Source organism: Malaclemys terrapin, chromosome 10 (genome assembly GCF_027887155.1).
Source record: "Malaclemys terrapin pileata isolate rMalTer1 chromosome 10, rMalTer1.hap1, whole genome shotgun sequence".
NCBI classification, from domain to species: Eukaryota; Metazoa; Chordata; order Testudines; family Emydidae; genus Malaclemys; species Malaclemys terrapin.
The window spans coordinates 14,644,245-14,714,142 of record NC_071514.1 but is presented as its reverse complement, the minus strand read 5'-3'; the positions used below and the strand labels follow the sequence as shown (position 1 = coordinate 14,714,142).

Below are 69,898 nucleotides of genomic sequence, written 5' to 3'. Positions count from 1 at the left end.
TGAATTTAAAGAGATTTCTCTGCAAACTGGAAAAGGAGCTGCTTCTTTTGCTTCTGTGCACTTCACCAGCCACTGCTGAGAACTTAAGTTGTGCTGTTCCATTAACATCCCATTGCTACCAGCCTTTCTTTCCCAGTAAGTGCTACTGAGCAGCCACCGCAGAGACCCCAGAAAGAGTAGCCAGAGCAAAAGATTGGAGTCTATGAACAGCTTATTTTTGTGCAGGATGATATAGGGTTCAGTGAACTGGACCTCGGAGAATGCATCAGCATCCCCAAAAAGAATTTGGGGTGGACCTGGAATGAGTTTCTCTCACCGTTGCTGGTCACAAGTGGACATGGGACGTTGTTTGAACACTTCTCGGATCTCCTGGAGCCTTTGGTGGAATAGTCACAGAAAGTGCTCATCAGCTTGGATGGATGTTTGTGTCTCGTGTAGCCTTCAGCAGAGGGGTGGATGGTTATTTCCTTAGTAACATCAAGAAAAAAGAAACCAAGAGACACCAAGATAAATGGCCTTGCAAACTGCTCATTAATTCCGTGATTGCAATCAGGAACTGTTACCTCTCCATTAGACTCAAAGGAGACAGGGTGGGCAATGAGGAGGCCTTGGTGTTGAACTGACCCTGGCAGCCAACCTGGTTATTTCCTCTGTCAGAGACAATGTAACAAGAACCCAAATCCTAACAGCAGCATGTACTGAAGGATATAAACAGCTCTGCAAACTCCACCTGACAAATATGCCAGGAAATGGACTGTGGCATCTCACTCCCCACCCGACACTTTTATGGCACTCAATTTAAATTTATGAGTTACTTGAAGAAATGGCTTGTCAGCCAGCACAGACAGACTGTGCAGCCCCAGCCCGTATTGCTAACTAGCATGGAATGACAGTAAATTGCCATTTCCCAGTAGATGCAGAATCCCGGATCTAATGCAGAGCTGCCCAAACTTTCCAGGTACTGTCTCCTAGACAAGTTTGTACAGAGCAGGCATGGGGTATTTCCTACTGAAGAACTGACAAAGTACTTAGTGTAATGACCCAAGAAATGGCTACGTTGCCACTGGTGCTATTCAAATTTGTGTTTCTAGGGAGCCTAAGTGTTTCAAACCTTAACAGAGATGCCATCCCCTCCAGGACACCAAAATAGTATTTCAAACTGCCTTGGTAGAGCTGTGACAATATACCCCTTCTCCTTGCACTCTGCTATGTATTTAGGTATTGTATATTCTTCTGGGCACGTTCTATACAAAACATCAGTTAACAAACACCAAAAGCATCTTCCAGCAGAGGCTGAAATAAAGTCTGGCAGCATGCCCTGAAGGTCAAGAAACCTGATCTAAGCTCTCTCTCTCCTCCACCCCCATTTCTCTATGTGCCCCAACCTCTCCCTGCCCCCTCCTATTGGCTGCCTCTCTCAGGCGTATCTGCATGTTTGCTTGTCTCTTGTAATACTGCGGTTCAGAGACTCATTCCTGTCCATATTTTCCATTAAATCCTTTTGTCTGAAGGTTTTTAAAATTCCAAGTCCAATGGAGACAGAGCTTTGCTGCCTGGTTTGGCTCAGGCTCGCTGTGAATGCTAAAGATTCCCAAAGGCACATTTCATTTAGAATCAATAAGATTTATTGTGTATCATGTAAATCCCAGCTGATTAGTCAAAACACATAAGAGGATCGCCCCTCCTGGCACATACCAGGCTCATCACAGCCATGTTGACATTGTGATAATGATGTTATTAGCTTAGGAACCTCTAATAAACACTATTAAATGGGTCTTTGTCCATTTAGCTGCCTTTCTCCCTTTCTGTGTCTGGCTGTTGTTTTCCTGCCAGCCACTGTGCGTTTGGATGCTATTCAGTATTTAGTTTTATCCTATTAAGGTGGATCTCAATTAATTACGCAGGAGGAAGAGAGACAAAGAGGGAATTTGGGACCCACTCGTTTAAGTCCTGGCATCATGCTTTTGCAACATCGATGTAGCGATAAGACTGAGGATAACCAAGTAGCTCCTCTAGCTCAGGGGGTTAATACACTAGCCTTTCACCTCTGAACACCTGAATTCAGCTTCTGATTAAATCACAAATGGAATGTGTTTGATGGGCTCAGTCTGATCCCCATGCCAACTGGCTACATGAGCACACCATGAAACCCACCACTCATTCTGACATGACTTCACTCTGGAGTGGCTGACCGACAGGAACAGTTAGATGCACCAGAGGTTGGGATTCAGATACAGCAGCAGAATTGGGTGGGAAAGCCCAGTCCTGAAAGAGCAAAGGTGCTGCCGGTCAGGTTGAGGAGCACTGTCAGAGCTGCAGAAGGAAGTTGCTCAGAGCCTGCTGGCACTTCACTTGCCTCTAGGATGACCAGATGTCCCCATTTTATAGGGACAGTCCTGATTTTGGGGTCTTTTTCTTATATAGGCTCCTATTACCCCCCCCACCCCTGTCCCGATTTTTCACATTTGCTGTCTGGTCACCCTACTTGCCTCTGGCCAACGTTCTCAGATTCATAGACACACCACCATTCACCCAAAAAGAAAAAGGAAAGACAAGTGAGTGTTGCACTCCATCTCACTGCCAGGGGAGCAGGGAATATTGCAGTTGTGTAGTCCAGTTTCCATTCAGTCCCTGTAAATATCTGCATAGCTGGCGATTCCACGCTCACTGCCTTTGGCAACAGCATGTCCAGGCATGAGGATGCAGAGAACGCATTGACATGAGCCACAGTACATGCCCCAGAACACCCATCATCCAACTCAGTTCTCTCCTGAATCTCCCCGCGTCGGTGCTGCCTGTCACACCCCAGTGCCCTTTCACCTCTCTGCCCATCAGACAGGTAGAGGCTGCTGGGTTTATTTAAAGCACCATGGCTCATTAAACCAGAGCCTAAGTGAAAGAAGCCTGTCCTCTCACTCTGAAGTTCAAAGGTGGTAGTAACAGATGTCCCTATCAGCTTTACAGCACCTGAGGCAGGCCTGGCGCTGTTTGTTTAACAGCACCATCAGTAACTGATTATTGGCACCAGCAGGGAACATCTGTTCAATTTACAGAAATGGCCGTGCAGCCCCTCTCTCACCTGACATCCTCCCTGGGTTTTATTGAATCTTTGGTCCTCACAATTACCTCTAATTTCATTGCCAGCCTTGTGAAGAAAAGCACTTCCCCTGCAGCTACTTCAAGACACTTTTATATCCCCTTCCCTCTGTCTCCATATTCTCCCTTTATCATACACACGAGCAGCACTTAAAAACTGCATTGAAGGAACCAGAAAAGCCTGGCTGGTGTTTATCACTAGGATGGCCAGGCTCAGGTGCCTTGGGCAACCTTCATTCGCATAGGAAATCTCCGATCCTGCCCGGCCTCCAGACCGATTGTGCCTGGGCTACACACGCCTAACGCGCAAAGAACACTTAATAAAATCAAGGTTAAAATAAATACATGGAAACCAAGGTAAGATGTGCAGAGCGAGATGTGGATTATTGATGGCTGCTTGCTGCAAGGTCTGTTGTGCAGAAGGCAGGGCCCAGGGCTTACACTCCTGGGGGTCATTTTACTGTTCTCAGCGTTGGAATCAAGATCTGTGCAACTCAGGGTCCCCATCTCAGCAGTGTTTTCATGCAGCTTTGTCTGGTCAAACTTACTGGCCCTCTGATATGGCAATTGTCAGAAGTTCGGGAGCTGGGGTGCGCCTGCTGGGGCTCGGGGCTTCAGCCCCACAGGAGGCGCCTGTTAGGGCTTCAGCCCTGTGGGGAGGGAGGTCTCAGAGCTTCAGCCCCGTGGGAAGCACCTGCCTGATGTCAGGGGTGTGGCTTTTTCCTGTTCCCATGAAAAAACACTCACATTTGGCCATGTTATAAGCCTTTGAAAAATCTCTGTTTTCACATGCTCAGCAGGCACTTGTGAGAGTTTGGCAGGTAAATTCTCCAAAGATTCCATCTGCATGGAACAAACTCCAATGCCTCGCAGCTCTGACAGGCTGACTGGACTGTGCATAGGCACCCGCTCTGTGGGTGCTTTGGGGCTGGAGCACCCACGGGAAAAAAATAGTGGGTGCTCAGCACCCACCAGCCACCCACCAAACAGACTGTTCGGTGGGCCCCGCTGATCAGCTCCTCCCCTCCCTCCCAGCACCTCCTGCCCACCACAGATCAGCTGTTCAGCAGTGAGCGGGAGGCATTGGGGAGAGGGGGAAGAGCAGGGGTGGGAAGAGGTGGAGTGAGGGTGAGACACACTTGGGGGAGGGGGCAGAGCGGGGCAGGAAGAAGCAGTGCAGGGGCACTGGGGGAAGGGGCGGAGTGGGGTTGAGGCCTCAGGGTGGAGCACCCCCAAAGAAAGCTGCAAGTCGGTGCCTGTGGGACAGTGCATGCACCATCCCCACACAGTGACTGGGCATGCTCCATCCCAGGGCTGCGTAGCTGAACAGGACTTTCCCTGCAAGTGCTGCTCTGGGCTGTTGCCAATCACTGTGGTGCTGGACACTGGAACTGAAAGCAGGGAGACTGTCTCTCCTGTGCTCTCAATGCTCCCTCTGCTGGTGCACAAGCAGCTTGGAGGAAACTGAGGCAGGGCAATACTTACAGGTGTTTAGTTTTTTGTCTAGCTCTGTGTATTTCTTGGGCTATCTAAAGTACAGAGTAATTGTGTTAGAAACCTTAGCAAACACACAGCTTCCACTATCACATGTCCCTGGGGGGAGATACAGCAGACCAGAGTGCCCTGGGGTTAATGCTTTGGGGAAAGGCATGCTTAAGGAAGTGGGGAGCCGACGCAGGATCAGCACAGGTCCTGGGGACCTTGGGCAGCTGGATTGTGAGGTCTCAGTTCCAAGCAAAGGTAACAGGCAAAGAGCCTGTGCCCAGGAAGTGTTCCAGAGAGCCCAAGGAAAAAGACAGTGCTGGAGCCCACTCAGACTCAGGAAGCTTAGAGCACAGGGGTCCAGTGTGTGAGGATGAAACACAGCAGCGGGGTGAGGGTCTCATGATTGAGGCAGCTGAATGCTGCCCTGGAGAACTGGTTTCTATCCCTGCCTCGGCCACAGCCACAGAATTCCTACATGATGCTGGGCAAGTCAGTTAACCCAAGCTTTGTGCAGGCACTCACTAATTACGTGTTCCTCATTTGCTGGGTGCCCAAGACCCTGGGAGCTGATTTCCAGACGTGCTGAGCACTCACAGATACAACTGAAGTCAATGAGAGCTGTGCTTTGAACAAATAAAGTGCTACATAATGCTAAGGACTGTGAAAAATCAGACCCTAGGCATCTCAAATTGGGCTCTCAGAATTAGTGGATACTTTTGACTTAAACCCCTTTGTACTTCAATTTCCTATCTGTAAAACAGGTATACCCCTGGATCTTACAAAGGGGTTGTGAAGATAAATCAGTTCATGTTTGTGAAGCACTCAGATGCTACAGCGATGCGTGACAAAGAAAAGCCAATGAGGAAATTAATACTTCGGTATTCAGAGCAGGGTTTGAATAGTGTGCAGTAAGGAAGGCCTGGGGCCACATACTGAAAGTGGAGGATAAAAGAAACATTGAAGAGTTACCTATTCTCTGAATGTGGCTGGGATGCTGTGGGAAAATAGTATGTGATCATGTAATTAAAGACTGTTTCATAGTGCATATGCACAAGGGGAGGCAAATTAAGGCTGCAGACAACTTAGAGTCTGGCATTGCCTAGCTTTTGAGTGCTTGACTCTGCAATCTTAACATTCTTTTAACATTGTTTTTTAAACGTAATCTAAAATTTCTATTGTATCAAATCCTTTGTCGGGATCAGGGTCCCGCTGTCATAGGTGCCAAGTCCATGGGTGCTCCGCGGCTGGAGCACCCACAAGGAAGAAATGGTGGGTGGCTATCAGCTCCCCCTCGCCCCCCAGCATGTCCTGCCCGCCGGCAGGCATCATGAATCCCTCTCCCTCCCCGCGCCTCCCGCTTGGCATGATCAGCTGTTTCACGGCATGCAGGAGACTCGGGGTGGGGAGGAGGAGCAAGGATTCAGCGCGCTTGGGGGAAGGAGCGGAACAGGGCAGGAAGAGGCAGGGCAGGGGTGGGAAGAGATGGGGTGGGGGTGGGACCTTGGGGGAAGGGCTGGAGTGGGGGCAAGGCCTGGGGCAGAGCCAGGAGTCCAGGACCCCCTGGCACATGGGAAAGTTGGCATCTGTGCCCGCTGTACTGAGCAATGTACAGATACGTGGATGATATGGTGTCTAGTCCAAGGATCAACATTGTTTTGTATTTATAGAGTAAATTCTAATATAGGATATTGCCCCGAGGAACCAGATGTTCCTCTCTGTCTCCACCAAATATAAGATTGGTGGTGAATACCCTCCCCTCACTGCATGTTGAAAACAAAATATACATAATATCAGTTCCAGATCATCCATTGGATGGGAAATAATAACTCCCTCTCACCTAGGTACCTGGGAGATGGGCTCTGTGCCAGCCAGTACAGATTCTTTGGATCCTCCTCATGCACCCCGGTCCCAGTTTTACTAGTAAAGGAGGAGGCATCAGCCTAGCTATTGGGACAGGAGGGCTCCAGGAGACACTAGAGCCAAGGACAGCTATTCCCAAAGCTCAGGGAGTTGGGAGAGAGTCTGAGCCTGATTCAGTCACACAGCTGTGCCACCAGCCTCACCAAGGGGCTTACAGGGAGACTGCCAGAGGGAACCTCTCTCCATTTCCTCAAGATGCTCAGGCAGTGAGCTTGAGAAGAGCTGGGAATGGAGCCTGGCATTGTTATTAGTTCGCACCACTTTGGTTCCTTTGTGTAGCCTGCCCAGAGCTGCTGGGCTGGGCACCGTACTCGGGTCTCCTTAGATGGGATGGTCTCTGCAGCACATAAACGAGGCCTCCGAGCAGGAAGTTATTTTGTTTACTGCAGGAAAGCCTTTGGTGGTGGGTGGATCTGTATATGGGGCCCGGTTACAGGCTCTCTACAGACCAGAGATAGGTTAGCTCCAATATCCCCTCTCAACCCTTTCAGCAAGCAGGGCCCACTCAGACTGCTGGCCATGTGATAAAGAATTCTAGCATTTTCGACATCACCCTGTTTCACCCCCTCCCCCAGTGCCGTATCTCTTTTATATCTACTGCACTTATATCCCTGCTTTATGAAGTAGCTCAAAGTGCCTGCGCTGCCTGTGCCAGGAATGCTTAATAAACCACTCAGCCTCAGAGAGAGAGGACAGGCCAGCAGCCGGCAAATGGAACTCGAGGGACCCCTGACATTGTTCCTTTCAAAGAAAAAAGGAAAAGGGGGGAAAAAAGGCAAGTGCCCCTCTAGTGCATCTTCCCCGCTCCTGCTTCCTTGCCGCTGCTGCGTGTGTCACTAATGCAAAGGGCGTGAGAGGAAGAGCTGCTAAAAGCCTTGCAGACGCACGCCTCAGTTTGCGGCACAAACCTGAGGAGAAACAAAAAGCTTTCAAGGCCTTTAAAAACAACCGAGTGCTGCCCCTCCTGAGCAACCCATCGCCCACTGGTCATTCCTCAGGTAAAGAAGACACCCACCGGCCAGGCTAATTGGCCAGTTATAGTCCCCACGTCATGCACAGATGGGAAGAAATGAGTTGAGAAGGGGAAAAACAAGGAATGGATTTGATTGAAAACCTGTATTAATGTAGTGCTTGTGAAAGTGAGGGACTAAAAAGCTACTGGCGAAAGGTAGGTGTGGTACCGAGAGGGGATGGGCAGCCTTCCCACACTCAGCTCTGCTGATGCTCCTCACGCTTGACCAGCAGCATCCCCTGCTATTGTAGCCCTGGGCTTCTCCAGCCTCCACACAGCAACGCCACCGCAACTCAGTCCTGACCTCCAGCCACCTGCTAGTCCAGAACAGGTTCCCCACACAACACTACCAATACATCCAACTAGTGACCTACAACATTCCCTGCTGTTCTGGATCTGGGTTCCCCATACACAGCTCTGCTATTGCCCCCTAATCCTGACCCACAATATCCCCCAAGTCTAGCCCAGGAACCCCCTCGTGCACACACAGCTCTGCCAATGCACCTAAATGCTGGTCTGTAACGCCCCATCCTTTTCCTGACCCAGGACTCTCTTGGGAAGACACCATTATGAAAAATTGTGTGTGAGCTTATGAGCCCTGGGTGATTTGGATATGGTTTGAAAGAAACATGAGGCGACGAAGGTGGATTGGTACTGAGTTAAATGAAAAGATGGTTTGTAGAGGAAGAGGCGAGGGACTATGTCACTAGAGAGGTCAGTGTTCAAGGCTACAGACTGGAAGAGGAGGAGTTTGGGTAGAATACATTTTGTAGCTTGTTTATTTGGATGAAATGTTTGCAGAAAGTCAGTACTCTAAGAAATTACTTCAGTGAATCAGCTAGGACTGCATCTCACAGCATGTGCAACCCAGAGATCTAGGGGAAGACTGACCAGACCTCCAAAGAGTAAGGCAGTGGGTAAAATTTTTTGGAGGGACTGTGGGACCAGCTCTGAAATCCTCACGCAGCCAAAGCTCCTCCTGTGTTCGGGGTGAGTGTGTTACACGTATGAAAGCACACAGTGTAGTTGTAGCCATGTCGGTCCCAGGATATCAGAGAGACAAGGTGAGTGAGGTCATATCTTTTATTGGATCTGCTTCCATTGGTGACAGAGACAAGCTTTTGAGTCACACAGAGCTCTTCTTTCTGTGTGGCTTGAAAGCTTGTCTCTTTCACCAACAGAAGTTGGTCCAATAAAAGAGATTGCCTCACCCATGTACCAAAGGACAGAATTCAGCCCTTAAAATCCAGTGTCCCCTTAAAATCGTGTGCATGCAAGGGCAAAAGGGGATGGAGAGAAATCAGTGATTCCTATTTAACAAACACAAGGCAATGGAGGCCAGACGGCTGCACTTTCTCACCATGCTGCAGATCGCTTTCCAGCACCCTGCAACACCAGCAGCATCTCTTGGAATTAGAACAATCTCTCTGGAAAGACGAGGTGTTTACTGCGCAGAGCAGACCAGCCTTTGCTGTATATTAAAGTATATCTCACAAAATTTCATTTGCCTTCGTCTGGGTAGAAAAATACCACCCACCATCAAATACCCGCAGATTTAAACTCAACACTAGCCATGAAGCCTAGGCTTGACCTGCACTGACTGGAGATCTTGAGCCCCCAGTGTAGCAGAGGCTGCCAGGGAATTTTTTTTATTTGTGCAAGGAGGGAGGCCACACACAGTTGTCCAGACTGTGGAGCAAGGTAAACAGAGTGAAGTAATACAGTTTGCAAATGACAATGCAAACCACAGAAACACACAGAAAGAGAGCAGACAAATCCATTCCCCGACTAGGAAATTGCTAAGCATACAGAGGTAGGGGGAGATGCAGGGGAATTTTTGGCTTCTCCCCTATAAATAATCTTTGCTGGTACAGCACAGGTGAGAGGTAGAAGGGGTGGAGGTGGGACAGGGGCCAACCCAGAAACGTTACTGAAATATGGGAACAGCTAAGGTTCAATCAGAAACCATCTGAGAGAGAAATTATTCCCCACAATCAGAATGGACAGAAATGTATTGTAATCTGGGTGCAGTACAACCAGGGATTTACATAAACTAGTGCTGAATTTGGCTTAACATGACTCCATGGCTCATTGTTTCTTGAACCTGTTCTATCAACAAACACGATTTGCTCGGATGCTGAGCTCCCACTGAAGTCACTGACTCACGGAGCAGGGACGAAAGAAGCAACTTTGAAACTGCAGATAAACTGGAATGGCCTCATTTGGGTGTAACAGTCCCAAGCCACACTGGTCAGATTGTATTGTACCAGCATGGCTCTGCCAGTGCCTTCTAATGGACAGTTACATTCAATCCTGTATGTTTAAATTACAGTCCCAGCTGCTGGAAGTTGGCTGAGGGAGCAGAGTTAGCTCTAGTTAGTTCCCATCTTGCCTTGCAGATGCTCGTGCTGAGCACCCCTCTTGCTTAGGGTTACTATATTTAACAAATTAAAAAAGAGGACCCTCCACGGGGCCCTGGCCCCGCCCATTTCCCACCCCCGCCCCGCCCCAACTCCGCCCCTTCCCCACCCCAACTCCGCCCCCTCCTCCCTCCCATTCCCAGCCACGCGAAAAGGGCTGCCCGAGTGCTACCGGCTTCACGGTTTGCCGGGCAGCCTCCAGACCCTGCACCCCCGGCCGGCACTTCCCCAGCGCAGCTGGAGCCCGGGAGGGGAAGCGCCCAGCCGGGGGCGCAGGGTCTGGAGGTTGCCCGGCAAACCGTGAAGCCGGTAGTGCTTGGGCTTCGGGCAGCCCCTATGCCTCCGGACCCTGCGCCCCCGGCTGGGCACTTCCCTTCCCGGGCTCCGGCGGCGCAGGGTCCGGAGGCATGGGGGCTGCCCAAAGCCTGTAGCGCTCGGCTCTTAAACAGAGCCAAAGAGTCGGGGAGGAGCAGAGCCGCCGCGGCCGGAGGCTCTGCTCCTCCCCTGACTCTTTGGCTCTGTTTAAGAGCCGAGCTGCCCCAGCGCTACCGGCTTCGGGCAGCCCCCTTGCCTCCGGACCCTGCGCCGCCGGAGCCCGGGAGCAGGGCCGGCTTTAGGAAGTGCGGGGCCCGATTCGAACAGTTTCGACGGGGCCCCAGCAGGGGTGACTAAAAAAAACATGTTAAAAAAAACATGCAGAGCTTGTACTCACCGGGCTGCGCTCCTAGTCTTTGGCGGCGGGTCCTTCACTCGCTCTGGGTCTTTGGCGGCACTGAAGGACCCGCCACCAAAGTGCCGCCAAAGACCTGGAGCGAGTGAAGGACCCTCCACCAAAGTGCCGCCAAAGACCCGGAGCGCTGTCGGGTGAGTAAAAATTAAAAAGGCGCCTCTAGCCAGGGAAAGGATTCTCTGCCACTTGCCCTCTACTCTGGGCGTCCCTGCCACTGCGCGCGGGGCCCCTCTTAGGCGCGGGGCCCGATTCGGGGGAATTGGTGGAATTGGCTTAAAGCCGGCCCTGCCCGGGAGGGGAAGTGCCCAGCCGGCAGCTGGGGTCAAGGGGGCTGCCTGAAGCCCATAGCGCTCGGGCAGCTCGGCTCTTAAACAGAGCCGAAGAGTCAGGGGAGGAGCAGAGCCGCCGCGGGAGGGGAAGTGCCCGGCCAGCATTTTCCCAGACATGTTCGGCTTTTTGGCAATTCCCCCCGGACGGGGGTTTGATTGCCAAAAAGCCGGACATGTCCGGGAAAAAACGGACGTATGGTAATCCTACTCTTGCTTGACTTGATTGGTGTGGCTGGTGCCCAGCACTTTTGAATCCGAGGCCCCCAACGACGACAGGAAAGGGCAGATGAGTCTTTGTTGAAAGAATCCGACTCCAAATTCCTGCTTTGTTTGTTTCCCTCTCTCTGCCTCTCAGGCTATTTTGGGAGGAAGGTGTTTGCATAAGAGGCACTTTACAATAATGGTTTCATTCCTACAGAGCCATGCAGCACCAGGATATGTTTTGCAGCTCACAATGTCTTTAGTGCAGAGACGTACTGAGACAGAGGCTACAGCTCAGCTCAGGGCCAGCCTTGCAATTTGTGGGTGAGCTGCTGGGAGGGGGACATAAATGGGGCTGAGAGTTGTCTCTCCCTTTGGCCCCACTGTGGGGGTCAGTGGAGATCAGAGTGGGCCATGACCTTTTCCGTTTGTTTGTCCCCCGGCAGACACCATACTCTGAGATGTGAATGGTATCACGTCTTTGCTATCTTACTGCCCTGGGGAACCATTTATTTGGAAGCTGAATCCCATAAAAAATACACCGTAAAATACAGTGATCACAAAATCATGTCCTTCTGCAAACAAGCTGCTCTGAAAACCTAGAAGTTATACACCCTTCATGGACCATACACTAATGGAGGCCCTGGGTCAGTTTTCAGCTCAATGCTTTCCCTATTTCTCTCTCATTTTCGGGTGTCTCTCCCTAGTGGCCATCTGGACACAAAGGCCAAAGTTACCACAGTTACAATCCTGCAGTCTGCAGAATGGTGAGGACACCACATTTCCTGTGCCGATATAAATGTAACTGCAATTAGTCCTTGGAGGAGGCCTGCATTGGAAACAGTCTGAGCTCTAGAATGAGATGTTCCTATTTAACAAACTCAGGACTCTCTGTGTGTGAGTCATGCAGATCTCTGGTGGATGGAAGAGGATGGGGAAAAAGGAAGGGGAAAATTCTGCCCTCCAAGCCATTCTGCTGAATCTGACCTCAGGAAAGACCCCGTCTCAATCTGCAGCCTCCTCTAATTGCTGCTTCCCTCCCACAAAACAATGTTAATTAAGGACAAGGGGAAGGGACTGCCAGAAGTGAATGGTAGCAGGAAATATATCCTATCCCTACACCACCCAATAACCACTGGCGGCCAATCAACAACTGTTGTCATTGGCCATTAACTAGAGTGGAAAACTGAGGTACGCAAAGCATAGCTCTTCCCACCAAGAAGCAAGGGTGACATCAAGCGACAGACGAGACATCCTCTCTATTCCAGTACCTGCACTATGAGGGAGAATGCATGAGTGAGTTCCTCTGATTATCAGAAATGATAATATACCTCATCAAAAAGTGTTGAGGAAAACTAGTGCCCGGTCTTGGGAGAAGGAGAGAGATGGCAGAGATACTATTATGCATTAGTGCAGTCTAATCTCAGTGATAAGAGGGCAAGAGGGAATCTCAGTTCAGATCCTTGGGGACATGATCACACATGAAAAACCAGCAAAAGTGGATACCTTTTTGGGATCTTACCACAGAGGCCAAGGATTAATTGGGCCTTGGAGATGAACTAATCTGTCATACCTTTGAAATGGCCCATAGGTGGAGAGGCTGGTGCATGGGGACATGCTTGCCAGCTGTTGCCTGTACTGGTGATCTATAGAGGTTTCAATCTTTAGCACTGCTGGAACCTGTATTTTTCACTGGCACAATATTCACCTTTTTATACCAATGGTCGAAATGCCGAATGCTTGTGATTGCATTGTGTACTGATAACAGTAGGTCAGCTGCATCCACTGGGGACTGGCGTAGGGCACAGTTCAGACTGCATCACTTCTGTCATATTTAATGATCAATAGAGCCTACAAACACAGGGGCTGTTGTTGAATTAAATGCAAAATACACAACAGGAACATTGGTGAACCTCTCACTGAGAGGAGAGAGATATTCCAACCACCATAGGAAGGGGTCAAACAGGAAAAAGGTTTTCAAACCTGTGACGATTTTCACTCCCTCACTGAAGGACCAGGTGGCAATGCGACAGCACACACTTAACTCTCTTCTTTGGAGGCGACCAGGCTTCCCAGTTTGCTTGGATCACAAATGTGATGAATTTGCTGGTCACAAGGGGCCAGGTCATATCCCTTTAGAATGGGACATTTTGAGTTAGCAAAATTGTTGCTCTCGTTGACTGCTAATCTATTCCCCAGTGGCAATTAGGAATGTGATAATCTTACTGGGAATGAGCAAAGCCAGCGATCCTTGGGGAGGAGGGTGGGGTGGGACTCTTCTCTGAGAACTGATGTGAAGAGAGCATTAGAGTCTTAGAGGAGCATGATTCTCTCTGACTAGAAGGGCAGTGAAATGGGGCACAGTGTGCCCTCCCCACATTGAGTATCAGCCTTTTCTGCATTCAGGCTGTACAAAACTCTTCTGGGGCGATGGTGCTTTCTCAGGAGGGGAGGAAATACTGGAAAGTGAAGGGTCAGGAAAGTGCTATGGCGGATGGCCAATGAGCGCTGGACTGAAGAAAGCAGGCAGTGGGGCAATACAGGAGGGGGATGGTGCATCAGCCCTAGTCCTGAGGGGGAACACCCATAACACATTTTGGAAAGACACGTTTGTGACAAGGTGTAATGGAATGCACTCGTGTGGTCACCTTATGAAGTATTTGAAAACTAATATCTCACTGGTCAATAATATCATGGTGGAATGTATGTGGTAACATTGTGTGTAAAGTTATGAAATTCCTCCCTGTATAATGTTAAAGACCCATGTTTAAAGTCATGTAGCCATTAGGTAAAGCTGATCAAGCAGGTCTTAAACAAAGGGATATGTGTTTACCTCAATTTGCATATGAGCTGTAAACAGAGTCCTCAGACAGAGGGGAGAGAAAGAACAGCATGAAATCTCTCTCCTCCTCCCCTCCCCCCCAATGTCTCCTTGCCCTCCATTGGAAAGAACTTTACCTAAGGGTCACTCTCAGGGAAATGCATTTTAAAGGGTGATTAAACTATACAAGTAAGAGGCAAAACCACTCCAAGTTCTCTCTCCTTATCCATCTCTCTTGAACCTAAGAAGACAAAAGAATCCAGCTCTTTGACTTTGGGAAGGATCCTGACCTGAAGATTGGTCAGTAATGTTGTTGGAAGCATATGGTAAGAATTTTACCTTGAACCAGGCCTAGTTTTTAAAAGTATAGTACAGTATCTTTTTTTCTTATAACCATTTTTTACTTAAATGCTTTAATACTTGTACTCACTTAAAACCTATCTCTTTGTAGTCAAATACAATTTTTTGTTCTTTAATCAAAATTAATCTAGTGTTGTGAACTGTGTGGATAATTCCAATTAAGGTGGCAAATTGTATATTGTTCCTTTGGGACAACAGACCTTTGTTATCTGATCTGTCCAGGAGAGGACAATACATTTTTTTTGGGGGGGGGGGGGGGAAATCCAGGACTGGGAGTGTGTTGGGGTTACTCTGCATGTGGTAATCAAGGCTGCTGGAAGCCAGAGTGTGGCTGGCGTTTGCTGATAGGCTGCTGGGGTCAGAATTGCTGGCCCAGGACTGTGGCTACACACAGACACTCAGGGTGTGTCCTGCGTGCTGTTTGGCAGGAGCCCAGGTTAGGAGCCACAACAGCAAAGCATTGTGTGGCACCCACGGTTGAAGGGCAGAGGTGACACAGCCCCTCGCTGCTCTGGATTGCCCCCCAAAATGTCATACAAGGGAAGTAGGGTAGTGCCCAGGTATTACTGCAGAAACACTGGCCTCAATGGGCAACCCAGAGACGCAGCCGATGGGCAGTGGGAGTGTGCACCTGGGAGAGAGTTCCCGGTTCGCATGGGGTCTCCCCTACACCCGCCGTGCCCCTCAGAGCCAGACTCCCCCCGGAGTCTGCCAGCAATGGCTGTAAGGCGAGGGGTCATGCTATGCGTACGGGAGGGACTGGGGCGGGCGCTGCACCCTGGGCAGGAAGGTGCCTGGCATGCCTGAGGGGCACAGCTGGCTCTTGGGGGGCAGGGAGGGGTGCGGTGAGTACAGCTCCCTACTGGGGTGAGGGGCGGTCCCCTGCACGGCTGGGGATGTGGGGCGCATCTCCCATGATGCCCGGCTGCCGTGGGTGCTATGGTCCCTGGCGGCTCTGAAGGGCCATGGTTCCCCCAGCCCCGCGGTGACTCCTCCGGCCGCCAGGGGCCACTGTCTGCGGCTCGGCGCCTACCTGACGCCTCGCCCCGCGGCCTCCGGAAGCACTTCCGGGCTGGCGCGGTACCCTCTTGCTCTCGTCACCAAGGCTGAGGCTGAGTCGTTAGCAGCGGCGCCTTGGCGGAAAGATGGCGGCGGCCATAGAGTGACCGGACGGCGGAGGCGTCGGGATCCCGCTGCGGCCCGGAGAGGTGAGGAGACGCGCGACGCCCACCAGCGCCTCGGCTCCCGCCGCCTCGCGCCCCTCCCGGGGGACCGCGGCCCTGCAGCGCCCCGGCGTCTGGAAACCGCAACCTCCGTCTGCCGGGGCGCCCAGGCCCCCCTAACTCCGTGAGCCTCCCACCCCCGGGCCCTGACACTGGGGCCGCCTCCGGGGGAGCCTCCCGCGCCCCCTCTTCTCAGCAGGCATCTCCAGAGCACCCCGCCTCTAGGGTCCCAGCTGTGTTACCCTTGCGGTGCCCCTGCTCCCCCAGGAGACCCTCTCCCATCTCTCCCCCCCACACACGGTCTGGTATAGGGTCGTGCTGCTCCCTGTCCACTACAGCGGCCTCTGTGTTTCCTTCCCAGGGAACGATGAAGTGATGGATCATGACGCTCCGACCATCAGGCCCCGCAGAATCCAGAACCAGAATGTCATCCACCGCCTGGAGCGCCGAAGGATCAGCTCTGGGAAGGCCGGCACCCACTGGCACCAGGTCCGGGTCTTCCACCAGAATGTCTTCCCCAACTTTACGGTGGTCAACGTTGAGAAGCCGCCCTGCTTCCTGCGCAAGTTCTCCCCCGACGGGCGCTACTTCATTGCTTTCTCCTCGGACCAGACCTCCCTGGAGATCTACGAGTATCAGGGCTGCCAGGCAGCAGAGGATCTCCTGCAGGGTTATGAGGGAGAGATCTTGGCCAATGGCAACGACCAAAGATCTGTCAACATCCGTGGGCGGCTCTTTGAACGTTTCTTCGTCTTGCTTCATATCACCAACGTGGCCTCCAATGGTGAGCACTTGAACCGCGAGTGCAGTTTGTTCACAGATGACTGTCGCTATGTAATTGTTGGCTCTGCTGCCTACCTGCCCGAGGAACCTCACCCCCCATTTTTTGAGGTTTATCGCAACAGTGAGTCGGTGACCCCTAATCCCAGGTCCCCTTTGGAGGACTATTCTCTGCATATCATAGATCTTCACACAGGTAGACTGTGTGACACAAGGACATTCAAATGTGACAAAGTCATCTTGTCTCACAACCAGGGCCTATACCTGTATAAGAATATCTTGGCTATTCTCTCCGTGCAGCAGCAGACTATTCATGTCTTTCAAGTGACACCTGAGGGCACATTCATTGATGTACGGACTATAGGTCGCTTCTGCTATGAGGATGATCTCCTGACCCTCTCCGCTGTCTATCCAGAAGTGCAGCGAGACACTCAGACAGGGATGGCAAACCCGTACAAAGAGCCCTTCATAAATTCTCTGAAACACAGACTGTTGGTGTACCTGTGGAGGAGGGCAGAGCAGGATGGAAGTGCGATGGCAAAAAGGAGGTTCTTCCAGTACTTTGATCAGTTGAGGCAGCTGCGCATGTGGAAAATGCAGCTGTTGGATGAGAGCCATCTGTTTATTAAATACACCAGTGAAGATGTGGTCACACTGCGGGTGACAGACCCTTCACAGGTAGGGCCTTTCCTCTTTGGGCAGCTTATTGCTTTGTTGAGGTTATTCCCATGCAGAAAAATAGTATAAGCTACATTTCTGGTCTAAGTGCTGATTTGGGTCTTTGAGTGTTGGGTAGAAATGTTCTGTTCTCCCAGTATATAATTTGGATCCTGTTGTGAGGGGCCTTGGTGGTATCTTTGATGGTATTTAGTAAGATTCTCCCTCTCACAATGTCAAAACTTAATAGAAATTAGAGAGAGAGAAGACCAATGTGGTTATACAATTTCATCTTCTTGCAAATGCAGGATTGTTTCCTATACTACACTTATTGGTGCTTTGCCAAGTCTGTTGTTGTTTGTATTTTAGTAATCAGGATCAGGGACCTATTATGCCTTGCATTGTACAAATACAGGCTACAAAATAGTCTCTGTCCTGATAAGCGTACAATCTGATTAGAATTGTAAATGTCCCAAGTGACAATATTTCTACTTCCGTTGGGACACTGTTCCACAGCTTACTGGAACTCATGATTGGGATTTGCTCCATAAAACTCATTCTACATTTTTCTTAATTTCTTCCAGTTATTCCTAATTATATCCTACTGCTACCCTACATATTGTAACCTTTTCTCATCTTTGGTATATATACCTTTCAGTTACCTGTAGAGAGTCATCCAGTCATTCCCCATCAGATGTCTTACACAAACTGTACAATTAGTTCTTTAATTTAGCTTCTTATTTCAACCCCTCCAGCCTGATGATCATTTTTTTCCTTTTCCCCACTCTCACCAGTTTATTTCTGTTGAAGGGTGCCCAGAACTAAACAGTGCTTCAGAGGCAGTCATGCCAGAGTAATATAAAGAAAGGACTGTTAACTTCCCTACTCTGTGGTCTACAGACTCTGCATGTGCCACCCCAAACTGACCTTTTTTTCTTGCCATATTGTATTGCATAGTTGGATCTCTAAGCTATTACTGTTTTCTAGATGCTTCTCTCCTATTAGGTATGTGTGTTTGAGTATTTTTTAGATGTAATAGCTGTCATTTTTCCAAGCTGAATCTCACTTTTTCTGCTTAAAGTTCTAGTCTCTCAAAGCCTCTTACTATCTTTCTGTCCTGGATGGTATTTGCAACACCCAATTATTCCTGGAAGAATTGTGCACCAAAAAATTAAGAATTCTGCACACGATATTTTAAAATTCTGTAAAATTCTGCCTATTTTATTTGTCAAAATAACAATATAACCAGTTTCAATTATTTTGGTAGTTTATTTCAAAATACCTGTCAGCAAGTATGTCTGTAACAATACAGACAACAAAAAAGATTCAGGAAATGGTTTTTGACAAATAGATTCCTTACTAGGCATATTAATACAGAACTCTGAGTAATAATTCATTTAAAGTACAATACAGAAATGTATTTCCCGCACCCCTCCAAAGCAGTGCAAAAGCTTTGGGAAGTTGGGGGTAACGAAGGAGCGGAGGGAGAGGGAAGTAATTGCTGGGAAGGAGCCTGGGACAGAATCTGGAGGGTTGTTGGGTGTGGGTTGGGCAAGTATGGAACAGGGTGTTTCTTTTGGAGGGGGGCAATTGTCTGGGAGTTGGGGAGCCTTCCCCATGCAGACCCTGGCTGACCCCTAGCCTCTCCCATTCAGTCAGGCACATCCGAACCTGTCCTTGTGTGTCCCTGCACCCCCACACCCCATTCAGCCAGGCATATCTGCAAATATGCCCGTGTGTCCCTGCACCCCCACTCTCCTCTTTCCCCATGTGGCCCTGCATCCTCAATCAGCTATGCATAGCTGCCCCATCTCCATGTGTCCCTGCACCCCCACTTCCCATTCACCTAGGCATAGCTGCCCTTATTCCCCCGTGGCCCTGGACCCCCATTCCCATTCAGTCCCTGGCTCAGTGTTGTCGCCCCACTAGCTCCTGTGCCCCTGCGTCCAATCTGTCTCCCCTCACTAGCTATTATGAACCCCAGTCTGCGTGACCCCTCCAGCAGCCCCATGTGCCCCACTCTCTGCCCCTCTCATCCCCCCCATTCCATGCCTCCTTACCTGGCCCTGCAGGCAGGGTGCTGTAAGGAAGACAGCATCTGCCCCCTCCCTCTCTACGGTTGGCTGCTCCAGCTCATGAGCCAGTTGCCCTCTCTTCTGGTGGGCAAAAGATGTAATTGTAGCGTGACCCCTCACATGACTTCCCTTTGCCTTCCTGTCGGAATCCATTATTTTGCGGGAGAGAAAAAAATCTGCTGGGGACATTAATTCTGTGCTTGTGCAGTGGTGCAGAATTCCCCCAATTTAGTATCATCTGCTATCTCTAACTAATATGTTGTTTACTCCCATTTCCAGGTTGGTAATGAAGTTAAATCAGACCAGCTCTAATGCCAATCTCTGTGGTAGATATCCCTTACCCCTCTGCCCGCACCATAACACAACATGTTTATCATTGCCTTTTTTTCCTAGAGATCTTCAGTTTTCAGTCCACGTGAGATTGGTCTGAGACTACTTTAAGTTTTTTAATCTACTTAATTCCTTTCATCTGCTTATTTTATAATTCTATTAAAGATGTCTGGCAAGAACTCTTTCTAAACTTGCAGTGCTGCTCATTGCTCACTGTTCTGGTTTCTCTGGAAGTTTTGTGACTCCCTCCCTGCCCCTCTCAATATTTGTCCCATTGTTTTTCAAGGGCTAGAACAGGGGTTGGCAACGTTAGGCACGCGGCTCGCCAGGGTAAGCACCCTGGCGGGCCTGGCCAGTTTTAGTTACCTGCTGACGCGGCAGGTTCGGCCGATCGCAGCCCCCACTCGCCGCGGTTCGCCGTTCCGGTCCAAAGGGGGCGGTGAGAAGTGGCGCGGGCGAGCAATGTGCTGGCCGCGGCTTCTCGCCGCCCCCATTGGCCCGGGACGGCGAACCGCGGCTAGTGGGGGCCGCGATCGGCCAAACCTGCGGATGGGGCAGGTAAATAAAACTGGCCTGGCCCGCCAGGGTGCTTACCCTGGCGAGCCGCGTGCCACAGGTTGCCGACCCCTGAGCTAGAAGTTGGAATGAATGGATGTTAGCTGTTCACTTTGAAGCTTTCTTTGTATGTTACTTCTTCCATTGTGCACATACATTAGTCTGCTGTAGAGTCACAAAGAATGTTAAATAAGTGGTTCTCAAAGCCAGTCTGCTGCTTGTTCAGGGAAAGCCCCTGGCAGGCCGGAACAGTTTGTTTACCTGCCCCATTCGCAGGTTCGGCTGATCGCGGCTCCCACTGGCCGTGGTTCACCGCTCCAGGCCAATGGGGGCTGCGGGAAGGCGGCCAGCACATCCCTCGGCCTGCGCCGCTTCCCGCAGCCCCCATTGGCCTGGAGCGGTGAACCTTGGCCAGTGGGAGCCACGATCGGCCGAACCTGCAGACGCGGCAGGTAAACAAACCGGCCCAGCCCGCCAGGGCTTTCCCTGAACAAGCAGCGGACCGGCTTTGAGAACCACTGTGTTAGATTGTGCGCACTGTTTATTATTGTAAAGTAGTTGAGGACTGAGTGTCTTTTGTAAAAGCAGCATTGAAATATTTGTCTAACAAATACATATAAACAACATGGATATTGCAAAGATATTAAACCTTTGTCCAAGTGGGTTGCAATTTGGGATGTTTTGGGGCCCACTTTACTGATCCTGGAGTCTTGAGCTCTGTCCAGTGGCCAAAAATATCATAAGCCTTCCTGATTAGGTGAATGCAACCAGTTCTCTTGGATCTGGACTTTGACAGGCATTTGTGGCTGGTCATTGCAATGCTTTCTAGACCAGTGTTTCTCAAACTGGGGCCGCCACTTGTGTAGGGAAAGCCCCTGGCGGGCCAGGCCGGTTTGTTTACCTGCCCCGTCTGCAGGTCCGGCTGATCGCGGCTCCCACAGGCTGCGGTTCGCTGCTCCAGGGCAATGGGAGCTGCTGGGAGCGGCACGGGCCAAGGGACATACTGGCTGCCGCTCCCAGCAATGTCCCTTGGCCCGTGCCGCTTCCCGCAGCCCCCATTGGCCTGGAGCAGCGAACCACGACCACTGGGAGCTGCGATCGGCCGGACCTGCGGACGCGGCAGGTAAACAAACTGGCCCGGCCCGCTAGGGGCTTTCCCTACACAAGTGGCAGCTCCAGTTTGAGAAACACTGCTCTAGACTGCTTCCATTTGAAGACCGCTTAGACTTCATAGCTGATGCAGATCGTGGCTGGCTTGAAGCCTCAGAGGCAGGTAGCGGACTGCACTGGTTACTCAGGAGATGAACTTAGCTTACCATTTGTTTCTGGGTCCACTTCCAGATATTTGATCTGTGAAGCTCTGTGTAAGTTCTGGCTATCTGATCAGCTGAGGCATTCAAGATAACTGGTTAATAGGTTCTAGATTTAAGCATCTGTGGCTTATGTGTAGGGCTCTCAGTTGTGGAAAGTCTTTCATTTACTTCTGTTTTGAGAGAGCCAGAGCTTATTGACAATTAGGTCCATCTCATCTCCTAGGTCAGTGTTTCCCGAACTAGGGCTGCCACTTGTTCAGGGAAAGCCGCTGGCAGGCTGGGCCGGTTTGTTTACCTGCCGTGTCCCTCGGCTCGCGCCACTTCCAGCAACTCCCATTGGCCTGGAGCAGTGAACCGCGGCCAGTGGGAGCCGTGATGGGCCGGACCTGTGGACGTGGCAGGTAAACTGGCCCAGCCCGCCAAGGGTTTTCGCTACACAAGGGGCGTCCCAAGTTTGGGAAACACTGTCCTAGGTTTTGCATAAGGAGGGGTTGGGTGGGTTGGTATTTAGGATATTGGGTTTTTTGGTGTGTTGAGAGGAAAAAGTTAAGGTTTTAATTTTTATTAAAACTCACAAAAGGTTGTTTTTCAAATGTTGTACATGAAGCTTGAGTTTTGATAAATACATTTATGCATCTAAATAAACAAGAAGTAATACAAAGTAAAGCAAAAATGGTCACGTTTTAGATCTGCCAACCTGGCCACAAGGTCCCTTCTTCATGCTCTGCCATTTCCAGTGCTCTTGGATGGTTTCTATTGCAGCTGTAGCAGGGTTCTATATTTAGTGAAAATTCTGTTCTTTCCTCTGCACTTGAGTCTAACCTTTCCTTTGTTTGTTTGATTATGCAGTGAGGCCTAAAATTATGATGCAGTTGAATATCTACATCTGGTTTCTTTTCTCCCCTTCCCCCCCCCCCACTTCTTGGTATCTGCGCTTTACATTGGCAGTGATATGACTAGATGATTTAGTAGGTTTTTTCCATTTCAATTGTCTGATTAACACAAGCACAAGTAGTGGGATCCTATATTGAAAGTATGGAAGATGAATTCTCAGGTAGTCAGATGGATCTAAACATGACGCGTTCTGTGGAAATACAGTGTTTTTCTAAATAGCTATGTGGTTACCTAACTTACGCCAAGTGTATAGCATAATGTCCCACCCAGGAACTACAAGTGGCTTTAAAATATTATTTGAGAAAAGTTTCTCTGGTTTAGCACATTTCATAGACCCGTAATTGGAGTAAATACAGAGATTCCCATAAAAGAAATACACCTCTGCCCCGATATAACACGAATTTGGATATAACGCGGTGAAGAAGTGCTCCGGAGGGCGGGGCTGCACGCTCCGGCGGATCAAAGCAAGTTGGATATAACGCAGTTTCACCTATAATGCGGTAAGATTTTTTTGGCTCCCAAGGATAGCGTTATATCGGGGTAGAGGTGTATCATACAATTGTAATTTTGCAGGGTGGATTTGATTTAAATCAAATTGATTTAAATCACTAGTCAAGAAGACTCGATTTAATCATGGATTTCTACATAAAAGTGCATTCTTGTTGGTTGTTATAACCTTAATACATACTCTTCACAACTCAGATAGATGTAGGTTTCATTTTTAGAAGGTACACACTATACATTTTTAAAGTGATTTATTTTGAAAACTTTTCAGATTAGTTTTACAGCTATATTAGAAAATGAATGATTGTTTGGTTATTTCATTTACCAAAGGTAATTGAAGCAGATATTTATGAAGTCATTGGGAGATGAACTATCTCCAATTCAACAGGTTACTCATTAATATATGGAGGATTTTCTTGCCATGCTGTATTAGGAGGAGCACATCACCAGACAGACATTTAAATTATTTTATGTAACTAAAACAACGTTATGTATGCTGGATTTTTTTTCTTCAACGGCAAACATATAATATTTTTAATAAAACAAGCGTAAATTTTTGAATTTAGTTAAACATTCACATTTTTTAAAATCAGGTTTATTTTTTGTTAAAATTGTTTTTAACTTAAATAGTTAAATGAAATATTTAAAAAAAATTAATCTACTGTGTCAGCCAGGTCAACATGAGAACCTTAAAATATTGGCTTCTGCAGCTAACTCAGTCGTCTTCATCTTCATTTTCCTATTTGTTCATAATCTGGAAAAGAAAAACAAGCTTTCCTGCTTTTTCAGATCCCAAATGATTTCTCAGTTTGGAATGAATTAGTCCAAAGGAAGAAATATTCTTTCTACGCCGGCAGAAGAAGCTACTGCTTTTAAAAGTGAGATTATCACTTCAACAGTCTCTGAATCCAAGTGCTTAAGTGACTTCCACCAGTTCACTGGTGTGACTTTCTTTAAAACATCATCAGCAAACATATATTGCTTGAAAGGTTCTTATTCCCAAACTGGGTCTCTTTTACGGCCTGCTGCCATTATAGGTTTTCCCTTCTAGTGAGAGAATGGTGTGGTAGATCTCCAATCAATCAAGGCTACACTCAGAAAGACCTCAAGACTTCTGGAATATGCTGCTCAGCCAGTTTCACTTTTGTTTCTACTGCTTGTCCCTCCCTTCTCACATTTATCTCCAGACGACTTCTTGTCCAGATCTATTCCGCCCCCAACAATCTTCTATTCGTTGAACTTTTTGAAACTTTGTACTTTTAGAGAGAGGTAAGGAAGTGACTCTGTACACAAATTCACAGAGGGACAATAGGGTTGAGGTCTGTTATTTCTCACCTCTATATATTATGTATTTTAAAACATTTTTGCTGTTAACAAGCATATTATCGCTGGAGATACAAATCCACAGTTTGAGAACTGCAAAACTAAGCATCTCTGATGGTATCTTCTAGACTGAGCGCCATTTGATAGATAGAAAGATTAACCTAAATAATCTATACAGAAGCCCCTGGAATCCCATAAAATTGGTTCCCTAATCCATGAACTATTGGAACTCATTTACAAAACTTTTCTTAAACATTACATTAATATATTGGCTCATACTATAGAATTAGAATTTATAATCCCTATTCCATGATGAGAGATCTTTGAGCTATAATGTATCTTAATTAAAACTATCTTTAGATGGGCTTTTTCCTCAAAAAGCATTTTATCAAAAAAATGCGATTTTTTTTTTTTTTTTTTTAAATCATTGATTTTTATCCACCCTGTAATTTTGCAATCTTTAAAGTGGTAAATATTTGTACAGGAATGAGTCAAGGGTAGTCAAGCCCTTCTTCTTCTCCTTCCCTCTGCACTTCAATCCTATAGCCCAGAAGGACTTTTTTTTTTTTTTTCAGGAGGTGGTGATTTAGTTAATAGCTCAGGTGATTGGGAGTAATATGTGGGTATTTGGCAACTATCCGTTTCCCCCATTTTCTGAATAGTCTAAGTACAATGTGTCAGTAACAGCTCCCTTGAGAGAGAAAACTGGATAGCGCAGACCAACTTCTCCCAAACCAACACAACTCTGTAACAAGCCATGGGCTCGATATAGTGATAATCCAGACTCCGCCCCATTTTGAGAGACCCATCTGAGTTCTTCACTCCTTCTTCTTCTCCCCAGCCCACAAATTATCCTATAGGGTGAAGTCTTGAGGTGCGTCTGCAGCTGGGTTTCTTTTTGTAAAACGAGGCCAGTCTTGCTTTGTGAGTATATCAAGGTGGAGTCTATAGTCTGTAAGCATCTAATATAAATGGAAATCCCAAGGTCTGAGTTCATCAGGATTTACAAAGGTGCTACTCTGTTGCTATATGTTGTTAGAGGTCATGCATGTGACTCTTATCTGGGTTTGGGCCAGGGGTGGCCAAACTGGCTCGTGAGCTACATGCAGCTCTTTTACCATTAAAGTGCAGCTTGCAGAGCCCACTATGCCTCCCCATTCTTCACCTACCAGACGGGGAGGAGAGGAAGCTCAGGACCTCTGCCTTGCAGTGGGATGGTGCGGGAGGGGCTTCTGTCCAGTAGAGGGTGGGTCTTGGGGCTTCAGCCCTCCAGGGCACAGCTGCCAGGGCTCGGGCCTTCTTCAGGAGCAGGGCTGAAGCCCCAACCCCTGGCTCCCAGCAGGTGTGCCCTGGCTCTTGAACTTCTGAGGATTGAAGATTGTTGTATGTGGCTCGGCAGGCCAGTAAGTTTGGACACCCCTGGTTTGGGAGTTAGTGTCTGTAGTGATTGAGTAACCTTATCGAGGGAAAAAATTACTGCAGAAGTACCTGAGTCATGTTTTGGATTTACAATTGCAATGGCACCTGGAAATTCTTGGATAAGACTGTCAGTATTAAAAAGAAATAGTTATTGTATTTCAGGCTTTCATTTCTACACCAGCATGGTACCTGGAGGGCAAAACTTTTGCAGGCAATGTTGGAACACAATGCACTAAAAATATCTCATCTCTGCATGCTGGAAATATTAAGAGTGGGGGAAAACAATAAATGCCAAAAAAAAAAAAAAAAGCTCTCAGCTCTTTACATACAGGAAAAATAATTTGTTGCCAGCCAGCACCTGGTTTAAAATCACTTCCCCAGCAGGAAAGAAAATTAAATCTGCCACTTTAAAAAACATTTTATATTTGGTGGGGAGTGAGGAAGAGAAAACAGAAATATTGACGTCCAGTTTGAAATGAAAAATTGAAAGCGTGTTTAGTTCCCTTCATAAATAATTACACTGTAGTGAATAGGCTGGATAATCTGGTACCCTCTGAGGTATTTGAATAGCATAATGAATTTGTATAGTGAATGTGAGATTCTCCTACATTGCAGAGCAATCATGGGTAGTCTTTTGTGTGTGTGCTGTGTGTATCGGGGGGGGGGAGGGATTCCCAACTAATACAGACCTTGTATTGTCTGTCTGCACTCTGTTGGAAAACCACTAACTCTGCTCCTCTCTGCAGCCTTCATTCTTTGTTGTGTACAACATGGTGACCACAGAGGTTATTGCTGTGTTCGAGAACACTTCGGATGAGCTGCTGGAGCTCTTTGAGAACTTCTGTGACCTCTTCAGGAATGCCACCCTGCACAGCGAGGCTGTCCAATTTCCCTGCTCGGCTTCCAGTAACAACTTTGCCAGACAGATCCAGCGCCGGTGAGCCATTCGGAGCATGCCTTATACCATATAGGTACATGCTCAACACTGCCAGCCAAAGGCCAGTATCAAATAGCTGTGACAACCTTGAGAAACATAGCTCTTTAGTGACTGACTGGTGTAATGAGTCCATTCTGAACATGGCACATCTCACCACAGCCTTATGGTTCTGAAATCTGCTGAACACTCAAGGCTGAGGCAGGGTACACCTGGTTCTGTATTCCACATTCACTGTCTTGTTTGGTCTTCCATGCAAATGGTAGACCAAGGCTAGAAAGTATACAGTGACAATCTAAGCATCCAACCCTAGGGGGGAGAGATTTCTGAGGGAAGAATGCTGCCAGCATACCTTGTATGCTGTGACTTCCTCTGAGGCTGTTTAAGTGATGCTCTCTGAGTATTAGGACCCAAAGCTAGGATTTGTTAAACCCAAAATGTCACCAAATTTGGGATTTATTTTGCCAGACAGGTTTCCCCAAATGTAATATGAATAAAACTCTGTTTGTGGCATTTTCTACAATTTCAGCAAAAAGTATGCTGTTCCTTTTTTCAGTTGGACCTTCCTTTCCTGTGTGAAAGTAAAACTGACCAATCTAATGTCACAGTGAAAGTGGAGTGAGATATAAAAGTAAACAAGGCTTCTAAAATTCTTTTAAACAGACTAAAGTCATGTTAGTAATGCAGGTGGTGATGTTTCTAAAATGTGGTCCTAGGAATATGTGGTGACATACCCAAGTGTGCCAGAGCCTCTTGTACTTCCCACAACTAATTTTACTTCAGCATAACTATGTAGTGACCATTTCTGCCATTGCTTATAGGGGAGACTTCTGTTGATTCAAGCTGTTGAATCCATGCAAGTGAAGGAGACTTAGTCGTCCTGTATATTTCCATAACTCCCACTGGGGATTCCCTACTGCGTGTGAGGGACAGAACTTAATGCAAATATATGAAGTGCTGCTCTTGTTTTGTAGCTGAAATCAGAGGCAAGAACCTCTTCAGCCTTCTGGTTGGTGGTGGAGCCTATAATGGGGCTGGTGATGGGGTGGTAGGGTGCTTGTTAGATAAGTAAACACAATAGACCCTTGCCCTGAGAGTTTACAGTCCAATATAAACTGTTCCTGATAAGTGGCTCTTATACCGCTGGTCTCATAAAAGTTGGATCTCGCCAACAGAAAGCTCAGATTCTGCTTACTAACTTGTAAAGAAGAAAAACTCCAATGCAGATAAATCTTTTCACCGGAAAGAATGTTTCAGACTGTGCTGAGCTAAACAGCTGCAGGCTTCTCTTCGAGGTTGTTCTTCTACAGTTTCTTCCCTTTGTGCCAGGGGTCGGCAACGTTTGACACGTGGCTCGCCAGGGTAAGCACCCTGGCGGGCCGGGCCAGTTTTATTTACCTGCTGACGCGGCAGGTTCGGCCGATCGCGGCCCCCACTGGCCGCGGTTCGCTGTCCTGGGCCAATGGGGGCGGCGGGAAGCGGCGCGGGCGAGCGATGTGCTGGCCGCAGCTTCCCGCTGCCCCCATTGGCCCGGGATAGTGAACCGCGGCCAGTGGGGGCCGCGATCGGCCGAACCTGCCGCGTCAGCAGGTAAATAAAACTGGCCCGGCCCGCCAGGGTGCTCACCCTGGCGAGCCGCTTGCCAAACGTTGCCAACCCCTGCTTTATGCAATCAAAACGTAATGGTTGGGGAGAGATGGATTCCCAAGTCCTCCTTCAACCTCAGGAATTCAGCTGTTAATAGCACAACCTTCAGGCTTCACTGACAATGTTTACAATCTTTGCAGTAAAACCTGGATTGATTGATTAAGCTGCTACTCCATCTCTCCCCATTTCTGATCCTGTACATTTCCAGTACTGCAGGGCAGCTGTAGCCAGATCTTGTGGAATGACAAGTTCCTATCCACTTGTCAGTCCATAGTTCCAAAACAGAATAGGAATACTGATTGATTGTGGAGCAGGTAAAAGGTCACCAGAATTGAGACTGATGGTGTATTAGATGAATTATAACTTCTGAACTTAGTAGTACACCTCTACCCCAATATAACGCTGTTCTCGGGAGCCAAAAAATCTTACCGCGTTATAGGTGAAACCGCGTTATATTGAACTTTCTTTGATCCGTCGGAGCACGCAGCCCCGCCCCTCCGGAGCGCTGCTTTACCGTGTTATAGCCGAATTCGTGTTATATCGGGTTGCGTTATATCGGGGTAGAGGTGTACTAGTTTTTTAAACTGCTGCTGTTTTGATTTTTGTTATCTCTATCCTTTTTGAACACGAATATATCTACATTGTGCCATTTCCCTGTGCGCTTTGCAAATAAAATCTGTCCCTTTGTGTGTTCCAGGTTTAAGGACACTATTGTGAATGCAAAGTATGGAGGGCACACAGAGGCTGTGCGGAGGCTGCTGGGTCAGCTCCCAATCAGCGCTCAGTCTTACAGCGGCAGTCCTTACCTTGACCTCTCCCTCTTCAGTTATGATGACAAGTGGGTGTCAGTCATGGAACGGCCAAAGACGTGTGGAGATCACCCCATCAGGTATGAAGAAGAGTCAGAAAATTGCACATGGCTAGGACTGAATGCGTGTTTCTCAGAAATGTACATGTGTCTCGACTGTGTCTCAGACTGAAGTGTACATATAGGGATGTTTCCCTTTTCTCCTCCTCTGTCCCATTCCAGCAGAGTCCTTGTTTAGATTATTCCGAAGAGACCAGTAAATTAGGAAGCTCTGTCTTTCCTCTCCTATGGACTGTGCCTATTTTACATATGCACATTTACATTTGGCTCTTTCAAAAGTGGAGTTGAAGCGCATTGGTCATGTTGAGAGGCAGAAATGGGTAGTGAAACTTTAACATCCTTTTATATGAACATTAAATTCCCCCTCTTCTCAGACTCCAGCCTTTTGCTATATGACAGCCAGCATGCTATGGTTGCAATGTATGAGTCTGCTTTGCCACGGCAAGAAAATGCTTGTTTTGGGAGGTGGGGCTGGCCAGCACTTATACAAGTCTGATTTGTTTAAATGTCTTCATATGTTATATGTTACCCATAACATTCACAGCGCTGGTTTGACTGTCTTCATACTCCGTTGTCTGTAACGCACACTGAGAAACTTAGAAACCAAAGTCATCTTTCACTATGAACTTTATTCCTCTTCATTTAACAAACACTGGAGTCTGTGGTCCCCTTTTCCCTATCGTCTCTTGTGTTTCTCATGATTTGGAAACCTATAATGCATAAGAAACTTGCTTGCACAGCAGAACCTTTGGTCAGACCTAAAGGCCATTCTGCTTATTTCTGTCTGTGCCCTATTAACAGGAATATGCCTAACCTTGAAAGTAGGGAGGTTTGCAATGCTCCTTGCAGACTAAAGGGGAGCTTGCACATTTCTATCTTGGGCGTGCACAAATTGTTTCTGTTTATTGGCCACAGCAATGGATTTCAAGAATAGCTGTTTGGATTCTGGCACTGGATTTCCCCCACCAGATTCAAAACGTTTTAAGGAAGATCATACTTTGGGCCTAAATGTGCTGAGTGTCCCAAGGCAGAAAACTGCACAGCTCTTAGTGCCTGAAGAGCGAAATAAATCCTACATTTTGTGAACAGAGAGAGAGAGATCAAAGAGTTAATACTGCGCTCGGTGACTGCCCTGATGTCAGTGTTTTGATCTGCCCAGAGAGATGGGGAAACTGGTCGCAACCACCAACTTTATTGCTGTCCACGGTATTCCCTCCTGCACCATGCACACTATACCTGCCTAAGATTTGGGAACTTCTGACCATTCATACACACACAATCCCCAAATCATAGCTATTTAATTGATTTCCCATGTACGGTTTGGTTTGAACTCACTCTGTACAGTCTGCAGAAAAATATCTGCTTCTTTTCCTGTCGCTGTACTTGATGTTCAGACATCTCACTGGGTGGTGTTTGTCTGCATCTGCCAACCTTTTTGCAGCTGCTACAGACAAAAGGGAGTAGGACTGCAGACATTTGCTGTGGTCACGTCTTCTGTAGTAAACAAAGCAAACTACCACCTTCCCTCTCTCCCCTGAGTAGACGTGTAGCTTTGCGCTTTAGAAGCTCAGGTTATAAAATGCCAGAGTCAATCAGGACTTGAATAGGGGTTTGGAGCTGTGGGGGGCTCCTGTTTCCTAGCTGCCTGCTTATAGTATGCAGGGCAATTCAGCCGCAGAAGTAACCCTTAACCCTTCAACAGCTAGAAAAGTGCTGCCCTGTTTCTCTCACACAAGACCATGATTAATAAGATACAACAGTGGCCCATCATGCAGAAAACGGTTTTGAAATAAAGATGCATTAGCTTTATTTTCTCATTACTGGTAATGTAGGATTTATAGTGACAGTTCCATGCACCTGGCATTGGCACAGAGCCCATCAGCAGCCCAAGGTACACTCAATCTATATTTTATTTTATTTTTGAGGTCCGGTAGTTGTGTCCTGCACCATCTCGGCACCCACTCATGCTGCCTTTAGCTTAACTCCTCCCCACTCTTAGTTTTATTGTCTCTCTTCCCCTGGAAGGCTGCAGCAGTCCTCTCTCTCAGCTGCTGGAGTGGTTAACATCCTGCTTCCTGGCCTCTTTGCTGATGGAATGGCTTCAGGGCCTTTTCCCCAATATCTGTTTACAAGAGGCTTGGCAGCAAACTCACAGCAGGGAACTATAAAGCTTGTGAGGGAGATGCATGGGCTGCCAAATCCTTAACACAGCAACTCCTGTGTTAAGGGTTAAAGCTTTTAAATCTAAAGGGTTAATAAGGAGCCTACTTAAAGAAGTGGTCTGCAGATAAATTTACCATTTCTGTACAATTTGAAAAGGCTGGTCTTGTTGTTTTTATTGACACAAGGTCTTCTATTTCAGTGCCTAGTTTATCCACAGAGTGAGAGTCCATGGAAATGGCCTCTGATTGCAGAGCACTTTTTAAAAATACCAACCCGAGCACATCTTTGAGATTACCTGAGATTACAGGGAGCTCATCTTGAGTGTGTTTAAATTACATTGAATTGTGGAGAGAGTAGCAGCCCACAGGCCATGTTTTAGTTAGAAACCAACCCCCCACATGCCTAGTTCTGTGTAGGAGGGAGCTTTTTGGAAAGCCAACTACTAAGATTGTAGCTCTTTTGCTTCATTCTTATGTGTAATTGGCAGGCCGGTTGGTTGGCACTCTTATTCGGGTGAGGAGTGAGATTGGAGAGGAGAATGGCATGCTAGAAAAATGCAAGGAATTTAGCAAGCTGCATTATCAAAACCTGGAGGGTGTCTGATATTGAAAGAATCTGTCTGGAGCCATTGCTGCCAGCCTAAGAGCTGTGAGTGTATCAGGCTAGCAGGTGGTGTTGGGAAGAATGTGCTCTGATACAAAAGCAATTTTGAGCTGAAACCAGAGGCAAATGCAAACAACCAAAAGCTACAAGGCAGGAAGGCAATGGAGACGGATAGGAACAGAATGACCATCACAAGTCTGTGCTCGGAAAAAGGTCCTTATCGCGGAACCAACTTCGGGGCCAGTGCTGATGGATTTGTGTAATAACAGGAGGCCATTTGGTTTTCAAATTATCTGAAGAACCCACCGAAGTATTGGGTGGAAGGTGAAGTTGCAGAGATCCTTGTGTTCTCCTAGAGATGTAAGAGGCGCAGCTTGAAACAGCATAACTCTTGGACATGGAGAGGAGTTCCTCCAGAACACAGGAAAGATCAAACAAACAAAGGAGTGCTAGGCAGAACTCCCTTTAGAGGCAGCCAACACTGCTCTGCTTATGGGTCAGAAAGTCAGTGAAGAGCAATGTCCACTTCTTACCTGAGCCACATTGTAGAGCACTCCAGGTTTGGGGAGCAAGGGTCCAATCTGAGTCTCAGAGGTGGATCTCTGCATGGTAGTACATTGGGTGATTTCTTTCCCTTTCCAGATCATCCAGATTTGCTGTGATCACTGCATTTGGCCATTAAGCGACTTTCTCCTAGACTCTTGCAGTGACAGTTTTCACTGGAAATCAGCAAGTGACTGTGAAGTCTGGCTGTAAAGTAGTGTAAGGCACCCTAGAGCAAAGTCAAGTCCGGTAGTTCTCTTACATCTTCTGAATGGGGACACAGCGAGGGGACATGATGTGTGAGTAACCAAGTCACATAGCAGCAGTGTGGTGTTGTGAAGTCTTTTTGGTAGAACGGGAGACACACAATGCATTCTCACAGTTAGAGAGTGAAGGCTGTTGTTTAAAAGTTACTAAAAGGAATGGGTCTGTATTCTCATTTTCTCATATGTAACTCCCATTATGACTATGGGATATGTTTGCATCAGTGGGATGGTAGGGAGCCAGTATGTATTTTATTAGGGATAAAGCCTTTTGCTTCTAACTGTGGATCCAGAAGTCAGAGCCCGCAAGAATGAAATACAGCCTTTTGCAAGAGGCTTCTCTCATTTACGGCACTAAAATGAGTTAAAATGTTAGAGATTAAAAACTTCTACCCAGGAAGGGACTTTCCCTACGTGACCTTCCCATCATTTGTATTGCTTAGTCAATGCTACGTATTGGCCTGTGCAGGCTGAGTCTGTCGCGCCATCTTGCCAGCATTCTTTTGGGTAAATTCCAGGGATGGAATAAGGAGTAGTCATCAGTGGCACCAGTCCCTTTTCATGCAGAGTTCAAGATGGCAAAACCAGTGAGCAGGAATAGACCTAATCAGCATTCTCTGTTTCTCTTCCTTACAGATTTTATGCCCGGGATTCTGGCCTTCTGAAGTTTGAAATCCAAGCAGGACTCTTGGGCCGACCCATCAATCACACAGTACGACGCCTGGTTGCATTCACCTTTCACCCCTTTGAGCCCTTTGCCATCTCGGTGCAGCGGACTAATGCAGAATATGTTGTTAATTTCCACATGAGGCACAGCTGCACATAGTACAATCCTGGGCTGGGGCAGCTGTTGCCATCATGGACACACCAAAGCCGGACACTCATGCCTTCTAGGAAACCAAACCATTGCTCACCTACAGAACCTGACCTGGAAGCCCTAACCAACCAGCATTGTTCCCCAGCGTCTGCAGCTGGCACTCGCAAGCCATTGAAAGAGAATCCCGTTGTGCTTCTAAAGAAGCCATCTTGATTGGAGATTAGTCTTATGATAATTTCTTTCTATAGATATCCAGTTCATATTGCCAAAGCCCCTTGTTGCATTAAACCCTGTCTTTTCCCACACCTATTGGTGAACAAAATGTAGCTGAGAAACCTTGCCTGTTTCTCCAAGGAGTGTCTTCTTTTCTCTCGCTTTGTCTGTTTTGTGATAGGAAAGGCAGAGTTCACAAACACTCCTTCTATACCGGTGCCCTTCTACTTAGTCAAGACGAGTAGCCCATCTTACAGAGTAGGACTAGAAGCTATGGTGGTGGGGTTTTTTTTATTTGTACCTTTACTGTTATGAGGAAACGAAACTAGTTCTTGTGACTCTCACAGTGCACTCAAGCCACATCAATATGCAAGGCATTAGGGGAGAAAGGTCTCTGTTAGTGGGATGGTCTAGTAGTTAGAGCAGGTCACTGGAATCAGAGGAGATGATTTCTGTTCCTGACTCTTAAGCAAGTCACTTAATCTTTGTGTCTTAGTTTCCAACCGGCAAATGAGGATGTGACTGAGCCACTTTCTGTAAGCACTTTGAGCCCCTCAGATGAAAGGTGGCAAGTACCAAGGAAGGGAAACCAGAACAGCTGACTGCATGCCTAACGTGTGAGCTAGGCTGTAGGGTGGGAAGATGGGTAGCTAGCAGCAGGAATGCATGAGAGAGGCTTGGAACTTGAGAGCAGTTTGCCCTTTGGTACCTCGGTTAGGGAAAAGAGCTGCATGGACCGGGAATGTGTCCCCAGGGGTAGGTGTCATCCTCTTCCCTCATCCTGCTTCTGCTGACAGGGTGGGAAAGAGCCAGCCCTAGTCTCTGGTGCATGCCAGGTACATGAATGTGCAGAATGTCTGACTTGTGGCATCCTTGTCTTTCCCATTGCTACTATGTGATTCCTCAGACTGTAAGATTATAGTCACCAGGGGATAACAGGGTTAGACCTGAGAGAGATGATTCCAGAATGTCTGCATCTGTTTGGCACTGGAATGTCACGGTGCTTGCCTTTCCCCTGATGTTAGAGGACAGCTAGGCTGGATTTTGCACTGGGAGAAGGGGAGACTTGGATTCATGTGTATTGCTGGGAGCTTGTAGCTGAAGGTCTGACTTTGCTGACTTACTGCTGCCTGTCCTCTCCTGCTTCACACCCTGTGAGAACTGGGGGCGAGGTGGCAAGGGGTGCCAATGGGTGACTGTCTGGGATTGAAGCACAGCTTGCTGGTCTATCGCTGTACGCGTGAAGCAAGATTGACTTCTACGTTGTCTGAGATGTCTGCAAAATGAGCTGCTAGACTTGAATCCAGAAGATGTGCACCTTAATGCCTCTGGGTCTGAGCTTGTGCAGGCTTATATAAATGCTGGCCCTGCTTTGATCTGAAGATCACTTCATTGTTGGCTGCCTTTGTACTACAAGGTAGCACATGGGCTTTCTCGAAACTTGTGCATACCAAAAATGTGCATGTTGCGAGGGAATGTTGTCATCTTAGGCAAACACAAGGCTGGTGAAAGGTGCTGGATTGACACTGGAAACCGCTGTTCTCTGATGCACATGATGGGCCATGACAGGGCACTGTCCTTGAGGGCGCCCCCCTCGAAGGAAAGCCCTTCAGACTAAAAGCCCATTCATATCTGCTGAAGGTACTAAAAAGGGGGCCAGTTGTGAGTAATATGTTGTGGCCACTTGTCTGCTCAGAAAGTCCTGAGGTCACAAGCTCATCTCAGACATCACTGAATAGCCATCAGATAATCTTATTTTTGTCACTATTGACCTGGGCACGGTTTGGATACCTCACCTAGATGTGACAGGCTCCACATCCCACCCTAGATTCCTTGAACCATCCTGTCCTTTGGATGTTTACAGCCCTCAGTGTAGTTCTTTTGCTCTATCTTCCTTTCTTCTGTCCTCCCAAACATAGCCCCATCTCAACACTATAAAGCAGTTTTTGTATAAGGATCTCAAAGCACTCTTACAAAGGTATTGCTGCCATTTTGCAGATGGTGAAATTGAGACTCAGATGAAATAATTCATATGACCTTGTGTAAACTGAGTATAGACTTGACTTCCAGTTCTAACCAGTAGCCCATCTGCATCTATGCAGGATTGCTAAGGGCTTTCAAAGCCTGGCTATGGAAAATGTAGTCCTAGGGCAAGAATATATATTTCTTTGTCTTCTTTCCCAGGGTATTTGTGCTGATGGGAAGTTTCTCGGGGCTGTAACAAATGACTTCAGGTTGGGAGGCCACTTGCTGGGGGAGGTGTCAGGACATGCATGCAGTAGTGCCTCATTCCTCTCCAGCCCAGAACACTATTTTATGGTTTTAGACTCTTTCACCTACAATCTGATTCTCAAACTCTTTCTATTAAAGCTCCGAGCAGGGAGTCTTCGCACATTGTCTTCTCGATAAAATGCACTGTAGCTGATAGATAACTGAGTTATCTGCTTTCTCGCACCAAAAGTTCACTCTTCATTACCCTTTTCCATTGTTAATGTATCTTTCTGTCTTTCCCAGAAGTTCTCAGCAGTTCCCATTAACTCCTTGATGCCACAAGCTAGCGGTCCCTCTTCCTGGAGCTCCAGATGGGGTGGAGCAGTGCTTCAGAATATCTCAGCTTTCAGTTGATACCGTTTCCTTTAAGTGGTATAAGTCAGTGGTTCTCAGACTAAGGCCGCCGCTTGTTCAGGGAAAGCCCCTGGCAGGCCGGGCTGGTTTGTTTACCTGCCGTGTCCCTCGGCCCGCGCTGTTTCTTGCAGCCCCCATTGGCCTGGAGTGGCGAACTGCGGCCCGTGGGAGCCATGATCGGCCGAACCTGCGGAGGTGGCAGGTAAACAAACTGGCCCAGCCCGCCAGGGTTTCGCCCTGAACAAGCGGCAGCCCTAATTTGAGAACCACTGGTATAAGTAACAACCATCTTCATAACTCTGCCACTAAGATGTGTAATCTCAGGCAAGTCACTTCCCCTCCCTCTGTTTCCTTATCTGTAAAAGGAGGTGATGTGGCCTCACTTTTGTAAAGCACTTTCAGTTCTGTGGATGAAAAGTACCAGATAAGTGCTAAATATTGTTTTAATGTGTTTCTGGAGGCACAGATTGATGGTTGTGAGGGGTGTGAACTGCACTGGTGCAGCACTGTAGATCCTGTGGCTGCTACATTTTGTATCTACAGTGAAGGATTAATGTTACCACAGGAGTGTGTTGAAAGAAAAGCCTGTCTCATTCTCATGCTTGACATTTTGATTCTTTTATTTAAGAAACAAGAAGTAAGGGAATAGGGGTAGGACATATATTTTCTACCTAATATTTTTACTAGGTTAGGATGAGAACTTGTTAGCAACACAAGATAAATACCAGAATAAACAAGAACTTGTTTCATGAGTCTGACTTGTATCCTCTTTCCAAGATCTCCTATCAGATATCAGTGGTAACTTAAATCCTTTCATTAAGAAAAAACAGGGTGCATTTGTCTTGAGGAGTCATGACCTATATGTGTAGGAGGGTCTGCATAAAGTCTAGGTTATTAATTCATTATGCTGAAGTTTCACCTTAGAGCTGTTAAGATGCTCCTATGGACTCATTTGTATGGACAATGCTGTGAGCTAATGGCAAAGGTGGGACGCACTCCTCTCTCCCACTTTGGTGTTCAAGTTGCCAGCCCCACTTGTGAACATAGACTTTTTCCTTCTGCCTGTCCCTAGGGCCTCATCCTATGGCTATTTTATCTCCTCTCCCTGAGACATTAACATGAAAGTTAAGCCAATGTGGGTGGCTTTGCAGGGCTGTCACCAACACTTTTTAGTGTGGGTCAAAAATACTGGTGGGTTTTGTTTTGATTTATGCATTTTTTTTTTTTTTTTACACTGCATGGTCCTCCCAGGTGAAATGTTCCTCTGCTAGCTTGAACAGTGGCTGCCAGTGCACATACGGGTCCGATCTGAGGCTCCATGCCTTTGGATTTCTCGCTGCTCTGCTGCACTGGGTACTCAATAGCAACACTGTGTGTGTGTGCACCTCCATACTTGGTCTCAAGCAGAGCACCGGAGAGGCCGATATCTTCACTTCCTGAGCCCTTTCCCTCTATTGTGTGTCGGGTTCTTTATTCTACAGCTTCGCTTGAGCTTTGTGTCAGAATGACCCCACAGAAGCCCTTTGGCACTGAGCACTCCTCAATTCAGTTCAGTTCTGAACTAACTGGCAGGGAAACTCGTGCCTTGAAAAGACTGTGTGTTGGTTAACAATGGATCGACTTTATGCTTTCTGTGACTTTAGCCATCTTTGATCTGGCAGTCAATCAAAATAAGATTGGGTCAGTTGTGTGAGGATTATATATAGCTGTATTAAGTGACCAGCTACAGAAGTCATTGTGGGCTCAAAAATGCAACCTTCTGTACATCTGTGTATTCATCTAAAGGTAGATCCCTTCTCGAGCCTCCTTTCAGTTAACCTTGAAGCAGTGACTTCCTCTCCACCATTTCTGCCCTCTTCCTTGGCTTTGTTCCCTTGCAGTTCCAGTGTAATTATGGGAGCGTCCTTTTGTTCACATGCTCTCCAGTGTATCTGGTAGGCTTGTTTAGGACTTTTCTGACACGGGGGGGAAAAACAGGTTTGTGACTTTCTGCAACTTTTTTTCCGGTCTTTCCTGTCTCTTCTCTTCCACCACCCCCTTTTATGGGAACCATTTCAACCCTGGGGGAAAGGGGGTGAAGTCACTGAGGTCTAGTAAAACCGGGATTGCTTCTGTTATATGTTTTTTCTAATTTAGAAGAGTGAATGTAGAAGATGTTTTGTAATCAATAAATCATGTGCAAAGTGTGATGTTCATGTTACTCATGCAATGTTAGGGTCCAGGTTGTTAGTGTGTCCTTGTGCCTTTCTGCCTCCCTGGCATCATGTCAAAAGTTGTTCTCTTGTAAGAGTAATTGTGAGAAATGTTTGGCTAAAAGAAGGAAATGGAGCAAGGGAGACAGCTACAAACTCCTGTTGCTGCTGTGCTGCAGACACGTGTGCTCTGGTGAGTTGTACAAAGTAAACTCTTCTAGAGGTAAGAAATCTGCATGACCCTGCCAGCTGCTCTGTGAAGTGACTGACTTCAAAACCATAGCTGCTTTTTGGCTGGCAGTCTGTCTGCTCCAGTGCAGAATTTTAGTTGGCATGCCAGAAAATGAGTTCTGGTTTTATTCAGAGAAACAATGATATGAAAATGCTGTATTGTATCAGGTTTTTCTTATGTAATGGGATAAAAATACAGGCTTTAAGACTGTAACAACCAGAAAACTATAGACACGTGTGGGTAACCAACAGCGTAGCAGTAGGTTTGTAGGGGGATATACTTACAAAGAAGGGCTAGTGAGTGCTGACAGAGTTGTACTGCATCTAGTTATGCTCCATTGGAGGCTAGTAACGTTAATCCATATATCCAGACTTCAGTTGGTCCTACGGTGTCATGTTTTGGAGCTCTGCTATAATGCTACATTAGCGTGTTGGCTCTGTTGCTTTGATCCTAGGAGATAGCAGGCTTGGAAGTTTTACTGTGTCTTGTGGGTGGGTACAGGCATGCCCTAAAGATCTGGCTTCCAGACAGACAGCTGCAGCTGGTAGACTTCTCTTGCATCTCTGCATGGTTTGGCTGTTCTTCTAGTGTCTTCTCTTTTGTTTTCTCACTCTGGCAGCTGGCAAAATCCTCTCTTAAAACATCTTCTGCTTCCTGTGGTTCATCCGCCTGACAGAATTGCCATCTGCTTTGCAATGACTGGAATGCCAAGTGCACTGAGGAATTCAGGGAAAAGTTTATTCATGCACTGTGGGTGGGGAGACAGACTATCGCCAGCTGCTCGGTGAGCTTAGCAGAACCTACTTAAGCTTAGAGAGGAGACCAGGGAGAGAATCCACTGGTGGTTTAGGAGATCCAGAGGGCTTGGATGCCAGTCACTGGGGCTGGGGAACCTCTTGTGGAAAGTGAAATGAGGCAGCGTGAAGCTAACATCCCCAGCCTCTACCCTAGGGGGGCAGTCTGACTTGTCAGATGGAGGTTGATGCTTGGTGTCACTGACCTTAGAAATGGACACTATTTGTTGGGTTGCTAATTTGCAAGGATCAACTGAATTTAACAGAAGCTGTTAATTTTTAACCAGTAACTGTACTTAGTAGCAACTCTCCCTACTCCTCAGTCGGGAGTTCTCCAGATGCCTTCATTATGTGCCAGCTGCCGGTTGGTGCACTGAGAGAGGAATCTCAAGGAAGTGGAGCCCTTCCCAGGCACACACGGTTTGGCTTTCGCCTGAAGGACACATCAGGCCTCTGCTCCTGGACACACGCCTTCAGACTTCCCTATTTGGGACTACCCTGAGGAGCAAGCCTCTCTTGGGGCCTCCTGCCCCTCTCACCTGCCATCTCTCTCTCCCCCAGCCTTGCTGGGGCAGCTATAGGCCTTGGCTATAAGGCGAAGTAGCAATAGGAGACAATAAACCCGAACTCACTCTGAGCCCCATCCTCCATTCCTTATGACACACAACTCCCTGGCTTCAGTGTGGATGTGAGGAAGAAACGATCAGGCCCTTCAATGCAATGGGTCTGGCTGCTTGCATTTTCCTAGCCTGTGCCTGGGAGGAGTGGCATGGAGGTGAGCCTGCAGCCAGGCAGCATCTAAGTGTGAGTGTGTGGTATGGTTGAGGCACGTGAACAGCTGCACTTGGGCCCGAAGGTGTCCAAGGGATGTGCGCGCATACTGCAGGTAGCTCATCCCCAGTAAGAAAGCAGGAATGATGGGCGAGGAGAAAGGGAGAACCCCGTCTGGAATTGAACAACTCTAACAAAGTGAAAGGTGGGAGGAGGTGACCTGGCCAGCTCCAGAGATGCCTGTCTGCCAGCCCTGGTCAGATTTGATTTACAGTGTTAATAGGAGTAGTTGGCTGAGTAGTGCATCCCCTCCGAGCAACGATCGCAGTCTTGGAGCTGGTCATTTGATAGCTCCTTGGTGCTTGTCAAAGGCGTAAGCCGGAGCAATGCTGGGATTAGATGTACCTGCTGCCCTTGGAGAGCACACGGGGAGATGCAGCTTTTACCCCTCCCCCAGCTCGGGATTGAGCTCTTGCTAATCACTGTAACCATGACAACCAGGAGAGACAGGCCGCAAAAGCAGCTATCAACATGGCAACGTCCTCGGCACAGGGCAACACAACCCAGTTAAAACAGCCGCTTGGAGAGGAAAGAGCAGCTAGCGAACAGCCTGGGCTCTCCTATGGGGGGGATGTAGTAGCGCACATGGCTGCTCTGCACGTGGCTGAGGTCATTTCCCACCCTTCGGTCCAGTGTCTGGGCAAGGCCCCTGTCCTTATTAAGCCTCCCCAGGGGGGGATGCAGCAGCCTGAGCTGGAAGCCAGTAGGCTCGAACGAACGGGCTACTCTGAGCAACCTGCATAAGGACAGCGGAGAATGGTGCTAGCCAGCCCTGGAGACAACCCCGGAGCAGACTCTTACGACAACTCTGTTCCCAATGGCACAAGAACCGCTGCTGGAACTAGGCTCACGCCAATACTTTCTATGAGGGGATTAGTAGCTAGTGTCACCTGCAGGGTAGGCCCCGTGCTCACACTCTTGGTCCCTCTTTCTCATTTTCTTTCTTTCTTACCCCGAGGGAAGGTTTTCAGTGCTGCTTATTGCATTTTCTAGCTAGATGCTGAGTCCAGAGTCCAACCAGGTTAGACAGGCTGATATCGGTAGAGAACTAGCTGGGCACTGTCTCCTCCCAGACAGTGCATGCAGAGCACTGATAAAAGCAAGGGACAGGCATGGGAATTAATTCCATTTTTTCGCTAAAATGTGTGCATAGTGGGAGGGAGAAGGAAAGTAGCGCTTGGCAGCCAAACAGTTCTGCTTTCTAACCCCTCATCTAGTTCATTGTCTCTCGGCTCATCGTGTGCTGATTAAGGGAAAGGTAGGACTGAAAGTACTTTTAAAGCTAGCTATAGCCAAAGGCCAAGAGACGATTTTCTTTTAAAGCTGCAATTCTATGTACCCGCACTGACTGCTGTGAATCTCTTGTCTAGCCCTTCCCGCTCTTCCCACCTTGAATGACCATCATTTTGGAGAATAAAATCCCTATTCTGCCTGCAGCTGTTTCTTCCAAAAGAGGTTTTAAGTTAAAGAGGAGCCTATATGAGGGCCTGACTGGCTCAGAAGCAGGGTGCTGGAAGCGTTTCTCTTCTACAAGGCCTGTTTAAATCCAGCTGTGCTTATCCCTAACCTCCAGTGGTAGTTCATTAACATCTGAGGAATGAGTTGGGTGTGACAATGTTCACTTCCTGCTGCAAAGGCGCCCATTGCCACCCTGTGTGCTGGTGTTTGGTGTGCTATCTCAGCAGAGGGCAAAGATGGACTGGCTGTTGCTGGTCAGGCCCATGGGGAAGGGAGGGTTTTTTTTTTTGCAGCTGGCCAGCCGGCTACGGTTCTGTGGGTAAATGGAGAATGTCAGTGTGGCTCTCATTGTTGGCATTAAACAGACTCTTTACCAACATGCACAATGAGGAAGCATTTTGGTGCATGTTGGGTGCAACACTGACTGTTGGAGGGAGAGAAGCTGCACCTGTTATTCCCCCTCTCTCCCTGGAATAAGGAGACATGGACTGGGGGGCTGGTACTGGAGTTTAGTCTGACTGTTTTCTAGACTTTCTTCGGCAGAGTGTGGTCCTGGCTGCTCAGTAAATCAGTCATCCGCTTCTGTTATGGACCCTGCAGGAGCAAATGAAGGCCAGATTCCAGGTCTGTGCAATGAGTGGCATGAGGGCTATTCCTGACAATTACTGGAGAAAGTTGCTCGCCTCAAGGCAGGAATAGGAAGAGATTAGAATCATCTTTCAACACTTCAGCCTGGGACCTGCCAGAGGGACTGATAAGGCAGGCTGCGAGCGTGGCTCTTGCTCGCCTCTGTTTTTCTTATGTGACACTGAGTCCAGCCTGCTGTGGGAAATGCAGCCTCTTCTCAGACATCGTAGTTAGTGGAAGAAACAAAGGACATGTGATTAAAATGAACCAGGAGTGAAGCTGTTATCCAAATGGTTTTAGACAAATGTAGGACATGAACCCAGGCCATTCCTGTTTTTCACTTTGGCTTTGCCAAGCAGAATCCTAACTGGTGAGAGAGCACAAGTCCTGCACTTGCTCTGATTTGGCCTCGCTCTAAAGTAGGGAGTTGAGCATAGCAGCCCTACCCCGCAGCATCTTTGGGGAAACTCACTGGTGGACTGCTCCTCCTGCTGCTGCAGTCTCTATAAAGATAAGCAAAGGCAGACAGAGCCTCATGGACATACCCCTGGGGCATTTCAGAACCAGAGTGGGACGGAAAGGAAAGTTTTTTGAGGAGTGTCATTTCCACATAGAGAAATTAAAGTTTACTAAAGAGGAGCAAGTTGGGAGTCAATTCTCAAGGGGATTATCAGGCCAGTATTAAAGATGGCTAAGTGAATACTCCCCCTGGACTCTTCATGCTAGCAGCAGGGGTGCATGGAAACTCCCAGCTGCTTTTTTGGGTATTGGGAGGGAGGAGAGTAGGGTTCTTCCCTGCTAGGGAAGGGGAGTGAGTCGTTTGAATAGCTTAGAGTACAGTTACTGCTGCAGTGATCCCTGTGTGTACAGCCAGACACTTTTGGTAACAGTGACGGCTCTAGACTGTGCGCTGGAGGCTCAGCATAGGAGAAGATTTGGATAGTTACAGCAGAATATAACCATGCACTTCCTGTACTTTGGACCCAAACTTCTCTCTTCTTGAGTGGCTCCTGTTTCATTCACTTCATCTTTGCTTAGCATTCATTCAGTCCCCTGCCCCATGTGTTTGCTCTGCCTACTTCCTCTAGAACAGTAGCTCTAAACTGACTACATTAGCTACTCCCAGCCTCACTGGGCCTAGGCCTAGGGGAAGAGTTACTGGGGCTTTCCAGCTGGTGCAAGATTTCAGTTCAGATAGCAGAAGCACATGCAGACTCTCCAGCACTCAGCAGATGTTGGGCCCAGTGTGGGAAGGATCATGAGCATCTGAGAAACAAAAGGTAAAGGGGGTGGGTCAGAGGGACAGGAGAGCTGAGAACACAATGCTTCCTCCTACACTGGTGCTCAGTTTTCTCACCAGCTGTTGTTTAGCTGCCCAGCGGGAGCTTGAGTGATCATCGGCAAAAGGAAAATGAAAATAGCCATTGTCTGCCCACTTCTTTTGGTACCCCCTCAAGAGAAATGTGCTGCCAACCCCCACCATTATCTCAGGAACTTAGATGCTATTAGCTAGCTGAAAAGCAAAACCTCCAAGCACTCACTGCTGTTGAGTGCCAATTAATGCCTGAGCCTCTTCCTGGAGAGTGGAGAGCATTATGAAAGTAAGAAAACAATCTGAAGATCCTTGACCTAATTTAGCCTGAGAGGTTGCACGCTAAGAACCTGGAGAGGTAACTAGGAAAGGAAAGATGGCCAAGGTAAAGAGGCTTGAGCTGGGTTGGTATCAATGATTTGTTTGCAGACTGGAGAATATTGATGCCAAAGTCTCAGTGCACAGGAAGGGTAGAATCATGACCTCATTTGGATCCCCTCCACACTTCAGGGGAGTTCATAAGGATTCTTAGTTAGGAATGTCCAATCATGGAGTTAATTTGATTTACCTATAACTGAGCATGATTTTGGCCCACTACCACTTTGCCAATGTAAAGGAGTGTAATTCCACTGCAGCGCTCCTGAGGATTTCTGGTTACAAACATTCCCCTGGGGCCAGTGAGGGAAAGCTAAGCAGAAGCCCTACCCCATGCAGACACTGCGTGAAGTAAATCACCCCAGCTACTGCAGTTTATTGGCACTGGAAGCTCTGCCCTCTTCTCTTCCTCACTTGCATTTGCTGTCAGCTATTAAAGGACATCAGCATCATTTGATGAATGGTTCAATTGAAACATGCAAAGGAATTGGAATTGGGCACCTGACTTGTCACCAACACCCATTTACAGTTAAACTACAAAAGAAATAGTGAATCGCTGGTTCAGCAAACAAGGATGACCATTGCTCCAGGGGGGAAACTGCTTGATGCAGGGGCTAGGAAGGGGGTTCCCCCATGTACAGCAGTGCACTGTGAAGGATGAGTTTTTGGGGCTCTTTCAAAGCACCAAGCATAGATGCACAACGACACCTCGGCACCTAGGTCCAACCTAAATTCCCGCTAGTGAGCACGCAGAAAGCTGTCTCATACTCGACATTGCCGAGCTGCTTCATGCCTAGCTCCCACCTGAGCCCAAGAGGGATTGACAAACTAACCATTTCCCTGTTCCTGTCTTGCCTGATCTGCTAAGTGTGCTCTCTGCACCAAAAAGGTGATGGTGCCATAAATGAGTAACCTATTTTGCATTTTGATCCCCCACTATAGGAAATTTGGATATGTTCTAGTTTAAAAGAAAGGGTAAAAAATTGCTATCATGGTACAAACATAGGCTAAGAAGAAAGAGCGGTGCATTGCCCTCAGTAACAGGCTAAACAGCTTGCGTTCAACAAGGCCTGTCTGAGCAGCCTTGAGTCATGAGGTGGAAGCTACAATGGTAGGCAGAAAGTTCTCAAAGCAAGGAAGCGAGAAGCCTATCTGTGCCAAGTGAGCACCAGGGCAAACAGAGAACTCCTGAGGAGGAGAGAAGTCAAACAAACAGGAACTAAAGAGTCTGACCAGTACAAAAGTACTAGGACCAAATGGTGCTGCACACGGAGGAGGAGGAGGAGCTAAGCAAGCCAGCACGGAACTATACCTCACCCAAGCACCAGGGAAAGCAATTAAAACTTGTAAATCCTTGTGGCTGACTCAAATCGGGTTTTAATTAATGATTGAAATGGAATTGTAAGGAAATCCTGTAATTAAGTGCTGTTAGGGTCCATTCATACCCAACAAAGAGCACAACTGAGCACACCGCTCTAAAAGATCTGCAGCAGACTTTCATCTGCAGCACAGCATTTGAAGGTAACTGTGCCACACAAGGGGAGTAAAAGTCCAATTTGGATGCAGTTATGCTCTTCCCCAAGGCTAAAAGCTGCAGCACGGGCCTAAGCTTTGCAGAACAAAGAGTTAAAGCTGCAACAGAGTGAAGGCTCCCCTGCTCTTCCTCTCGTGCTTTATGAGCGATTGGCCTGGGCTCAGACTGTCCATTTTTCAGCAGTGAAGTCAAAGAGAGAAAGAAGGTGGATGTGGGGGATTTGAATTCACAAACAAGCGCTGTAGTTGATGCATTGTGTTTGCAAGCCCATGAAGATTATGCTGAGCTGGGGGATTGGATGAGAAGCAAACATGTCAAGATGTTCTATATGGCCAGCTAACGAACAGATGGAAAGGTAATGCCAGCTACTTCTGGCCAGGTACACAGGGATTCTAAGAGAGAGCTAGGCAAACATCAATATTGGATAGGAATAGAGAGAGACAGGCAATGGGGCAAGGCAGAACAGCAGAGATGAGAAACTTCTTTACTGCACAGACAGTGCAAAGAGTTTGTTGGATTCATGTGTCTTTCACAAATGCTGAGGAATCAACAGTGTTAAAAGCCCCGGTCTTCATAATTGCTAGAGAGTGGGAAAGGCCAAGATTTACTGTAGATTTGGCCTGGACCTACAGAGGGTATATGTGATGAGCGCATGACTCAAAAATAGCAGACCTCCCCCTAGCACTTGCTATTTTTCACTCCCTTCTACCATTTGCACTTAGAAGCACTTCTTGCTGCACAAGTGGTGCTCACAGTAGCATGGGATTGAGCAGCACATAAGCTACTTGTATTCAAGAGTGACTATTTAGTTTGCTCCAGAATACATATAATGATATTATCTTCATCCGTTCAGCAATGCTCAGACATGCACCTGTTTAGAACCATGCCATTTTTTTGCTGGATAGTGAATGTACATGTTCTGGGACACTGCTAAGTTCCCACGACTACTTGCTGAACCCAGCACTAAAAATGATCAAGCTTTACCCACATCTCCATGGACGCTCTCCCTGGCCATTAATGAAGCATGTGGTTACTATTTTTCTATAGGGTCTATAACTGACCCAAACACTGTTCAGGAGGAGATGCTGGGAAGTCAGCAGAAGCCAAGAAACCCCTTTCCTGGGCTTGAGGGGAAAGCTCTCCTGCCTTTTTGAGTGATTAAATCAAATCAATGGGGAGCCTACAGGAAAAAGCTTCTCTCCTCCATCTTGCAGTCTTGTGAATTGTAAAGGGACTTCCCCCTACTTTAAAACAACTTCCCCTCTGCCCAAATTCACATACACAGAGCTGGAATGAGGTAGGAGGAGTCATTCAAGCCTTGTTTTATTGCTATTGGTTAAATGTAGCCCAATTGGCTCCTCTAAACAGCCTGATTTCGTTAGCTTGCTGCACATCTCACAAAGCCATGAAGGAGTTAAACATTGCCTTGTTGCTATGGCACCCTCTCTCTTTAAAGGGGAAGAGAATAGCTAATTACACTGTTTGAGAAACTAAAGAGGAAGCAAAAGAAAAGAGAAATAATGGAGCAGAGAAGCCTGGATTTGTGCTAGACCTGGCAGATGGACCAAAGGAGACTCTGTGCTCATTAACATCCCTGATAGAGGTGATGTACTTGCCCGGTCTTTGGGACATGTAACCAATGCTTCTTTCTGTTCCTCTTGGTCTCCTCCTTGAGCTGGAGGTGGCTAATCAGCAAACTTCCCTCAGCCAGGAAGAGACACCGTCAGTTGCTAGAGTTACCACCCCTCTTTCACACTCCAGAGAGCCCTTAGCCTATGAGACTCTCTCCTTGGGTGGAGCTGAAATAGGTGGCAGCAAATAGCAGGTACATTCCAAGAACATAGGTCCTGGCTTATGCCTGTCTCTAGCCAAGGGCAGCATTGGCCTGGCCTTTTAAATCTCTTGGGCAGCATTTGGTTGTTCTTCAGGACTTCTAATCCCCTACTTACCCTCTCCCTTTGAGCCCTGGCACAGCAGATGCAGTTGGTATGAGAGAGACAGGACCGAAAATACTGCATGCAGTAACAGGTGGAAAAAATGTACCAGCTACTGTATGTGCATTTCACAGCGCTAGCTATGCATGGAGTTGGCACAGTCACAGCAACGATTCCGTAGATCAAAGCTGGCAAGATTCCTGCTTCAGTAGAACTGGGGCTTTCTATTAGGAAATACCACCAATAAAACAATTGCAGCTAAGGCAAAATGAAGCAACAAAACTAACCTATAGCAGCAATGACTTCAGACTCCTCCATGCAGCGCAGCTGGAGCTGGCTGTTCTGCACCCCTCTCGCATAGCAGTGCTGGGCTCGGGCCTCTGGTGGGAACACCACACTTTGTAAGCTAGATGGGGAGAAGAGGTTCTCCACTTCCAGCTTCCAAATCTCTGTGTTTGGATAAAAGGGAGACAAGAAAAGTCTGCCATTCATTGCAAGAGGGCCCCTTCCTAATGACAAGAGTAGCAGCACCTGGATTTGTCAAGAGCCACATATAGTAGCAGTGACAGGAGGAAAGCAGCAGTTGATAGAAGAAGAATCCAAAATGCTTCCAGAAAGCCAGTAAACGTGGCCATCACAAAGACTAAAACATTTTAATTTATTAACTTTACAGACGAGGCTTCCTACTCAGAAAGTAAATACAGGCTTGCTTCAACCACTAGGCTAAAGACCAGGGTTGTGTCCATTCTCTAAGTTTCTCCTAGGAAAGTCTTCCAGGGAACACCTCCTGCCAAGATCCATCAAAGGCAAAATTCAAAACCAGTTCACAGTGCACCAAACTGATACTGTACACGGTGTCTCCCTTCACTCCTCTCAGAGTCTTCGTGCCTTCCGAGGACGGCAACCGTTGTGTGGAATTGGGGTATTGTCTGTGATGGAGATGACCTCCAAACCCCCCATGGTCAACCCCTTGATGGCAAACTGAAAGAGCAAGAGAGTGGATATTAGACCGCATGCTGCACCATTGCACAATCAGCACAGACTGGCAGAAAAGTGAAAGATCTTTGAGGAGGCAGTCTGGAACAGGGCAATCAACATCTCTTTGCAATAGTCTTAACAATCAGGAAGCCCTGTTTGGTCCCAGATGGTCCATTCCTCCTGGCTAGGGCAGGATTGTTTCTTACAATGTATTCTCCATTGATTTGCTACTCTAGTTTGAAGTGATGTAAGCAATTTGGCTTTCACTCAGTCCCTTACACAAAATTATTCTAGGATCTCACCAGGACGACTTTTTTCTTTTTCTTTTTGCGATTAATGTTTTGGGGTGACAAAACAGTAAATTCCCTGCAGCCCCTCTGTCCTTCATAGCAATTTCAGAAAAGGTTAACAGGCATCATAATTCCATAGGCCTGAATAAAAAACCCTGCAGCCCTCAGAGAAAGGAACAAATAGATGGAGGGCTCATGATGCCAGTGAAGAGGAATCTTAGGCACTTACCATACGCCCAGGGCCCAGACCTTTCACCACCACTCGCACATGGGACACACCCTTCTTGCAGGCTTTCTGTGGGGAGAAAAGTGCTTTCAGTGATGAGGGGCAGGCAGGTCAAAAGGTATCTCTCGCTGCTAGTACCAATCTCTCTGAATTAATCCCTTTCATCCACTATCACAAGCTTCTTCAGACAGAAAGGAAGAGAGAATCAAGGATGGTTCCAGGGAGATAAACATGGAGATCTTATGGACAAAGCCAGGGATTTGGGGAAGGATAGGAAATGCATGGCCAGGGACACATTCAACACAACATTATGTACAAAGAGGAAAGAGGAGCTGAGAAGGAAAGCGGTCTTGGGTCATGAGTTGAGGCAGCAGATGATGTGTCCTTTTAAGGCTGGTAGGTGACCAAATTAGCGAGGGCCTAAAAGAACTTCAAATCAACAAATCTTACTGGTTTCTCCTAATGTGGCGCAGCACTGCCATCTAGTGGAGATCTCTAACCCTCCCTGAGGATGCAGGTTAAAAGTTGTCTGGAGGTATGTTTACACTTAAAATGATATAGCCCCAGAACTTCAGGGCTTGTCTACACTTAAAACACTGCAGCTGCACTGAAGCACTTCACTGAAGACACTATCTACATTGACAGGGGGGCTTCCCCTGCTGGTGTCGGTACTCCACCTCCTCAGGAGGTTAGGTTGATTTAACTGCATTGTTCAGGGGTGTGGATTTTTCACACTCCTTAGCAACGTAGTTATACAGACAATTTCCTAGTGTAGACCAGGCCTGACAGGAGGGGTTCTCCCACTGGTGTAGGTAATCTACCTCCTCGAGGCAGAAACTGGATTCACGGAAGAATTCTTCTGACAACTAGCACCCATCTACATCGGGAGTTCAAACGGCATAGCTACATCTCTTGGGTGTGGATTTTTCACACTTAAGAACTATGCCAATGTAAATTCCCAGTATAGACCAGGCCTCAGGATACAGGGATAGAGGCTAATTTCTGACACTGGCTGTTTGTGAGGGGTAACAATGCATCACTGCACCTGCATTCTAAGAATCTGTCCTTGATGCATGAGATTAGTGCTGGAAATGGTTCTTATTCATCTAAACCAATCACAACACGTTGTTCTTCCCACAATGGGAAAGAAAACTCCAGAGGCTAAAGGGTTAACTAGAGTGAGTTCTATCCAGTTCAGAATGGGGACACTCTAGGTTTTCATTCTCACTGTGCCTCATTCTGCAGTGCTGAAGTCCAAGACACAGGTAGTCTCATCTTCCCCCACGCATCATGCACAAACTTAGGTTCTTTTAGAAACACTTACACTAGACCCAGATATTAAAGTCTGTGTGCAACTGGTAACTACACATGCTCATATTCTCAAAGTCTGACCATGTTCTTTTAGGAATGAAGGGTTGCCAGAATGGCTCAGGTCTTTGGTGTGGTATTCTGCCTCCAACAGCAGCTTATAGCTGAGACTTCACCGGGCCAACTGTGCAGTGCTGCTCATGGGATAATGCTCCACACAGCAATTCCTTCCTGCCCCTCACACCTGCTCGGTTTGTGCCTAGATTTCGTTTCCCCTTATTTGGCTTTTGAAAATAAATGGTCCATGTTCTAAGTGAGACCATCTGAGCAAAAGCTGCTCTCAAGTCAGGGCCACAACTCTGCACAAGGTAACAAGAATTTCTTACCCTTATAAGCTATAACTGAAATGGAAGCTCTGTCACAACAGCAGCTGCCATTTTACCAATGAGTGACACTGCTTATGACAGCATCGATATGTGACAGGGAAGTCACAGCTGAGTAACCGGTTTCCATCTGGGCTTAACAGTCAAATGAAATGTGCTGAACATTCAGACCAATGGTTTAAACTATGACGCTGTCCAAACTGGAGCCAAAAAAGGATAGGAAGCAACTTACATTTCTTCATTACAGGCCACTAAAGCCACCACATGTGCATTTAAAGCTCTCCTTTCACATACTGTTTATCCAGGTTGAGATGCTCACCATGCCTCCCCCCCCCCCCCCAAAGGAAACAAGGGCAGCAATGTGTAAACGAGGTATACTGCTCAGACACACAGGAATTAGACTTTACTTCTCTCCTCCAACAAAAGATAGAAATGGGAGAAGGAGGCAGAACTTCAGAGCCCATCCACAAATGCATTCTGTTGGCAATCACTCCACTGCTAGCATTCCTCCTCTGAGCTCAGCAAGATTAGCCTCAACAAGCAGAATGACCAGACCAGACTCACCGCTGCTGCTGCGATGCCTGCAGTCTGTGCTGCAATGGCAGTGGCCTTCTTGGCATTTCTGAATCCTTCTGTGCCACAGGACGTACGGGCAAATGGCAAGTTGTCAGGACTGATGACCTGGATGTGGGTGCTGGCGATGAGAAAAAGGGGAGTAAGAAGCCATAAAGTAATTCTCCCATCTTTTCTTGCTCGGATTATCTTCAAGGCCATCCAGAGGGCCCCCCCGCCCCATACTTCACTCTAGGCCAGTGGTTCTCAACCAGGGGTATGCAGAGGTCTTCCAGGGGATACATCAACTCATCTAGGTATTTGCCTAGTTTTACAACAGGCTACATAAAAAGCACTAGCGAAGTCAGTACAAACTAACATTTTATACAGACAATGACTTGTTTATACTGGTCTATAGACTATAAACTGAACTGTAAGTACAATATTTATATTCAAATTGATTTATTTTATAATTATATGGGAAAAAGGAGAAAGTCAGCAATTTTTCAGTAATAGCGTGCTGACACTTTTGTATTTTTATGCTTGAGTGTGTGAGCAAGTCGTTTTTAAGCGAGGTGAAACTTGGGGGTACGCAAGACAAATCAGACTCCTGAAAAAGGTACAGTCGTTTGGAAAGGTTGAGAGCCGCTGCTCTAGGCAATGGTAGAAAGCTCTACAGCAGCCCTGGTTTGTCTTAAGGGTCACGCTAGAGTGGCAGAATTAGAGTACACTGTCTTTTGAGGTAATATACTCCTGCTAGAAATTGCTCAGATGGGGTTTCACCTTTCCAGACCCACTTTCCCACTACGTGAGTATGATTCACCACCTCTGCTTATTTTCAAACGTCTAGAACACCTTTTTTAAGCTTCAGAGAGCTTTACAGAATTATAAATTATGTCTCATTAGGGGTCACCGCTGAAATGCAGCCACCTCTGGTGAACAACATGGCGGCTGTTCAACAGCTGTACAGCAATATTGCAACAATGTAGGACAGGAAATGAATGTCATTCCTGTATCCTGTTAAAACTGCCTGTGCAATTTAGGGGGGACAAGATGTAATTACCCATACTGGAATTTGATCAAAACATGCGATCAACAGCCTTGCTCTTGTGAAAGGCACGATGAGTTAATGGCCTTGGTCTTGCATTTCCCATTACAGGTGGCACCTCCAGCACTGCACTGAAGTACTGCTTCAGTACTGACTCATAAGGAAGTCTCCTGGGTAGCCAACACTACTTCCCAGACTTTTCCATAGAGGCCTCCCATCTAGCCAAGATCAGGGCCTAGTTGCTTAGCTTGTGTGTTCTCAGCATAAAGCAGTACTGCTGCAGGCCCTTTTACATGGGACCTGTACACTGAGAAGTTTGTGTCTTACTTGTTGTACGTAGCTTTGATGTGAGCTATTGGGATAGCTTCATATTTTTTTCCACCCCAAGTTAAGGAACTTCTTTGTCCTGGTACTGGGGGAAAAAGGCTGAAAAGTAAAATAAGAGGAATCAAATACATGCAATATCACTAACACGCAATGGTAATTTTTAATACAGTTTTGGAATTTGGGAAAAATGTGGATCAAATGCTGCCAAACGAAGCTCAGAACTTCTTATATGAACTGTGTTTGTGATTGTTTCAAGTCACTTGTTTTCCTTACTTTCCTGAAAGATGCGTGAGGTGATTTACCCCCTGATGAGAGACAAATGAAGAGACTTTACACCACAGCTTGGTTTGGAGCCATACAGGATGCCTCACCTGAAGTCACTCTTGCTTTGGTTTGCCGTCACCTCAGGTGCAACACTTTTTGTATTCTCTATTTGTCCCTGCAACCTCTGGGAACCTGTGTGTATGCCACCACACAAGGCAACATTGTAACCACTAGGTAAAAGAAGTGGGAGAAATAGATTAGGATTTCACAGCTACACAATAGTCTTTTACATTATCTTTTGCCACCCTCACAGAAGATCTCCCATAGCATATTTTCGCACAGGAAACAACCAAAGCTATTTGCTGACTGCAGGACTAACTCAAGCAGTCATCACCACCCTCAGGGTTCCCCAGTCACCTTGATGAATCAAATAGTAACCACCCCAGGAACATCACTTTTTCAAAGGGACATTGTCAGGCTCCTACATTCCATTTTTTTTTATCAAAAACAAACAGTTGGGCAAAACTGAGGAGTGTTTTCTCAATAAAAATAAACTCAGACAGCATGCTGGTAGTGCACAAGAAACAGAAATGGAAAGGGACTTGGCTAAATTCATTGGCCAGGATCTAGGGAGGAGCAAACGCAAACAAACACTGAAATGAGCACTGTGAGGTATTTTGTATAATCCTTTTAGTAGCACAGAGGAGGGGATTTTAGGTGTCTGTCTAATTTCATTTGTATCTTGACAACATACATTCTGAAGAGACACTTAACTGGGAGCCAGTTTGAAAATAAGACTGTTCATCAATAAAACAAGAGCCTTGCCAAATCATTTCCTGCCAAGCCTATGCTATACCCTAAGAGCCTGTACCTCAAGCCCTGGATTTCTCTATTGTGCCTAGATCCTGCACAAGGTCATTGGTTGACATGGAAACAGCATCAACAACATCACAGTATGACCTTGTTACAGGTAGAGCTGGGAAGGAGGGCGCTTGTTAAACACACGTAGCTTTAATAATTTAGCTAGTTCTACCCTACACAATCTCTTCCGACACACAGGAAGGGCTCTGCTGGGTATCACTCAGAGCTGCTGACTTCAGTAGCTACATAGGTTTCATCAGTTGGAGAGTGAACAGGTTTCTATTGCACCTCATGCTTTGTCTATACAAGGGTGAACTGAGCTGCAATGACAGGGCCAAAAGGCTGTATATAGGAGCAGAACATGAAGACAGTGTGATTGCACTGGTATCCCTGGGGAACAGAATCTTTATTACTGATTACCACACCTTAGCCTCTAAGGACAGAACAAGAAGCAATGGGTTTAAACTGCAGCAAGGGAGGTCTAGGTTGGACATTAGGAAAAAGTTCCTAACTGTCAGGGTGGTTAAACACTGGAATAAATTGCCTAGGGAGGTTGTGGAATCTCCATCTCTGGAGATGTTTAAGAGTAGGTTAGATAAATGTCTATCAGGGATGGTCTAGACAGTATTTGGTCCTGCCATGCAGGCAGGGGACTGGACTCGATAACCTCTCGAGGTCCCTTCCAGTCCTAGAATCTACGAATACCCAACCAGAGGGAGACTAGCCTGAGTCTGCCGGACTGATAGCAAAACAAACGTTTTTTATTTGCGCTCTGAGCAACCTGGCTCTGGAACCAAGAAAGAGGAGAACAGCAAACGAGCCCCATAGCGGAGTCACGGCTTGGAGCAGAGACACTCTGAATCCACAATGTAACCCAACGCGAAGTGCGGCTGCTGTCTGTAAACCAGCCCCAGGGCATTGTGGTCAGCCCAGAGCTGGGACCTCAACGCCCCGGCCGCCTGCTTCTCGCAGCTCCCAACGCCCTGGCCGCCAGCGCGCTCCCCACTTCCCCTCCGCAACTCCCAGGCTGCCCGCTCCACCCGCGACTCCCAAGGCCCCGGCCGCCCGCTTCCCCCCCCCCCCCGCGACTCCCAAGGCCCCGGCCGCCCGCTTCCCCCCCCCCCGCGACTCCCAAGGCCCCGGCCGCCCGCTTCCCCCTCCCGCCCCGCGACTCCCAAGGCCCCGGCCGCCCGCTTCCCCCCCCCCCCCCCCCGCGACTCCCAAGGCCCCGGCCGCCCGCTTCCCCCCCCCCCCCCCGCGACTCCCAAGGCCCCGGCCACCCGCTTCCCCCTCCCGCCGCGACTCCCAAGGCCCCGGCCGCCCGCTTCCCCCCCCCCCCCCCCCGCGACTCCCAAGGCCCCGGCCGCCCGCTTCCCCCCCCCCCCCCGCCCCGCGACTCCCAAGGCCCCGGCCGCCCGCTTCCCCCCCCCCCCCGCCCCGCGACTCCCAAGGCCCCGGCCGCCCGCTTCCCCCCCCCCCCCGCCCCGCGACTCCCAAGGCCCCGGCCGCCCGCTTCCCCCCCCCCCCCCGCGACTCCCAAGGCCCCGGCCGCCCGCTCCCCACCCCCGCAACTCCCAAGGCCCCGGCCGCCCGCTTCCCCCTCCCGCCCCGCGACTCCCAAGGCCCCGGCCGCCCGCTTCCCCCCCCCCCCGCGACTCCCAAGGCCCCGGCCGCCCGCTTCCCCCCACCCCCCCCCGCGACTCCCAAGGCCCCGGCCGCCCGCTTCCCCCCACCCCCCCCCCGCGACTCCCAAGGCCCCGGCCGCCCCGAACGCAACTCCCGACCTGCTCCCCCACATCCCTGGCCGCCCCCCGCCGATACCCCCATCTCCTCGTTACCCCAATCTGGCTCCTAAGAACCGCTGCCAGGCAACCACCAGCACCCGGGTCATGGCCCTTCCCCGCTGCCGTCCGACCCGCCCCAGAGCGAGGAGCCACTGGCCCAACCCGACAGGAGAGGGGAAAGGTCAGCGTCGTGCATTGTGGCCTATAGGAGGAAAGATGGCGGCGCCCGGATGGCTCGGTGGCGCGGTGCATTGTGGTCTCGAGGACAAATGATGGCGGCCCCCATGCGGCGGGTGTTGTACGGGGGCGCGGGGCGATGGAGGTGGGCGCTTGGCCCTCGTTGGGTGTGTGCCTCGGCCGCGCCCCGGTGGCGGCTCGTGGGTGCGCTGTGTCTGCAGAGGCTGCCTAGCATCACGCAGGCCCTGAGCCCGGAGGAGGAGGCGATGGCGCAGCTGCTGCACCAGGTAGGGGGGGAGGCGACCCGCCTGGGGTACTTGTGGGGTGCAGTGGATGGGGGAGCGCAGGCGCTGTATCCTGCTGTGCCTATGGGAGCCGCTCCTACCCCCGCGCAGCCCCTGGCACTGAAGCTGGTCCAGGGCTGTGCTGGCCACATGCTGTGCCTCCCCCAGAGGAGGCGGCTGGCTCCCCTTTTGTCAAGCGCAGGCGTTTCAGAGCTGCGGAAAAGCAGCTTGTTGTGCCTCTGGGCTGGGACCCACCTGGAGAAGTCCCCCATCTAAAATGCAACTAGCTTACAAAGCACAAAGTTAAAACCCGGGTTAAAATGCCCCTTTGTAACTGTACCGGGGCAAGACGCAGGCGGTGCCCCAGGAGCTTAGGTCCTTTGATGCAGGAGTTGTTGGGGGACGTTGCATGGGCTGTGATGTGCACCCTAGATGATCCATCAGAGTGTCCCCTTCTTGCTTTAAGCACTAGCACTATGACTTTGCTTCCATGAGGAGTCAAGTATCAGAGGGGTAGCTGTGTTAGTCTGGATCTGTAAAAAGCAACAGAGAGTCCTGTGGTACCTTTAAGACTAACAGATGTATTGGAGCATAAGCTTTCGTGGGCGAATGTCCACTTCGTCAGACGCACTTCCATGAGGAGTGTTCTAGTGTATGGATGTTGTGGGGAGTGGCACACTACCGGTGGCCTTTGAGTCATGAGCTCTATGCCCTCACATGTGGAATCTCATCGCCCACTAGCACAAGTGGTGGGGGTGACTTGTTGGGACGAGAACACTCTTTTCTGAGGCAGTAATGACTCCAATGCCTGGCTGTAGTTCTAAAAGGTGATATCTGCTGGATGTCACACTGAGGCCATGTTATTGTGAAACTCTCAATTTTTGGGTTTCCTGATTTATGTGCATTTAGATTCCAGACTACAATATTGTGCTAACATATTTTTTGTAGTGAGCATATAGCTGTATTTACAGTGGGCTAGCATCTTCTTATGTCTTCAATATTGGATGTGTTCTCTGCACAGTGTAACTTTAACCTCCTGGGGTAGAGCTTATGCTCTGGGCAGAGAAGTTATTCTCCAGCACAAAGAAATCAACACAAGCCCTGTTTGTGGCAATAAAAATTGGTTTATTCTCTCTGTGTGAGCTAGGATAACAGCACTGGTAACTGTGACCCATAGTGAAGCTCCTGATACTTGACAATTCTCTATGATGTCCTTTCCAGATAGAGGTGGAGAAAAGCAACTTTTCAGACCATGAGATCCGTCGCATGGCGGAAGAGGAGCAGCTACAGAAGAGGAAAGACAATATACATGATGAGGAAGCTGTGCAAGCTATTGTGTTGGCCCAAGACCTGGAGGATGCCTGGGAGCAGAAATTCCAACAGTTCAAAGCTGGCCCACGAATAACAGGTTCTGATCCAAGTTATCTCAGCTGAGCAAGAGAGGGATGGGGTCTCTCTGGTCTATCTGAACATGATTGACTTTGGTACAGTGGAGTGGAGGTGAGGCAGGGTGCTGAAGGGTTGGCCTTCACAACATCTCATGGCAATGAGTTCCATAGGTTGACTGTGCACTGTGTGAAGAAGTGCTTCCTTTGTTATTATTATTTATTATTTTTTAAGCTGCCTGCCTATTAATTTTGTCCAGTGACCCTGTAGTCCTTGTGTTATGTGAAGGGGTAAATAACACTTCCTTATTCACTTTCCCTACACCATTCATGATTTTATAAACCTCTATCAGATTCTCCCTTAGCTGTCTCTTTTCTAAGATGAACAGTCCCAGTCTTTTTAATTTCTGCTTGTATGGAAGTTACCGTATCCCTAATCATTTTTGTTGCTCTTCTCTCTACCTTTTCCATTTCTAATGTAGCTTTTTTTGAGGTGGGGTGACCAGAACTGAATGGAGTATTCAAGGTCTAGATGTACCATGGGTTTATATAGTGGCATTATGATATTTTCTGTTTTATCTATCTCTTTCTTAATGGTTCCTAACACAGTTAACTTTTTTGACTGCCACTGCATATTGAGCAGTGTGTTTTGGTAGTTTTTTTTTTTTTTTTTTTTTTTAAATAAATATACCTATTACTATGGGCCTATGTTAGAAAAGGCAATGTCAAAGAAATGTTCCTTGCACTTGGAGTGGAAAGTAGCGAGGTTTGTGATGTTTCTTATTTTTTGGGGGAGTTTATTCCACTCTCCCAAGAATTAAGAATCATTTGTACCGAGAAGCATCACTCAGAATTGTTCCATGTGCCCTTGTTGTCAGGGGTCTGACAGAGAGGAAGGCTTGGGCTCTGACGAGCTAGGTCCTGGCTGACCCCATCCCACTTGGAGACTATCTGTCTCTAGAATCTGTTCTCTCTTGGCAGATGCTGATAAGCGCAATGACCGGACATCTTTGAACAGGAAGCTGGATCAGAACCTGATGCTTCTGGTCAAAGAGAAAGTCGGCAACCAAGAGGTGTGGCTCCTGCCTCAGGCAGAGTGGCAGGCCGGAGAGACATTGCGAAGCACTGCAGAGAGAGCCTTGGCTACTCTCTCAGGTAAGTCATCTGCTGTGCAGCTGCTGCCACCCCTTCCTGTCCCCATTGCTTTCTCTTGTGTATGGTCTGCTCATACTAGCATTATATGAGCATACTGGCCCATTATACTCCATTAGAATTGGCTAGAGAAAGGACATGTAGCAGCAGAGGGGGTGGGTTGCACCCAATGGGGTCTTGGAGGAGAGTTGTGTCTGGGTAATGTTGATGGGAAGCCCAGGGTATTGCCCATTTCAGGGGGAGTTGCTCTACGTTCCAGCTCAGCTGCTAGTGTACTGACTCTGTACGGGGGGCGCTGGGTGCCCAAGGCTATGTCTACACTTATGGCGGCATGGAGAGGACAGGTACCACACATGCAGCTGCAGTGAAAGGGAGGCTGCGTCCACACTTAGCACTGCAATGAGTAGCTAGGCACCACAGAGAGAGACTTTGGCAGCGGGGATGCAGTGGGATGCTGCAGCTGCTAAAAAATAGCAGCGTAGACAGGGGAGGTGCTGCTTAGTATGTAGAGAGCCTGTGTAGAGTGTATACCCGGGAGGTCAGGCATGTAGGGCACTCTACTCACCAAAGCCATGCCTCCCCATCTACCCTGCCATTTATACCCCTGGTGTGTGTGTGCAGTGCCTGTACTCTGCACACCACCGTACGTGTACACATACCCTAAGAGTAAGACTGTTGTTGTTGGTAGCTGCAGCGAGTTGGCCCGATGATTTCTTCAATGTGGCTTTAGGGTCTGCAATGTTTCAGCCCCAGGGACTGGCTCCTGAATGGTATCTAGTGCTGTTGTGGGGGAAAGGGCTTCTGTCTCCACCACACACAGCCTATTAGCAGCCTTTCTTGGCATGAAAAGCTTATCCCAGGGTTTCTCAAACTGGGGTCGCCGCTTGTGTAGGGAAAGCCCCTGGCGGGCCGGGCCGGTTTGTTTACCTGCCGCGTCCGCGGGTCCGGCCGATCGCGGCTCCCACTGGCTGCGGATCGCTGCTCCGGGCCAATGGGAGCTGCTGGAAGCGGCAGCCAGTAAGTCCCTCAGCCCGCGCCACTTCCAGCAGCACCCATTGGCCCGAAGCAGCGATCCGCAGCCAGTGGGAGCCGCGATCGGCCGGACCCGCGGACGCGGCAGGTAAACAAACCGGTCCGGCCCGCCAGGGGCTTTCCCTACACAAGCGGCGACCCCTGTTTGAGAAACCCTGGCCTATCCTCAGCAAGGTCGCTTCTTGCTTCCCAGCAGGGGAGCACTGTAGAAGCAGCACAGTTAGCCTGACAAAGGTGGGGGGGCACTTTATGATCCACAGGATCACACTACCTCTGGCCAGTCCTTGCGAGGGGTTGTTGGGACTCTAAAAAGAGCCCCTAAGAGGGAGGTGTGGCACAGTGTGGACCTGTGGGAGGAGGTGTTCTTGCTAGAAAGAGAACAGAATTGAACCAAAACTAAGCATGACGTGTCCTGTGCTGTTCCACTGTTACCCCTATACGGCAGCTGCTATCATGTGACCTGATCTCTTGCTTTGTTTTCTTTCCCCTTCTGGATCCCTGGGACCTCACAGGAAATTGCATCCAGGCCAAATTCCTAGGGAATGCACCATGCGGGCTTTATAAGTACAAGTTCCCCAGGGCCTTCAGGACAGAGGGCAGTGTGGGGGCCAAAATATTCTTCTTCAAAGCCTTCCTCCAGAGCGGTGATCTGCTCCAGGCTGAGAGGAGAGAAGACTACGTGTGGGTCAGCAAGGGGGAGCTGGGGGATTACTTGAAACCGGACTACCTAAAGCAAGTCAACAGATTTTTGATGGACCAGTGAAAGACAGGGCTGTGCTCCAGGCAAATGGGGAGGACACAAAAAAACAACTTCAGGCAGGTGCACAATGCTTAGCATGGCCTCTGTGTACAGAGAGTGGCGTTTGAACCTGAAGAAGGATCCAACCTCCCCCTTGTTTTCTGTTCCTCTTCTCTAGGCTTGTATCAAATAAATACTAAAACCTCTGCTAAGTGAAGAGTGTTGTGCTTATGTTGCATCCTCTAATGCCTCCTTTTCCCCTTCCCAGCTGTGCCATTCCCTAGGTCTGTGGTACCTCTCTTCACTGGATCCCTGTAGTAGCCTGAAGCTCAAATGGTCTCTCTGAAAAGCTGTACTCTTCCTTTAGCAGCTGTTCCTCAATAAGAGAAGCAGTGGGTGAGCTCCCTTTACTTGCTTAGGTGGGACGAGACACTGTTAGAGGGGTAAGAAGGGGATTTGCCAGTTAGTTGCATTGGGAGACCTGGCAAAGGACCATGTTTAAAGTTCCCCATTTTTAAACTCTGTGTCCAAGCCTCTAAGTCCTTAATCTCCTTCTGGGTTATTGTGGCCCCTCTGGGGAGGAGGTGCACCTGTCAATGCGCGGGGGAATAGCAGCCATCTGCTTCTCTAAGGAATTCGGCTCTCATTGGCCTGGAACGTGGGAAAGCAGCATCTTCAGTAACACACTGGTCCCTGTTGATGCAAATTGTACACATTGCTGAGCCCCACCTATCCTCCTCTTTAACTTACCAGGGGGTCCTTTGACCTCTCCAGAGGCAGCCACTGTAATTTATCTAACGAATGAGAACTGTTCTAAGCCAGTGCTGTGTATTAATTTGTGGCATCTGTGCCTCAGCAGAACGTATGTCTGAGTGGCCGCCAGGATATGGTGGCTGAAGACAAACTGTCCTCTCAGCAAAGTGGAGCATCTGCGCCTTATGCTCTGAGCCATGCCCCAGGAAATGTTCGTGCTACAGCTGAGGACTTGGCTCCTCTTCTATTTCTATCTGCATGGGAAATTCACAATGAAAGTCAAACAGCTTAAGCATGCAGCTGTTTCATCCCTGTCTGTGGCACTCCCAGTCCTTGTAAGGATGTGGCAGCAGGTGGTATGTTGGCCACCTACCACACAGCCCTCTTTCTTTAGCATAAAGACCATCATTTGGCTTTCCTGTTGCCATTCTGACAAGGCTTCTGTGAGGCCATTGCAATCCTCTAGCGCAGAGGTTCTCAAACTGTGGTCCATGGACTACCTGTAGTCCGTGAGCTCCATTCAGGTGGTCTGTGGACAGTTCCTTCTAAGGTACGCACCTGGGTGGCTGCACACAAGAGAAGGAAGGGCCACCCACCTAATGAGTGGAGACCTGCAGGCATGGCTCCACTAATGAGGTGCCTGGACTCTGGAGAAGACGCACATGTAAGGTGAGGTGGTGGCCTTGGAATAGGGGACAGGTGGGAGGGGGCACGGGTGGGAAGAGGGGTGGGGGGAATTTGGGATGTGCAGGGCTATGGTGGCCAGAGAAAGAGGTGACTTCCCAGCTCCAGGGCTGCAGCTGCTGGGGAGAGATAGTCCTCCTTCCCAGCCCCAGCTCAGGGGCTACTGCAGGGGGGGAGAGGGAGAGACCCTCCACTCCTCAGCCCTAGCTCGGGGGCTGCCGCAGCAGGGGAGAGAGGGCACATCCATCGCATTAGAAAAGTAAGACTACTGATATTAAAATATGAATTGTGTGCTTTTATTTGTAGAACCAAAACAACATTTAATTATTAAGGTTTTTATATATAGCGGTTTTATCCAAAGCGCTTTACAATCGTTAACTAACAGTACAAACAACATTTGGAAAGATCATTAAGTAGTCCACCAAGACCCTCAGCGATTTTCAAGTGGTCCGTGAAAAATAAAAAGTCTGAGAACCACCGCTGTAGCGTGTGAATGAAGCCGGCCACACTTAGAAGCAGAGAAAGCAGAGCTGCTGTTTACACCCTGCCCTTACCTAGTGCCCGACTATCTTCTCCATCCCATCAGGAAATTCAGCATTAGAGTTGCCACTTCACAGATAGGAGACGGTAGGGAGGGGACATGACTTATCCAAGGCCAGTCTCTGTCAACCTGGGTGTAGAAATCCCTAGCTCCCTATTCCTATGCACAGCTTGTTATGCCAGAATTGGTAACCCTACTTGGTAGTGTCTCTGTTATTTACAGTCCGACTTCAGATTACAGGGTAGGGGTGTGATTTTTTGAAGACTATGTCCCGTCCTTGTGGGTCTCTGCCTTACCTGATGGTCTGATTTCCAAAGGCATTTTCTAACTGAAAGCTTTGTTGAGTGTTGGGCTAGGTATGGATCTGGTGCTCGCTGCATTGTGTGGGGCAACAACCTTTTCAAGTGGCACAGGGAGAGAGGAAAGAGCAGTTCTGAATCCTCTAGGGCGAGTCAGGGCTTCAGGGGACCAACTTGAGATTGCTATATGTATTTTGTCAACCCCTGGGGATCAGTCGAGCTGCAGGCCACAAATTAAAGCTGTTAATCAGCCCATAAGCAGTCAGAGATGCAGCCTTCTGTTTTCGAAAGCCGGGGAGTTTCGAAGCTGCAGGCTGGTAATAAATTATATTAAGAACCCCTCTCCTCTTAGATTGCCCTGGGAGGCTCAGGGAGGAGCTGGACCATCGCAGAGAGACCAGGGAGAGGGAGAGCAGGCTGCAAACAGAAACTAAATAAAAGCATCGTCTATCCCTTGGGTCTGAGCTTAGTTTGCTGAGGTCTGGTGACTCCAGCTTCGCTGAAAGGGGAAAAGGGTTGGACTTCAGCCCGCTGCGATGCTAAAAGCTGTCTGCATCAGGAAGAGATGGGCACTTCTTTCCATCCGTGCTAAGCACCTGCGTTCTCAGTCCCCTGCCTGTCAGGCACACCTCACAGTGGGGTGTTCCCGGTCGCCATGGCAACTGGAGGCAGACCCGATCTTTGTTCTCAGCCTGGGCTCAGAGCGGCCCCTCAGGAAGGACTGTTGGAGCTCTGCCTCCACACAGCTCGCTCCAGAGTTCCCTTTGCAGCGTTTCTGAAAGCCTTTTAATGAAATGTCTCTCTCTTCCTTGGCTTTGAGGTTTGTCAGAACAAAAAGAATTCCATTTGGCTTTGAGGCGGATTTGAAGGACAGCAGCTCTCCCCGGGACCCAGCTCCTAGCTGGCAGGTGGGTGAGGTCCATGCCCAGGCAGGTTGCGTGGAAGCTGCCTTCCCTGAGGCCAGGCCAGAATCAGTGGCAAGTTTTTTCAGCACCCCCATAGGGGACCCCTCTTCCCACAGCTTGCCTTGCAAGCAGGAAAGTTTCATGGAACTGCCTGAATCCCCAGGGCAGGTGAGGTCTGAGCTGAGACGGCTCCAAAGCATCCCTTCTTCCTGTAAGGCCTCAGCTGCCAGGAAAGATGGCAGCTCCTACGACTCTTCTGCTACCAGTGAGTTGTTTATCTCTAGCGGCTCCAGCTCACTCCTCGTTCTGTGTGGTCAGGCCCCACTCATACTGGACTCAGCAGCAGGGACCATTGGGTGAGATGATTCAGATCCCCTTCCCTAGGAGATAGACCTACCTCCTTTCCCCCTTCCCGCCTCCAGGGGTCCCACAGGAACTTGTATTCTCTTTGGGGGGCCCATTAACAAAGTAGTTGCTGAGGCTATATACTAAGTAATACGTCCCTCCCTCCTTCTAGTGAGAATATCTTCAAACTGCTTTATCTCAGCAAGTGTTCCCTTTGAAACCTCTCTGCTCCTCTAGGCTCCAGCTTAGATTTCACATGAGGAAGAAGCCATTACTGCCTTTCCAGAGAGGTGGAAGACTCAGGCTGGGATTCTTTTGTGGGGGAAAAACATCTAGCCCCATAAGCTTCTGGTGACTTTTTGGATTTCCAAGTTTGGGCAAACCCTCCCTCTATGACCTTAACGATGGGTCTTTATCTGTGAGTCACTCACTTACGAAAATGGGTGCTTAAGATAATCAGGGAAGGCTATTCAATAGAGCCCATTCGTTGTCCAAGGATCAAGTTTATCCTTTCCCCAAAGTGAATTAATATAAATCAACACTAGTAATAACAAGTCTCTTTGTAGAATCTAAAGATGAAGGGTGCAGAATTCCATTTCCTACTCATTAGAATGATAGAACCAGTTTCAGGGAAGACATATTTTGGAAAAGGCATAAGATTCTTTGTTGTACAAAGAAACAATTACACACAGCCCATTTTAGATCTTGGGTCTTCCATCATCCACGAGGAAATCAATATTCCATGCAGAAATACTGAAATCAATCCTTGCAGCATTATCACCTCCAAACTCCGCAATATGAAAATACACCTCCAGGAGATATACTGAAGGTATGCACGGGGAGAGTCACCCAGGGATACTTTAGGTTCTGCTACCACAAGAAGCATTTTCAATACAAAGCAATCCCCTTTTGGACTCAACTTATAAATGGATATATAGCCCAATGTTTCATCAACCTTCCTTTCAAGTGAAAGGGATACATATCTACCCTAGTCTGGATGATCTTCTTATGTTAGCAATGGCTCCTGGGCCTTGTGTAAAAGCCTTCAGGCTTTGAGCGAACAGGTGGTAGGCCCAATTACAGCATACTCAGAGCTCCAGTAACTAAGTCATCATCAAAGATCAAATTTATTTCAGAAGAGAGACGGAAGAAGATAGTTCACCAAACATTAGCACACCTCTCCTAAGATAAAATCTCACTCAACTCCTGGGCTAGCTGGTTTCATGTGGATACCCAGCACAATTTTTTCTTTGCTTCCAGACAGCAATTGCAGTAAATCAGTATGTAAAGACTTTCGTCCAAATCCACTACTTGAATTCACCAAGAGATGCTTTCTTAATATTTTTACAGCTGTCTGATGTTGAGTCCAGAGAAGCTGGTGGTCAGTACAGATAGCAGAACCCATGTAGGGGGCACATATCTGAACTCCTGTCTGACTTGTGGGGTGAGGGGAAGAGCTGAGGTCCAAGGAGGAGACATGGAGTATAACTTGGCACAGAAACAAGGGAATGTAACCTAGATCATCTCGCTGTTTGGTGTGTCAGAGGCCAGGCTGGAAGCCTGTTGATGGACCTATTTTAATTTTCCGACTGGACTTTGATGTAGAGGTACTATTATGTAAGAAAGAGACACTTGATAGTGGAGGCTGTGCTCCCCTTATCTCAGAGGTGGACTTAAAAAGCTTCGTTTACATCTCCCTGCCCCCCTTTACCACTGAGAATTGTTCAGATAAAATGTTTGGTAGAAGAGTGTTATGCAATGGGGTGACCCAGTAACCTTTAAGTTCCTTTTCAATCCTACATGGGTAAATAGAATCCTCTGCTTCCCTAGGGATGGTTTTCTGCTTTGTACATCCCACTGTGAACGACAGTCTGACATGGGGGGGGGGGGGGGCGAGAGGGAAAATTCACAGTTTTTATTCCAAGACCCTTCATTGGAGGATTGCATTGTGCCCAGGTTTTTCTCTGGCTACTGCTCACTTGTTAGGGAAAGGGAAGAGGACCTTCCTTCCAGAAATCCCTGAGCTTCATGTCAAGGTTTTGCTGCAAATTGCTTGAGTGAAATAGCACTTTTAGAAAGAAGTGATTTTTCAGCTTTGGCAGTTATCATTCTGGAGAGTCCTTTCCAAGGGACAGTCGTAAGCCCAGGCTCAACAAAGATAAGGTTGGCCTCCATTTGCCAGGGAGACCGAGAACACCCACTATGAAGACTTTCGAACATGGAGGATCCTAGAACTAAAATTCACAAGTAAGACAAAGATTTTCCTTTTTCCCCCTTGTACATGTCCAGGAGCCAATGGTCTCTGCTGATCAGAGCATGAGCTCTGGAGTAGACTATGAAGAGCTCAGGGAGATGAGTACAGTTAGTGTGAGATGCTTAAAGCACAATCTTTGGAGCCTGGTTCTTTGGGAGTGTTGTGCTGGGGAAGGTCCTGCACTGACACCCCAGCCACCTGGTCTCCTCCTGTACTTAAATTCATAGAACAGGAGAAAGTAAAACCTCCATCGCATACATGTCCTCAAGCTTGCCCAGATTGAGTATTTCTAGAGGGAAGAAGGGAGACCAGTCTCCAGCGCTCATGCAGGCCTTAGTCTCTCTGCTGACAATGTTGACAAGGCTGTTGGAGGTCGCGATGGGTTAGTGCTGTAGACACCCTTGAATTGGCTAATTTGGGAGATGGTATGCAGTGTGACAAGAGCTAATCCTTCACTCCTGGATCGGAGCGTGGTTCCATCCTGCTCCACTGAGCTGGGAAGGATGAGATCTTGTTCATTACACTGGTAGAAACTAGGGTTACCAGACAGCAAGTGTGAAAAATCGGGACAGAGGGTGGGGGGTAATAGGAGCCTATATAAGAAAAAGCCCCAAATATTGGGACTGTCCCTATAAAATCAGGACATTTGGTCACCCTAGTAGAAACAGCCCAGGCCATCTTGTCCTGTGCCCTCAGTTCTGGGTATCTTTCTGCTCTGATTTGTCCCTTCTTTCCTGGGAAAGGAAAAAGAAAACGAGGGTTGGCTCCCACTCAGCCCTATGGCCCCTCCTTCCCCAGTGTTCCCATCACCCAGGAACAGGACACGCCTTTGGATGTGCAAAAAGTCATGGCAAGCAATCCTTCACATTTTATTACATTAACCCTCCCATCCCAACGGGTTTGAAAACTATCCAGGAGCGGGTCCATGATTGGTAGATTTTTGGCCCCAGCCCCATGTTCCCCTGTCCCATCCCTGCATTTACAGCCCCAACATTCCTGTGGTGTGAAATGCCAGTAGGGAGCATGTGTGGTGTAGGCGGGGTCTACAGGCCTCTTGTCGGCATCTTGGCTGGGCCTCAGCTGTTTTGGTTTTTGGTATATTTTAATGATGCTATATAAGGTCTCCTGTGCACTCTGTTTTCCTTGCTAGAACAAAAGGTGGAGAGAGACGGCTCTAGACTTATTGGTAGTTTCTTTCTCGCTCAATTAAAGCCCTCTGAATCTTATTTGTGTTGGAAGTTCTGCACCATCAGAAGCATGAGGAACTTTGTATGGGAATTTTCCTGACAGCTCACAGCATTTCTGAGCTCTGCCTGTTTCTCCCATAAGCTGGTGCATGCAGTCTGCAAAAGAAGCAGGCCGCATGTGCTGAGTAAAGCAAATTTCACTGCGTGCAGCCAGGTGGCATAGTCGGCTAAGGGTTTAAAAGCCTGATTCAGGTCACCAGTGGCAAGCATTTACCTGGTCTCTCCAGTGTCTAGCAGATATTTTCTCCCACGGTATGAAACCATCCATATAACCTGACATGCCTCGCTGGCTGTGTAGGACTGGTCTTGAACCAACAGGGGTTACTGTAGGTCTGTACTGAGGGGGATCCACAGGGATAGGAGGGAGAGTCAGGACGAGCATAGCGGGGTGAGGTATTAGCAGAGAGGAACTGACTTAGAAATCTCAATGGCTGGTGATGGGACACTAGATTGGGAGGACTCTGAGTTACTACAGAGACTAAGGGGGGATATGACAGAGGTATATAAAATCATGAGTCATGTGGAGAAAGTGGATAAGGAAAAGTTATTTACTTATTCCCATAATACAAGAACTAGGGGTCATCAAATGAAATTAATAGGCAGCAGGTTTAAAACAAATAAAAGGAAGTTCTTCTTCACGCAGCGCACAGTCAACTTGTGGAACTCCTTACCTGAGGAGGTTGTGAAGGCTAGGACTATAACAGAGTTTAAAAGAGAACTGGATAAATTCATGGTGGTTAAGTCCATTAATGGCTATTAGCCAGGACGGGTAAGGAATGGTGTCTCTAGCCTCTGTCTATCAGAGGGTGGAGATGGATGGCAGGAGAGAGATCACTTGATCATTGCCTGTTAGGTTCACTCCCTCTGGGGCACCTGGCATTGGCCACTGTCGGTAGACAGGATACCGGGCTAGATGGACCTTTGGTCTGACCCGGTATGGCCTTTCTTATGTTCTTATGTTATCACGGGCCACACATTTCTACTATATTAATGGAGGGGGTGCATGGTCTGGGACGGAGTTTGGGTGCAGGAGGGAGCTCCGGGCTGGTGCAGACTGTTGGGGTACAGGAGGGGGTTCTGACCTGGGGCAGGGAGTTGGGGTATGGGAGGGGCTGCGAGGTGCAGACTCTGGCCAGGAGGCGCTTACCACAGGTGGCTCCCAGGCGGCGGCGCAGCAGGGCTCAGGCAAGCTGCCTGCATGCCATGGCTCCATGCTGCTCCCGGAAGTGGCTGCGGCTGGCTGCTGCTGGCACGTTTCTGCATCCCCCTTGTGGGGAGCGGGGCAGCAGGTCTCCATGCGCTGCCTGCACTTGCAAGCACCACCTCTGCAGTTCCTATTGGCTAGTTTCCAGCCAATGGGAGCTGTGAGGATGGTGCTGGGGGTGGAAGCAGTGCGTGGAGCTGCCTCCCCCCACCAGGGGTGCACAGAGATATGCCAGCAGTAGCTGGCCACTTCTAGGAGTGGCATGGGGCCATGGCAGGCAGGCAACCTGACTGAGCACCGAACTGCGCCACGGGACTTTTAGCAGCCCAGAGATCGTGAAGGGGCAGCCAAAGAGCCTGGCGGGCTGGACAGAAATGTTGGACAGGCCGGATCTGGCCTGCAGGCCATATTTTGGCCACCCCTGGACTAAGGTCAGAAGGGACCATCGTGATCATTTAAAGTCTATTAGTCTATGTCTTCAAGTCACAAAAACAAGAGAAACAAACACACTGAAGGTATCAAGATCAGTGGGAGGCAATTGGAGCAGGAGGTTTCAGGGCAGGGGGATGTTTTGGATATGACTCTCCCGAGAGAGACATTTTTCTCTTTAAGAACTTGCAATGGTCTAGTTATTACTTAGTCCTGCCTTGAGTGCAGGGGACTGGTCTAGATGACCTATTGAGGTCCCTTCCAGCCCGACACTTCTATGATTCTATCTGTAAAGCTCCACAGTGGAAAACTGACTCCAGGTGGAGCCCAGCTGGGTTTCTCGTGCCACCCCGAAGTGTCTTGTAAGACAGGTACAAAGGATAGTTAATGAAATTAAAAGGGGGCAAATTCAAAACCGATACAAAGAAAGACTTTTTTCACACCGTGTGTGATTAGACTGGAACTCATTGCCCCAGGGAGCCCTTTACACCAGGAATTTAGCAAGATTCTAAAAGGGACTGGACTCTTATATAGATAACAAAACTAGCCAGAGTTGTTATAATTGACAACACATTTTGGAAGGGCTGTTAAACCTCATGCTTGTTGGCTTAAGCCCATCTCTAACTATTACAGATCAGGAGGAGACCTAAGAGTGGGGCAGATTATCCCACATCTGCCCACTCCAGGGTTCTTACACCTTCCTATGAAGCATCTAGTACTAGCCACTGCCAGAGCCAGGATACAGGACTGGCTGGATTTCGGGTTTGATCCAGTCTGGCTGTTCCTATGTGTCTGTCAATAGCATCGGTGGTATTCCCATGATCGTGTGTGTGCGTGGTCTTGTAGCTCAGTGTACTCCCTGCCTGCCTTCTGCTCTCTCTCATTTATCAAAGTAATTACACACATTACATTTATTCTTTCAGGTTTTACCCTCCCAAATGTTATCCCTGAGCATTAAACCTGTGGGGGAAGTGAATTACCAGGGAAAGTAACTAGATATAATCCAAGTTTAATGGGCACATAGAAAAGCAAACC

General features: G+C 48.3%; 3 protein-coding genes across 3 annotated transcripts; 2 read left to right on the top strand and 1 right to left on the bottom strand.

The window, feature by feature from the left end:
• The first annotated feature begins 15,507 nt into the window (after positions 1–15,507).
• DET1 (DET1 partner of COP1 E3 ubiquitin ligase) lies at positions 15,508–38,312 on the top strand. The gene is made up of 5 exons (XM_054042681.1): positions 15,508–15,582; positions 15,959–17,055; positions 26,194–26,384; positions 28,726–28,917; positions 33,105–38,312. The coding sequence occupies exons 2-5, from the start codon at positions 15,973–15,975 to the stop codon at positions 33,292–33,294; spliced, it is 1,656 nt and encodes a 551-aa protein (XP_053898656.1). The 5' UTR covers positions 15,508–15,582; positions 15,959–15,972; the 3' UTR covers positions 33,295–38,312.
• Positions 38,313–48,051: 9,739 nt separating this feature from the next.
• MRPS11 (mitochondrial ribosomal protein S11) lies at positions 48,052–55,600 on the bottom strand. Its single transcript, XM_054042113.1, has 6 exons — positions 55,488–55,600; positions 52,896–53,018; positions 52,525–52,623; positions 51,162–51,291; positions 48,910–48,975; positions 48,052–48,393 (listed from the first exon to the last, which is right to left on the bottom strand). Exons 1-6 carry the CDS (start codon positions 55,538–55,540, stop codon positions 48,286–48,288), a joined length of 579 nt encoding a protein of 192 aa, XP_053898088.1. The 5' UTR covers positions 55,541–55,600; the 3' UTR covers positions 48,052–48,285.
• A 54-nt stretch (positions 55,601–55,654) lies between these two features.
• On the top strand, positions 55,655–60,414 carry MRPL46 (mitochondrial ribosomal protein L46). Its single transcript, XM_054042111.1, has 4 exons — positions 55,655–55,897; positions 57,116–57,302; positions 58,261–58,434; positions 59,976–60,414. The coding sequence occupies exons 1-4, from the start codon at positions 55,664–55,666 to the stop codon at positions 60,224–60,226; spliced, it is 846 nt and encodes a 281-aa protein (XP_053898086.1). The 5' UTR covers positions 55,655–55,663; the 3' UTR covers positions 60,227–60,414.
• Positions 60,415–69,898: the final 9,484 nt, after the last annotated feature.

What these genes read in the sequence shown, in the direction of transcription:
- MRPL46 (XM_054042111.1), top strand. Translation starts at nt 55,664, where the DNA reads ATGGCTCGGTGGCGCGGTGCATTGTGGTCTCGAGGACAAATGATGGCG. An exon ending in TGGCGCAGCTGCTGCACCAG is followed by an intron (nt 55,898 to 57,115) that starts GTAGGGGGGGAG and finishes TGTCCTTTCCAG; the next exon opens with ATAGAGGTGGAGAAAAGCAA. An exon ending in AGCTGGCCCACGAATAACAG is followed by an intron (nt 57,303 to 58,260) that starts GTTCTGATCCAA and finishes CTCTCTTGGCAG; the next exon opens with ATGCTGATAAGCGCAATGAC.
- DET1 (XM_054042681.1), top strand. Translation starts at nt 15,973, where the DNA reads ATGGATCATGACGCTCCGACCATCAGGCCCCGCAGAATCCAGAACCAG. An exon ending in GGGTGACAGACCCTTCACAG is followed by an intron (nt 17,056 to 26,193) that starts GTAGGGCCTTTC and finishes TCCTCTCTGCAG; the next exon opens with CCTTCATTCTTTGTTGTGTA. An exon ending in TGTGGAGATCACCCCATCAG is followed by an intron (nt 28,918 to 33,104) that starts GTATGAAGAAGA and finishes TCTTCCTTACAG; the next exon opens with ATTTTATGCCCGGGATTCTG.
- MRPS11 (XM_054042113.1), bottom strand. Translation starts at nt 55,540, where the DNA reads ATGACCCGGGTGCTGGTGGTTGCCTGGCAGCGGTTCTTAGGAGCCAGA. An exon ending in TTCTTAGGAGCCAGATTGGG is followed by an intron (nt 53,019 to 55,487) that starts GTAACGAGGAGA and finishes TCTTTTACCTAG; the next exon opens with TGGTTACAATGTTGCCTTGT. An exon ending in CAAAGCAAGAGTGACTTCAG is followed by an intron (nt 52,624 to 52,895) that starts GTGAGGCATCCT and finishes TTTACTTTTCAG; the next exon opens with CCTTTTTCCCCCAGTACCAG.